This window comes from Barbus barbus (assembly GCF_936440315.1).
Source record: "Barbus barbus genome assembly, chromosome: 24".
In the NCBI taxonomy this organism is placed as follows: Eukaryota; Metazoa; Chordata; class Actinopteri; order Cypriniformes; family Cyprinidae; genus Barbus; species Barbus barbus.
The window spans coordinates 12,009,183-12,081,271 of NC_136752.1; the positions used below are offsets into that span (position 1 = coordinate 12,009,183).

Here is a 72,089-nt window from a genome sequence, read left to right on the forward strand (position 1 = left end):
CAGAATTCTCTAATTTATTTTGGTCAAAATGTTATTTTATGAAGCCATCTGAAAACAGTGTGAAAAATCAAATCTGTATTAAAGACTGGAGATTGTATTTATAGTTGAAGAATAGAATTAATAGACATAATAGACATTTTTTTGTAATTAAATTCAATTTTCTGTACAATCCTGTTCTAAACAGATTAGTGCCACCTGTTGTACCTGCTATTTTTATATGCACAGCACCACAAATGAAATTCTGTTCTATTTATAAATTGAGTTTGAGATTTACTTCTTCTTTCTTTTCAATGATTTACATGCAGTAAAGGAGTTAGGAGTTTTGTCAACTTATGGTTTACTTTGTAATAAATGTTCAACAGAGAAAACTAAAATGAAATAATAACTAGTTTAACAAACAAGGAAATCCCTGATTGCTCATTGCAGGCTGTGGAGGTTTCTTAGAGAGTTTATGCTGATCACTTGGCCTTTGACACAACCTTGCATTTCACTGACATTCCTAAACTCTTTTTTTTCTCTTCTCTCTTTTCACCCCTCTCTTTCTCTCCATCTCACTCTGTCACTTCCACTTCCCAGGTTTCTCATAGTTAGTCTCATAACTGTGTTATGTTGACTTTTTCAAAAGTTTATAATGTTATAGTTCTCACTTGCCACAATCTCAATTTCCCTTTCTCTTCCTCCCTCTTTTCTTCTCTTTGTATGACGACATTCTTTCTTTCAACTTCTTTGTCTTTCTCTCTGTGTTGCTTTAAGTGTGTAGTCAAAAGTAAACAGCTCCATGACAACGGCTGGGAGTGAAACCTGAGCTCAGCGATAAGGCCAGAGAAACTGGAGGCGTGTCTAGAGTCCCAAATAAACAGCATTTCCTAGCACTCAGGCTGTCACGAATCTGGTCCATGCTCTCCTGGTTTACCACCACCAGAGGTCACCCGTTCACCACATTGACTCTCACACTACACAGCACACTGGACTACAGTTCCCACAATGCATTGCACAGATCACAGCTGTCACCATTCACTCATCACACACACCTGATGCTCATTTCACAATCACGCACTCACTATTTAACCTGGGACTTCCTCTTTCTCTGGTCCGAGTATTGTCTGCATTTAGTGCTCTCCTAGCGCTAGCTGCTTTACCGTGCCTTCCGTGTTTCTGTTCAGTTTCTGTAATTGTTAGCGTTTATCACTTATCTAGAGATAGCAACTTTACAGAGCCATTGTTATAGTCTTGCCTTGCCTTGTTTATCTTGCCGTGTCTGACCCTGCCCGTGTTTCCTGGATTTAACATAGCATGGTTTCTGTTAGGCTCGTGTGGAGTAGTATAGCACATTAGCCTAGCTTTGTTTGTTTGAATTCTGTGCCTGCATGGAGGGCCTCAATACATTATAAATTATGGCATGCATACTTTATATATATATATATATATATATTTTTTTTTTTTTACTGTAAAATACTGGGTTATGGATGTAAGAAATTATGAATAATTTAAAGTTCAAATTTAAACATACTAAACACGAAAATCTATACACATGTATGGTAAATATTTTAGTAAAACTTAAATTGAATAAATTCAATGATAAATTTAATTTTAGTAACAGTTATAGTAACAGTTAAAAGACATTCCACACATCACATGAAATAATAATTATTGTTATTTGTAATTTACATAATTTTACTGTGTACACAATAATGTATTTTACATACATTACTGTGTTTATGTTAATATTTACTGCTTTATACTACAAGTACAAAAAGTACAATACCTTTTAAAAATTTGGGATTGGTAAGATTTTTTTATGTTTTTGAAAGACTGCTCTTATGCTCATTAAGGATGTATTTATTTGATCAAAAATACAGTAAATTTAGCAATACTGTGTAATATTATTACAATTTCAATGTCTACAATTTAAATTTTAATTACATTTATTTTTGTGGCAAAATTGGTGTCACTTGATCTTTCAGAAATATTTTTAATATGCTAATTTGCTGCCCAAGAAACATTTCTTATTATTATCAATGGTGAAAACACTTGCGCCGCTTATTATTTTTGTGGAAACTGAAAACTCACATTGTTTTTTTGTAACAACATACGACATGTATAAAAAAATAAAATAAAAAAAAAGAATCTTTGAATTAATATGTGATTACTTTTTTTCCTTCTTTGTAATTTACTGAAAATTGATCATAAAATGTTGTATTTGAGTGTATTGACGCACAGAGATAGAATCAGAGAGCTTGTTTTGACATTGATTGAATGCCATGAGATGCTGATTGGGGTGAAACCACTGACTCACTGTCTGACTGTCATTAGATGTACCTAGCTGTCACACATCTGTAAAAATACGGCACACCCAGAGTACAAGTGACGCTTTCATGGCAACTTCCAGTGCCCCCAAACTATATTTTAAATGCACTAAAAACGTCATGTGTCAGTCCTCTGTCGTGTGTGTCATGTGTTCCCGCCTCTTGTGTCCATATTTGGTTTGTTTCCTGTCCTTGTTAATTTTTTTTTGTGACATACTGCCAAGTATGGTGACCCATACTCGGAATTCGTGCTCTGCATTTAACCCATCCAACGTGCACACACACAGCAGTGAACACACACACACACACCGTGAACACACACAGCATGTAAATCAAACAGCATGTGACTCCTTCAAGTCACGCTGCCGTCCGTGGCTCACCCCAGCCCACCGGATCGCCGCTGAGTCAAGCCCGCCGGATCGCCGCTGTTTCCTTGTTCTGGCCAGGAGTGCCGGATTTGTGTCGTGCCCACAGGAACGTTTTAATCATGTCATGTCGGTCGGTGTTGTCCACGGAGACTCGTCTGGGGCAGGCGGCTCTTGTAGTGGCCGCGGAGGCCATTTCCAGTCGCCTGCCCCCTTGTCGTGGATGTGGAGGCGGTTGCTGAGGGACCCTGTGAGGGCCCCTGACTCCTTGTCATGCCCAGGAGAAGCCTCAGTTTCCGAGCTAGCCCAGGAGGGCTTCCTGTTCCTGTGGGTTGTCCTGTCCCAGTCCTGTTCCTGCCCTGTCATGTACTGTTCGGTGTGTCTAGCCCCGGAGGGCTCCTGATACCCCCTAACTTCCCCAGGGAATTTTTTTTTTGGGGGGGTAAAAGGGATCCGGCTGTAGGGGCCGGGCCGAGGGCTCCGAGGCCAAGGCCCCGAAGACCATCTGCCATGGCCTCCTGAGCTCCCAGCTCCGCCTTGGCCTCCGTCTGTCTTTTCCACTCTGGAGGTCCCCGTCCTGTGTTCCTGTCCATGTCTGTCCTGAGGGGCCTCCAGAGCACCCACCCTCCCTCCCCGATGGAACTGTTAAGGCTCGGGACGAGCCTTTCGGGAGGGGGGGGTTATGTCAGTCCTCTGTCGTGTGTCATGTGTTCCCGCCTCTTGTGTCCATATTTGGTTTGTTTCCTGTCCTTGTTAAATGTAATCATTAGTTAATTCTTGTCCAGCCGTGTTCGTCTCATTATCCCTTGTATATTAGTCGTGTCTGTTCAGTCAGATTTCGTCTGGTCTACTCGTTACCCCTACATGCATTGTACATGCTGTTACAATGTTTCACACATACTTGATTGTCTACATTTGTTTCATTTTAGCCATTTATTTGTTTAATTTAGAGAGAGGGTCACATACCTGCACTCGGAAAGCGAACAAACAGAGCGCAGAGTGATCTCTCGTGTTGAATTACATGCATGCATCAGTGCTCATGCAGGCAGAATGCGTTATCCTAAACAAAGCTGTGCCACATAATACTGAAGTACGTTTGTGAGCTATTTGAAAATAAATCTGTTTGAGAGTGAAAGTGGTTTGTGGTTTATTTTTGAGGTTTGGATGCATCTGGGACGTTTGCTGTTAGCGTGTATCAATAGCAGCTGTACCGTCACTGTCAATAGTTATCACATCCCATCTCATACTTGATTTAGTGACTGGTATCGCTTTCTCTCGCTCTCTCATGTTCACTCTCTCTCTCTCTTTTATCTTTTTCTTTTATACTGGGATTGCGCACCATTCAGAATTGAATAATGATTTGAGTTCCTAAATTTGAATTGAATTTGAATTGAATTTGAATTGCATCCAGCAAACTGGATGCAAAACTATAAATCTGAATGGAATTTAACAAAGTAGAATTAAAATGGAATGAACTGTTTTAAATGTAAATTTTAATAGTACAGCATTGATATATTTAATATAGCCTATTTATTTTTGATTTATATTTAGATTTAATAAATTATCATCCATTTTATTGATCATAGTGCAACACCAATGTGTTCTCAGAATGCTCTAATTTATTTTTGGTGATATTTAATTTTAAGTCACCTGAAAACAATGTGGTGGACATTTTGTGGTGCTGTATGGCAAAATAAAATCTGTATTGAAGCATGTAGACTGAATTAAATTTCAAGAATAGATTAAAAATTATAAATATTAATTGAATTTAGTGAAGTAGTTGAAATTCATATAACTGCTTTAAGTGTACATTTTAATAACACATTTAATAATAGATTTAACTTGTGTTTTGTATTTATATTTATTTATAAATTATATATCATTATATATAATAATTTAGCTTTCCTTTTATTGACCATAGAAGGGCAATTATTTCCCAGAATTTTCTCATTTATTTTTTTCAATATTTAATTTTATGAAGCCATCTGAAAACAGTGTGAAAAATCAAATCTGTATTAAAGACTGGAGATTGTATTTATAGTTGAAGAATAGAATTAATAGAGACATATTGAAGTTAAAAAATATTCTGCAGTACAACAGATAATTCTGCACATTGAATTATGTAATTATATTGCAAAAATACAAATCCTCTGATGGAAATTTCTCGTGTTTCACTCAGTATGCTGAGTGAAGCCCATTCTAGTCAAATTACAACTCATAAATTGATATCAAGCCAATTCACAGATTCTGTTTTTGCCCCACCTTCTTTCACACACTGAATTTCTCATGATTCAGCTATAATGATAGAGCTTTGTGTGATTTTCATCTGTCAGTCAGGTGTTGGGAGGTGTAGCAGGTGCTCACACCCAGATTCAAGAGATGCTTCAGGGCTTCAACATCACCCAACACACAATGTTCATCACCACATCAAGACGGTCAGGATTTTGATTTCTTATCATTTGGGAGTTTTCATGACACAGTCACCACACCAAAAAGATTATTCACAATTACAATACACAAAGTAAAAAAAAAAATTTAAATTAATATTACTAAATTTTAAATGGTAAATCGGATAAAAAATTAAATATACAATAAACAAAAGAGCAATATATAAAGTATTCACATCTTAAAATAATGAATGAAAATATATAGTCATGGCCAAAAATATCGGCACCCTTGGTAAATATGAAAATTAATCTGCATTGTTAATCCTTTTGATCTTTTATTCACAAAATTTTACCTTTCATTGGATAATAAGAATTTAAAATGGGGGCAACTATCATTATGAAATAAATGTTTTATACGTTGGACACAATTATTGACACACCTAGAAATTCTTATGAGTAAAATATCTGATGAAATTATCCAGCCATGGCTTCCTGTTTCACAGAAATATAAATAGGAGGGAAAACAAAGCCAAAATTCCCTTAATCATCCATCACAATGAGAAAAACCAAAGAATACATTTCTGATGTGTAGCAAAAGATAATTGAGCTTCACAAGTTAGTGAATTGGCTTTAAGAAAAGAGCTAGAGAAGTGACAATTCCCGTTTCCACCATCAGGGCAATAATTAAGAATTTCTAATCAACAGAAAATGTTACGAAACTGCCTGGAAGAGGACGTGTGCCTACATCGTCCTAATGCACGCTGAGGAGGAGAGTTTGAGTGGCTAAAGACTCTCCAAGGACCACAGCTGGAGAATTGCAGAAAATAGTTGAGTCTCAGGGTCAGAAAACCTTTAAAAAGAATTGTCAAACAGCACCTACATCACCACAAGTGTTTGGGATGGTTTCAAGAAAAATTCTCCTAGCTCATCCAAAAACAAACTCCAGCATATTCAGTTATCAGACACGACTGGAACTTCAAATGGGACTGGCTTCTATGGTCAGATGAAACTAAAAAATGAGCTTTTCAGCAGCAAACACTCAACATGGGTTTGGTGAACACACGGATAAAAAAGTACCCCATGTGTATAATGAAATATACTGCTGTATTTTTGATGTTGTGGGCCTATATTTCTGCTGGAGGCCATTGACATCTTGTTTAGACACATGACATCATGGATTCTATAAATACCAACAGATAAAAAATTAGAATAAAAAAAGACTGACTTAGAAATCTTACAACGGGCCATGTTTGGATCTTCCAAATGTACAATAATCCAAACAAAAACCTCAAAAACAACACAAAAATGGGTCACTGAGCACAAAACCATGCTTCTGCTATGGCCATTCCAGTCCTCTGACCTGAACCCTGTAGAAAATGAGTGGGGTGAACTGAAGAGGAGAAGCACCGTCATGGAGCTGGGAATCTAAAGGGTCTGGAGTGATTCTGGATGAAGGAATGGTCTCTGATCTCTTGTCAGGTGTTCTCTAACCTCATCAGGCATTATAGGAGATTTAGAGCTGTTAAACTGGCAAATGGAGGCTTCAAAAAGTACTGAATAAAAGGGTTACTTGTGGCCAATGTGTATTAGAGAAAAACATTTATTTATTAACATTGATATTTCCCCCCCATTTTAAATTCTTATCATCCAATGAAAGGTTAGATTTTGTGAATTTTTTAAATAAAAGATTAAAAGGATTAACAATGCAGATTCATTTTCACAGCCTTCTTTGATCTTATGTACACTCTCAGGAAAAATGGTACAGAAGCTGTCACTGGGGTGGTACCTTTTCAAAAAGTACACTTTGTACCTTATATGTACAAATATGCACCCTTTCAGTACTAATATGTACCTTTAAAGTACAAACTTTGGAAAGGTACCACCCCTTTGAGAATGTATACATATCTCTGCTGAGAATAACTTGTGCAGTTTTAGGAAAAGGGTAAAATATAGTCAGGGGGTGGAGACTGGAAACTGTACATGCTGTTCACCTGAGGCCTGGGTGCTCCTCGGGACATGTGTCACAATAAACATAGCTATTCAAGCTCCAGGGTGAGTGAACCAGTGTGGAAACCATCCACTTTTGTTGTTTAAGTCATTGCCATTGCTATGGAACATAAAGGGACTCTCTGAGGACATTCTATTAATAATTTCTACAATTTCTATTGACTGGCTTGACTTGTTTCATATGGCCTTCATTGCTCTGATTTCTGTGTTTTACTATGGATACTGTCTAGTAGACAGGCTATAGTATACATGTAATTAACATTTATCAGTTGCTAATTCGGTTAAATATGAGACATAATTCCACCTATTTAATGACAATGAACTGTTCTTTTTAATGCCTTTGAAGACATTTAGACAGTTAATGATTGTACTGTTTTTAGTGATTCAGACCTAAATGTCCCTATAGGTCAATTATCCACCAACTAGTTCTAATACCGTTAAACTACTTACAAAAACAACACTTTTAATGCCATTCATAAAGTGTACTTGCCTAAAATAGTCACTAAACTAAAAGATGTCAACGGTTTTTATTTACTCTTCTCTCTTGATCATGGACGTCAGCACACTTCTACAACAGACATCTATTTGTGCTGTAGTAAAATTAAGGTTGTAAATGTATAACAGTTCAGTGAGCTGTGCACAATAGTACAGACTCAACACTTACTGACGGGGCTCTGCCAAATTCCTTTCCACCCAACCCAACCCCATCCTCCACCTCTCCCGCACACAAACACCATCATATTGCAACATGCTCATCTCCAGGCTGTTGTGCTCTAAACTTCCACATCAACACATTACAGAAGGGTCTCAAAATCTGACCAATGACCTCCAGAAACAAGAAATTCAATATTCTGTGAAAAACGGTGCCTTTGTCCATTTTTTTTTTTGCCACTAATCCTCTTTCTCTGTCTTTCTTATCAGTTTTTCTGCAAAAAAGGCTGACTAGTTTAGAAATGCACTATGTAGCCAGAAAGGATTTAAGCAAATAAAGTTGCATACTTCAAAAAAATATGTTCAAATAACGGTGCTTTACATAAAAGTTTACAAAATAGGGCCTAAAATGTTTAGACTCAGTGAGAAATGATGATAACCAATTTCAGGAGGTCAAGCTGAATGTTACATGAGCTGTTTAGTTTTCAATTCATTTACATCAGATTTTCCAATTTTGCCAAAGTTATGTGATTATGTTATCTGCAATGAGGAAAATTATACTGTATAATAACAGGGTTGCACACATTTTGGATAATAATGTTGGTTTTCATTACAGTTTATTGACATTTAATTCAGCAGACTGTTGTATGATTTTAATTGTTGGAATAAGTCAACAAGGCCACAGTCTCTAATGTGTGATGGGCCAAAATCTTGAGAAACATTTTATGAAAAGTAAATTTTATGATCTAATAATTTATCCTATTTATCTTATAGTTTGCACAACAAAAACATTTGAGGCTCTAATGTTTAAAAAATACATTTGACCACATTTGAAGGGCTTAATAGTGTCATAGTTTGAACACCTTCCTTATGTTGCTCTCATAAATGTCTTGCATTCATTTGCCCGGTCTGAGTCACTCACTTATTAGTTTCAAGAAGTGAAGAAGTGTTTTGGTTGGGGTAAAGCATATCCTGTCCATTGCTGTCGTCTTCATTTTTATTCAACACCGTCCAATTCCTCGCAGCAAAACTGTATTCACATTAGGTCAACATTAAGGCCTAATGCACCACAGTTATCAAGCAGTGAAATACAGAGCCAAACGCTTGACCAGGTAGTATTTCAAAATTAATAAATCCCATCCCACGTGAAAAAGGCGTGCACATGTGAGTGGTTTCAAGCTGAGATATTTTTTTTTTAATTAGGCTTAAAGGGCGATTAAATGCAAAAGTTGTAAAAAGTTTCTTTTCTTTGCTAAATGTGTAAATGTGATGACTGTCTGTATAATCACCAGTACCTCCCAAACAGATGAAGATTAATTGTGTCATGCATTAATCATGAGTTTCATTAATCATCAATCAGATGGTATAACAGTTAAAAGTCTGTTCTGTTATAACCTCTCCCACTCTCTCTCTTTCTCTCTCTCTCATACACACACACACACACACACACACACATACACACAGTCAGAGGGAGTTTCAGGGGGCAGTTTGGGGTGGAGTCTAAGCTTTACAGAGCTTCCCAAGCTAAGGAAGTCACGGACAAAGGATAGTTAAAGGTGTTTAGTGTACTCAAGACTAAATATTCAGTCCCACTGATATAAAAAGTGAGAGGCTCTGCCACACCCATATTAAAGACTTCAATGGCATGAGAGCCGCACCGCGCCCAGAGGACTTTATCCGAGCGCATCTGTCAGACAAGCAGTGTAACGTTAGTGGAGTCCAGAGAAATCCAACACACAGCAGGATGTATGAACGCGCGCTGCTCGCTCTCTGCCTGCTGACTTTGGTAAGTTAAAGTTAAAGTTACGGTTGTTAATTGTTTTTATTGTGTGCTTTTTGTCATTTTATTTTAGGTCATTTTATATAAGTTTATCGTAGGCCTACCTGAATTCTTGCTGTATCCTTTCCTATTTACCTTGGTAACCATAGTTTCCGTCAAATGTCTAGTTGTTATAACATGTACAAATGTGAGTTATAAGCCTGTATTGCGAGGAAAATTTTAATAATGTTCCAAAAAAAACAATATCTAAACACTCTTAAATCAACATGAAACATGTTTTTTTGTTTTGTTAATATTATAAGAGAGGATACTTGCTTTTAAATACGTTGGCATGAACGGCAATTAATTTTTGGCTTACTGAATATAGCCTACTAAACTACTATACATTTTATGACAGTAGTGGATAATACCATCTGATCACATTTTATTATAGTCAATAACCAGTACTAAGTTTCCACCAAGTTATCATTGTTTACCATGGTTTATATTTAAGTAAGTTTTCCCCAATGATAATAATAAATTATGAATAGATTTCCCCCTACCTTTTTCCAAACTAATTTTGGATATTGGTTAAATACAAATTACAAACTATTTGGAAATAGGATGTTGGATTTTGGATATTGGTTAATTGTGTGTTGTGGATTTCAAAGGGATGAAACTACTTGAACCTTAACTGTTTAGAATAATGAAGTTCTCACTAATTAGTTTACACTAGTCTATGTGCATTTGAATAGCATGAATGATTTTTTATTTTTTTCCCCATCAAACAATTGTGTTGCTGTTTGCTTAATATCATCCAGGGCGAAACTAAGCTGCTGACCAAGTCAATCAGTTATACAAAATGTTAACTGATTTGTTTTAAAGAAACCTAGTGCTATTGTAAATGTCTTCATTCATTCATGCATTGATCACTAATATTGAGTAAAGAGAAAGGTGCTATCACCTAGCTGACTGATGTTCTCTGGGTGGGTCAGTTATTTTGATTTTCTTTTTAGTGATGGATTCATTAAAACCTGAATGTAAGTTTTAGGGCTGTTGCGATTCATCGCGACTAGTCGATTATTAAAAATCGTTGACTTCATTTTACTCGCGTCGACTAACCGGCAAAATACCGGAAGTGGCACATTTCACGGACGAGAATCCATAAAACACATTTTTAGACTATTTTCCAAGGCTGCATGATATATTAAACCCATTTAAAAATCATAATTAAGCATAATTGTGAATTCACAAAGGCTATGCTCACTATACTCAAACAGTATATGCTCTTTAATTATTTACATGTGTGCAGGTTAAGCACGTGCGTCTCACAATGGCTCCGTTCACAGTAGCTCCACAGAAACTGTTATCATTTACATGTGGAGCATCTCAAACTCATCTCTGCATGCTGTTGTGAGTTTGTTTATTTTAACATTCATCTGGGAACGCAACGTGCACAGGGGAAGTCGTGGCCTAATGGTTAGAGATTTGGACTCGTAATCCAGCAGTGCTTGTGGGTGGGCGGGGGGGGTGTCCAGTGCTCTCTCCACCCTCAATACCACGACAGAGGTGCCCTTGAGCATGGCACCGAACCCCCTTCTGCTCCCCGGGCGCCGCAGCATAAATGGCTGCCCACTGCTCCGGGTGTGGGTGTGTGTTCATGGTGTGTGTGTGCACTTTGGATGGGATAAATGCAGAGCACGAATTCCGAGTATGGGTCACCATACTTGGCCGTATGTCATGTCACTTTCACTTTCAAACACAGGAGAATACATCGCAATTTCAAAATAAAAGCTCAAACCCTCACTCTGACTTAACACGGTTTGATGTCCACATATTCGTGTAATTACATTTCTGTCCTAAAGAAATGGCCAAATATTAAAGATTAAGTGTACGTTTGAATTAAATGGTGCTTGGTCAATATTAAACAGTAATGTGTAAAAATAATCATCAGGCGTCGCCACCCCTGCAGGCCTTTGTTGTAACGCGTAATCTACATTAGCTCTATTGTTTTTAATACATTATGTATTTTAACAGTTTTGTTCAATAAAACCATATGATTTCTTGCTTTTGATACTTTATTTGAACTAATTATTATTGCATCATTGCTATTATATATGTACCTTAAGTCATTTTAAAAGCTATTGTTCACTTAAATCCATTTTTATTACCACACACAAAAAAAAAAAAATATATATATATATATATAATTATAGGGCCCTATGAAATCCGTTTTATTTCCAAATTCAGTTTTGTAAAATTTTATTAATCACAAAGCCTGTGTAATTAATTGAGTTTGACAGTTTTATCTGTACCGAATTCTGTTTTCCATTATTTTCTGGATTCCATTTTAATTGTTCCATTAAATTGTAATAATGAAAAGCATCTCCAATTAATTGATTTTATATTTAAAAAAAGTATTTTTTCAGAAATACTGCACATTTACATTTTTCATCTAAATAAATTCTGGTAAATAATATTTCTGGTAAATACTCCTTTAAAAAGTGTTTTTTGATAATTTTATTATTATTAGACTAGAACGCATGGATGTGTTGTCATTCTCACACAATAATACTGAACTTTGATTTCAGTGATTTGGACTATGAGATGAACACTTGCTTCTTGCACTCTATGTTGCACTTCACTTTTGCTTTAAAAAAGGATTTCATAGAAATTTAGATTTCATTTGGTTTAATAAAATAATTGTAAGTAAAATTGTAGATTTTTTTGCGGGAAATTAGTCATTTAGATTAATCGAAAAATTAGTCGTTAGATTAATCGAAAAAAAAAAAGTCGTTAATGGCAGCCCTAGTAAGTTTTAAACTTTGTGATTTCCTGATATTGTTCAGGTTCATACACTGTGGTACATTTGCATGTTTTATTGACTTGTGTTTATTGACTCCTTTGTTGGTGTCATTAAAAGACGCATGAAGACAAAATGACAGTAAACACTAAAGTAAAATTCATTTTCACATATTTTCAAGTCTTCAGCTCTACTGGTTCCACTGGGCAGATTAGCCTTGTTTGGAGATAAGAAAGAGCTGATATGAATAACCGAAACCCATAACATTACGCAATATACTGAGACAGAATACCATATAACAGTATGCAGAGTACTTGAAATGTGCTTTGTGTCTTGGCTTATGTTTAGTGTTGCCTTGATAATGGTTTTGTTTAGCTATGTTCTTATTGTATTTTTATTAGCCACAGTTTCCCATGTCATTCTTGAGTTATGCGAGTCATTTTTTCGGTTCATTGCTGTTTGTTTGTGCACACACACAAAGGCACTTGTCTAATGCATTCATGTAGCTGTTTAGGACTGAATGTAACAATCAAGAGATAATGTGAGGAGGTTTGCCGTGTAAAACAAGAAAATAAGATGCTGATTAATAATGTTTTTGCAAGCCAAACACCCCTATACCGTATCCTATATTACGACAATGAGTATATACTGTATTAAATGTTTTAAAAATTCATTGTAGTTCATTAAATTAATTTGAATCACACAATCCCAATCTTCACCTGATTCTTTAGGGTTAACATTTGTTTCAAGCTATTACTCGGGTTTTGCTCAATCACAGTGGGGAAGGCAATACTGCCTTGATTCTCCCTTTCACTCACTTTCAATTCCTCCCTCAGGTGCTGTTTCAGAGCGCTGCGTCTTGTGAGTTGAGGCCTGTGCTTGCACAGGTTCCTAAGAGGCTGCCTGCAGGTTATGTCATCTCCGAAAGCAAGGAAGCATGTAAGATTTGTGGATTCACTAAGCCTTTTCATCCCGCATGACATGAAATTACCTTTTATGCAGACTAATCTTCCTTTATTTGATGTTGCTAATTAAGCTACATAATATGACATTTACATAAAGATAATTAATGATAAAAGAATTTGCTCTTCCAAAAATTTGACATTTTGTCATCATTTACTCACCCTCATGTCGTTCCAAACCTGTGTGACTTTCTTGCTTCTATGGAATGAAAAAGGACCTCCAAATAGACAGCATAAGCATAAAAGTATCATAAACGTCAAATGAAAACTCAACTAAATAATGATGGAATTGCATCTGTTATTTAAACAAAATGAATCACTAAGTTTATTAATATTTTGAATTAGCTTTTTTTTAATAGTTTTCATTTTAACTTTATAGTTTTAGTAATTTTTATGTGCTTTTGGCATTTTTATTAGCTTTTTTTTTTTTCATTTAGTAATTTTAGTACTTTATTATTATTATTATTATTTATTATTTATTATTTCAGCAATATTTCTAGTTTTCTTTCTTTTTTGTATTTTTATTGCTTTATTATTTTACATTAAAAGTAAGTTTTTGTTACTGGTGATACTTTTATGGCACCTTTGCATTCTTTTTAAAGCTTGAAAGATTTAGTGATATGATGTTGTGTGAAAAACAAGCAATATATTTAAACTGCTTTTGATTTTGGAAAGATACAAGGTTCAACCTGACGTTGTTGCATTTTTTTCACAGTGAGTCTCAAAGGCTGCGCGGCCAAACCTGTGGTCTTTACTTCTAGTGACCCTGACTTCGCTGTGAATACAGATGGAACCATTATCACAGTTCATGGTTTGGAGATTACAACAAAGCGGTTTTCTGTACTGGTGCAGGATGAGAATGGAATGGATTGGAGGGTGGACATAATCCTGTCCTGTAAAGATGAGGTAAAACTACAGCCTGTAATTCTTAACTATAAGCAATATCATCTGGATCAGCAGCATGAAGAATGTTTCTCTATATGTTCTGGCTTCAGGCATCTCAGAAGTCCAGCAGTGCGGCTCGCAAACGCACCAAAAGAAGATGGAGACCATTGCCTTTCTCTGTAGTTGAGAATGACGAGCCTCCATTCCCAAAGGAACTGGAGATGGTGAGACCGAGTAACATAAAATATATCTTTCCTTTAATCCCTTCTCGTTTCCTCCTCCATTCCATGATCTCAGTTTGACCTTTTGTTATACTTCCTGTTTTCTTATACTCACTGACACATTGCTGTGTTCATCTTTTCTCAGATTGCATCTGATTCTTCAGTAAATTACACAGTGCATTATGAGATCAGTGGGCAGGGTGTTACTACAGATCCTGTGGGCCTATTCACTCTGAACAAGGACAACGGCATGCTGAGTGTGACCAGGGCCGTTGACCGTGAGCAGTACCCACAATTCAATGTGAGTCTGAATATTTCAGGCCTTATACAGAAAACAGTGCATGAGCTTATGGTCTGGAATATGATTATAGCATCAGTACAACTAACTTTGTCTGCTTCTCGTTTCTCTTGTTGTAGTTTGTCGCTCGTGTGTTTGATGGTAATGGCAAGGAAACTGATCAATATCTGCCCATCACTGTGAATGTGGATGATAAGAATGATAACGCCCCTGAACTCATAGGCGGTCGATCCTTCACTGTTGAAGAACGGTGCAGGGCAGGTATGAAAGACAAGGACAAAATATACATTTTCAAATATCAAGTTCAGGCCATATATCAAAGGACAGAAATGAGAAATTATATTTTTAGAAATAATGGAAGGTGTTTTTAGGACCATTAAAATCATTTGAATTTTGATGTTATTTCCATAACAATTCTCATCACTATAATAATAATAAAAAAGATAATTTTTATATTCTCAGTAATGTAACACAGAAAAAAATATATGATGTTCTGTAGTACTTGTCCATCATTGTAGCATTTGTTTTTCAACCTTTAATTCATGTTGATTTTTATAAGGAAAAATCCATTGAATAACCATATTGTTTTACTGCAGTAAAAAACATGTTGTATTACAACAATGCCAATCATTATTGAAAATAATAGGAATAGTAAATGTAAAGAAAAAGGAAATATGCCAGAATGCAATAAAGTAATAGGAATTGGTGGGTAAAAATATTTTTAATAGTCCTAAATTAATGTCACAATTATTGTTATTTTAGTATTGTTTATAGTATTTATTATTATTATTTATAAATTATAATTAATTAATTTTAACTTTAAATTATCTTTCAGTTTTATTATCTTTGAAATTTTGGTTTTCATTAGGTTTTAGTTATTTTACTTTTTTACTTTAACTTGTTATTTCAGTTGGTTGCTATTTTGTAATTTTATATTTTTTCTACCAATTTTTTTCTACTTAAGTTTTATTTTATTTCAGATTTATTTCAATTAATGAAAACTGAAATAAAGTTTTTGTTAACAATAACAACACTGGTCACAATGTAAAAATATAAATATGATGTAAAATATAAGCTTTGTTATCTTCATACTGTTTAATTTCTTATATATATATTTTAATAATTCTAATTTATTTATTAATTTAAATTTGTATTATATTTGTGGCGTGAAATATGACCCAGACTATTCTTGACTAACATAGAAATGCAGTAAATGATACTAAACCGAACCTGAATACGCTGAAAGTGAAATTGTATTTTGTAGTGTATTCAATTATGTTTGCATTCTGTTTTTCAGGTACTGTAATAGGACAAGTGAATGCCACAGATAAAGATCAGCCAAAAACCCCCCACACCTTGATCAAGTTTACTCTGTACAATGCTACTGACATGTTCTCCATTGATCCTTTTACCGGAGTAATGACTTCTAAAACCAACACCTTGGACAGAGAGGTATATTTCTGGTTTGGTGTTGTCTACAATGCCTTTTTGTATTGTGTATTCAGATGATACAGTCTGCCAATAATATTAATGTTTTTTTTTTTTTTTCAGGCTCAGGAAAAAGTCTACGTTGAAATAGAGATGAGAGATATGGGTGGTGCTTCTAATGGGCTCTTCAGCAGAGCAACAGTTGTGATTACCCTCACAGACGTTAATGATAACCCTCCTGCCTTTAAAGAGAAGTTGGTAGGGCTCTTTTATTGGCTATACAGCAATACAACAAAACAAATAAACTACTAAACCACTCAGGAGATAAATAGACTTGTATAGGTCTCATCTTGAGATTAACTTACTTAACTAACATCTATAACTGAAAGGCTTTATGTTGTAAATTGTGGTATCTGAACTTTAAAAAAATATATATTTTTTTTTATGGAAACAGTACAAGGCCAAGGTTCAGGAGAACCAAGAAAATGTGCTAGTTACTAGGATACCAGTGGAAGATAAGGACTTGGTGAACACCCCCAACTGGAGGGCCCTGTTTGAGGTCACCAAAGGAAACGAGAGCGGGAACTTCAGGATGGAGACAGACCCCAAAACCAATGAGGGGCTTTTGTATGTGATAAAGGTGAATGGTTTTAAAGGCATTAAAATAATAGACTGTACAGGAACTTATTTTGTGGAAGCATCTGAAAATAACCTTTTTGGCAAGAAATAGACCCCAGATGTCCTTGATGAATCATCTTTTGCTGAATTTGCACTTTTGTTAGTAAGTCCTTGTAGCGAAAGCTTCCACTGAGGGTCACAGTCATTATCTTGAGAGCTCTCTTCACTCTCTGACAGGGTTGTGTTGGTTTTATTTATAGCGGCATTGCAGGGTTAGCTCACTATTTTAGAGCTGTGTGTGAAAACGCTTGTCTGTTCGATATGCATGTGTAGTTTAACCACATCCTGCTATATAAAGTACATCCATCAGACAGGCAAACACAGGTTCTTCTCTTCAAGGAGAATTCAAGGAAGAGCTTTTGACAGCTCTTCACAGTATAGGTACTTTTGGGTTAAATAAGCAAGATTTATGCAGATGCACTTGAGTGAATTCTCAGTGTTCTCATTCCCCTTCTACTCTCTTTTCAGGGATTGGACTTTGAAAAAACTCCACTGGTGAAGCTGGAAATAACTGCCCGTAATGAGGTTCCACTGGTTGGGTCTGACAATAAATGGCTCTCTGTGCCACTTGAGCTCAGTGTGGGAGATGAAGATGAAGGACCAGAGTTCAACCCTGGCATTCTATATCTCAAAGTCAAGGAGAATGTTGCCATTGGAACCGTCATTGGAACCTATAAAGCTCTGGACCCAGAAAATAAGAACAGTGATGGAATAAAGTATGTTCTTTTTTGATGTGGGTTTTATTTGAGGTTAACTAAATAATGCTCTTTGAAGCACCACCTTACACAATCAGGCGGTCTTTGGTCTTCTGTTCTGCTATGCTCTAACTAGCTGTTTTTGAAGACAAGCAAGAACATGTCTTATATTAATACTTCCAAAGAATTTATAAAGAAAATCATTTTAATTATACAGGGCTTTAAGAGTGATTAAAAAACGTATCCTGTAACCTCGCTATATTTTTTTTATCTATAGCATCTAGTGTCTCTATATTTGATGTTAGAGTATATTATGATAATGTAATTGTACATGATAAAACTTTATACTGTATTTTGAATGCACATCTTACTTTTCTATTTTATTTATGTGTAAGGTACTATAAGATGACTGACCCAGGCAACTGGATCACTGTGGTGGAGAACACTGGAGAGCTGAAAGCAGCCAATACTATAGACCGAGAATCACCTTTGGTCCACAAGGATATGTACAACATAACCATCAGAGGAGTGGATGAGAGTGAGTCTGGACTTAATGTCACATACTATTCAACACATTCAGCACAATAGGAATGTTGGTGAATTTCTGAGTACACACTGTACTGTATTGTTCTATGAATAGGTGTGTGTGTTTTTGCTGGCTGTTAATGAAATTATGTTAATGGTTGGGTGGGGTTGGGTAGAGATAGCTTTAGGCCTCTGCGAAGATTTCATCAGGATTTTGTGGTGTGATGTAACATGTATTTTTGATGATGATCAACATGTCCAACCTGACACTACATGTTCTCAACGCTGAATGTTGTTGAATGGCATTCCAGGAAGAACTGAGTACATTTGTTCCTCTTTAACTCTTATGCACGTTTTACACGTGATTTTTATCTTTGGACGTCACCAGGTTGCAATGTTTTCACTGCTAATAAGAGTTCTTGCTGTCCTGATGGGTGTTCTTTCTGCCCTAATTTTATTGGCAGTCTGTGTAGTTGGTCATAGCTTTTGAGAAACTGATCACAAATGTATGCAGGTATGTAAAACCTGTTTCAAAAAAAGGAGGATTTTGAAACAAAGAAATAATGTCACAATTTCACATACTATTAAAAAGTCACAATTGTGAGATATGGAGACACAATTATGAGATGAAGTTGTAGTTATGAAAAAGTTGCAATAAAGAGATTAATAGACACAATTATGAGAAGCAATAGTTGTAAGAATGTCGCAATTGTGATAAAGTTGTCATAATTATGAAAAAAGTGTTGTAGTTGTGAGATATAAAGTTGCAATTATGAGATATTTAGTCATGATTTTTAAATATATATATATATATATATATAGTTGCAATTATTATAAGGTCAGTTATAAGAAAGTTGCAATTATGAGATGTAAAGTCATAATTGTAAGAAAGTTGCAATTGAGATAAATGTGTCAAGATTATGAGAATTAAGGTCATGGTTGTGATATATAAAATTGTGCATTGTAAGCCAGTTGAATTCTGGCAGTTTGTTTTTCTAAAGTCACTTGAAGCTCACTGGAATCTCTCTTTCTTCAGGTAAGAAGACAGGAAAAGGGATGGTTATAATCCAGATTGAAGACGTGAATGATAACAACCCTGAGATTCTGGGCAAAGACCTCATCATGTGTAGTAAGGGCGATATGCTGAGCTCTGTTCTGGTTGAAGCCGTGGACATGGACAAGCCACCTTACTCTACTCCCTTCATTTTCGAATTTGGAGCAGATCATGATGGAAAGTGGAAACTGAAGGATACTACAGGTAACGATCGAGGGTATTGATGTTTCTTAGGGCTGGGGGTTTATCAACATTTTTTTTAATGTTATAATTTCTCAATATAGCAATAGCAATGAAATGCTGATAAACTGAAAGTGTTGCAGTGTGATCACAGACATGTCTTTCTTCCTCTGATGCAGATTCCTCTGTGGTGCTGGAACAGGCTGTGGCCATGCCCAACGGTCTCTACAGTGTTCCTCTCTTGGTGAAGGATTTACAGGGATTCGGGAAAGAGCAGATCATGAATGTGCGAGTGTGCACTTGTGAGAGAGAGGATAATGGGTTGGGAATATGTGGGGCTCGGAGTGCCTCTACCTCTTTGGGCAGTTTGGGAATCCTTGCCTTAGTTCTCTCTGGCCTGCTGCTGCTACTTTTAAGTGAGTGCCCCCTTCTGGCTATGACCACCATATATTACATTTATTTATTTACATATGTAAATACATATGCATATATTTACAGATAGACACACTACCATTAAAAAACTTAATATTATTCTTAATGTTTTTAAAGAAGTATTGTCCTCACCAAGGATGCATTTATTTGATAAAAAATACAGTAATATTGTGAAATATTTTTGCAATTTAAAGTAATTTTTTTATATATTTAAAAAAATGTTACTTATGCTTGTGATGGCAAAGCTGAATTTTCAGCATCATTACTCCTTCAGTTTCACATGATCCTTCAGAAATCATTTTAATATGCTGATTTGGTGTTCAAGGAACATTTCTTATTATTATCAAAGTTGTGCTGCTTAATAATTTTGTGGAAACAGGGATACATTTTAAGGAATATTTGAGGAAGATAAAGTTCAAAAGAACAGCATTTATTTGAAATAGAATTTTTGTAACAATGTTAATGTCTTTACTGTTAATTTAGAACGATTTAATGCATCCTTGCCTAACACTGTCCTTAAACTACATACAATACGAGTCCAAGAGTTTGAGATCACTAGTGAAAATGCTTATTTTTAAAAATTTAAAAATGTTATTATGCAGATTAAATATCAGCATAATAATTTAAGTGAAAAGTTGAATTGAAATTTTAACATGAATTTCTTAGTATTCAGTCTTGTTTTTTTTTTTTTTTTGTCAAAACCTCTCAAAGCTGATAGGTTTAAATAAAAAAAACAAATAAGATTTTCTGATTCTCTGACTCAGAGATTGTGAGATTGTCTCAGATTTTTCATTTTACGCCCATAAATAATTCTCAGAAACACCATTATATTTGCCTTGTTTTTCTTGCCGTATCAGGTCTGTTGCTCATCTTCATGTGCAATACTAAGAGAGACAAGCTTTTCATCAATGATGACACAGGAACTAATGGAATGCTGCTGAAATCCAATACTGAGGCTCCTGGTGAAGAAGTGGTAAGAAAAACACCTCCTTTTAAATGGTTAAGTTAATCAGAGAAAACGCTAGAAGAGTGTGACCATATTTGGCTGGAATGCCGTTCTCTTTTTAGAAAGATCGAGCTTTGATGATAAGTGCTGGGAGAGAGGTAGTGGATGCGCCATTACAGAGCAGCCTCATGGACACTAAGAACATGACTTCAGCTTCGGGACGCTATGGGCAGCCGTTGTTCCAGGGAGGAGGTGTGTACAACAACACCACTCAAGAGTTTGGGACAGAGAAGTTCTACTCATCTGGACGCTATGATAACAACATGAGTGGCAATGCCGCAGTACAGAAATTCTCAAATACGGGTGCTCTGGACACATGGAAAACCAACGGGCGCTACCTGGACAGAGTGAGCTGAATTTATACATTCATTCACCCAGGAAAATCAGATTTCACATTCTCTGTTTTCCTGCATGCTCCACTGAAGTTATTTTCATGTGACCTAACTTGCGACCCTTATTTTATGACAGAAACTGACTCACTTCAGAGACGAGGAGGAGGGGCGGTATGCGGATGACCTGCTGAAGACTTATGGGAATGAGGGGATGGGATCTCCTGCAGGCTCTGTAGGATGTTGTAGCATTGTGGGTGAACCGGAATCACTGGACTTTTTGAACACTCTCGGCCCCAAATTCAGGCCACTGGCTGACGTCTGCTACACCACGAATCGAACCGGAAACTAAATCGAGACGTGACTGAGATGAGAGAGTACTGTATGCTGTTTGCGAGGGTCCTTCAAAGCACACTGTAGAAAATCATGTTCCTAGTCAGTATTTTTGCCTCGTTTTCCAGTAAAAATATCGAAATGTCCTTAAAACAAGATGAATTTACTTGAGAAGTAAAATTATGAAAGACCATTTACTGAATATTAGGTCTATTTTTTGATTGTTTAAATTGATTTTTCTTGCTTAAATGTAAATCTCACAAAATATTACTAGATTTATGATCTATATATTCTCAAAAATGAGTCTTAGTATCTCAGTAAATGTATCAAGTTTTGAGGATATTTAGTTATTTTTACTGGAAAACAAGACAAAAATGCTGATTTAGAAAGCTACTTTTCCAGTACATGCCTGTTTGCTGGATTAATCAAGTGCCTGTGTTTGTCTGATAACTTTTGTAAGTTGAGTTTTTAAGTGTGTGAATGATGCAAATAAGCTTTTCTGTAATTATTTTGCTCTGCTTTGCTAACCTCTTCCTCACAGATCTGAGGAAGGACAGTTTCAATATAAGTATACAGAAGAGACATTATTTTCTCCCCGATTGATTGCAATTCTCAGCCGTGTGAAGTATTAACTGAGTCTATATTTACAAGACCATGATGAAGTGTGCTCATAAACATTTTTTGGGCAACGTGTGGAATTCAGATTGCTCTTCAGCTCCAAAAGCACTGACACCCGATGTCAACTCTGGACACTAAACTCATCCTTAGGCCATGATGTATTACTGGAGTTTTTGTGTTATTTTCTTACAGCATTAAACAGTATAGTTGCTATATGGATTTTTAATTTCACCGAAAAGAAACCAAATATTTAGTATGTAAGACACGTTATGCTTTAAATGAAGATAGAAGATAAAGGTGAAAAACAGGTAAATTCGGGAACAACTACTTAAAGTACTTTTTTTTTTTTTAGCTCTTTGATATTTCAGTCTTGTTCTGATAGCACATTTAATTTTTTTTTTGTATTTGAGGTAAATGTTACCAACTTTTTTTTTCTTTTTTTTTTTGTATTTGAGGTAAATATTACCAACATATCAGATGTTTAGTGGGTTGTTCTGATGTTAAACTTAAAGGGATGCTCTTTGTAAATATTTTAATAAAATTTATTACAGACACTATTTTATTGTCTATTACTGTCTTTATGTGAAAAGCCCATCTACCTGAGGTTAAAAGCAGGTTAGAAAGACGATAATAACGCAGGGTTAAATGCAGTTGAAGAGCCCGTTCAATGCTGAACCAAGGTGGCATAGATGCAGTTACATGGAAACTAATGGCAAAAAATTATTAAATTAAATTAATGTGTGAAGTATGAAATTCTGAATATTAAGATTAAAAATATGATGGGACACATATAAAAATATGAGCATAAACAGTGACTGACAGTAAGTATTTTTACTTAGTTTCTGTAGCACACTTTATGAAATGGACTGATCATCAAACAATTTCTGTTTTCAATTTGTACTTGGAAGTCAGAAATTCAGAGTTTGTATGAACTGAAATGCCCTCCTAAATTGGAGTTCCAACTAGGAATCTCGAAGGAATCACAACCACTCCAACTTCAGAATCCAATATGGCTGCTCAGTGCATCAACAGAGGATAAACAGTAGTAATACGTTGTTTATTAGCACATGTCGTCTTTGTCTAATAAAGTCAGTGGTGCACACAGTTCTATCCATTTGTGTAGCCTACATATGGCATAATCTGTGCAAAATACTACTTTTTATGTTATTAATCAACTGGTGTTGCTAACAATGGACACGTCTATCTTGGTTTTCTGACTTCTCTACTGGAACACGGTCCACTTGGGTGTGACGTCATTCCCAGCTCCGGCATCCGCAGCAAATGACCTGATCTGAGCAAGTCTCCAGTTAACCCTCTCCAGGGCCCAAAAACACCCTCACACCCCAGAGGGTTAATGACTCCAATGATTTGCTTATGTTTAATTCCAAATGAGCCATGAACTGGTAGCAGCATGATCCTCAGAATTCGGGTGTACAGAGGATTTCATATAGATAGAATGAAATTTAAGTAATAATGCTGATTTTTAACCATGTGAAAGTCAGTTATTTTTTACATGTACACTGCTAGTCTTTTTTAATCTTACTTTTGCATATGGTATGTATCACTGTCAAATAAATGTAGTCTGTGAGAAAAAGAGACCTCTTTCAAAAACATTAAAAAAAGAGAAATTATAGTCTTTAAAAACTTTTGACCGATAGTTCAATAGTTAGGAAAATAATTAAATTTCAGTATACTATACTTGCATTGCACCTATTTTTTATTCAGCGGTTAAAGGATGTAAAAGTATTAAGTGTATTAGGTTAAGTGAAATTAATAATCAGAGGTTGGATTTGGTCCCACTACTCTCTTACAGTGAATCTGATCTGAAGCCATTAGCTTTGTGTGAGACAGGGCTGTTAAAGCGCTGTCACTGAGCTGCTGTTGCTGAGTGTGTGTGTCTGTTGTGTCATTCGCAATGTCCCTGAAGTCCAAGTCTAATATCTGCGCCAGTGCCCTGTGAAGTATCTTGCCAAGGTCTCGGCCTTTGAAAACAGAATTAATTCAATATTCAGTGAAAAGTCTCAGTCAGGCAGATTGCCAGAGAATTCATTCTTTATTCAAGGAAACACCCACAGTCTAAACGCAAAGAGGCCTCTTTAAACTAACAGAAAGAGGTTAAAACAGAAAGAAATCATGTTTGTCTGTTGGTCTCAGATCTCATAGAGCAGGTAACCAGAGAAGATACTGAAGCGGCTTTGTGAGTCCCTCTGCCTTATTTCACTGTTGTTCAGCTGAACATACACCCGGTCTCCAGCTTTAAGCTGCACCACTACATTGTTGCTTGCAGTGTCTGCATGAAGAACATCCACTGCCACTGCACTCGCCACAACCTAGAATACACAACAGTGGAACTGAGCAGATTTATCAGACTTATTACGCTGCAAAAGATGTGAGTCCTTAATATTTTATTATGTAGCAGAGGTTTTATTAAAGCAACAAAGCAGGAGTTTTCAGGATGCTGTTTTTTTTCTCTCTCCTTTTCTTCTTTTTTTTTTTATTTGAATTTAATCTTATTTATTTATATAAAATCAATGAAATTGTAAGACTTACAAATTTAACAAATTAATTTAAAATGTTATTAAATATATTCAATCTAACAATTTTTTACCCTGGACCACAAAACCAGTATTTTTTTTTTTAAACTGAGATTTATACATAATCTGAAAGCTGAATAAATAAGCTTTTCGATGTTGTATGGACATATTGTTAGGATAGGACAATGTTTTGCTACAACAATTTGAATATTTGGAATCTAAGGGAGCAAAAAAAAAAAAAAAAAAAAAAAGTTTAAAGTTGTCCAAATGAAGTTCTTAGCAATGCATATTACTAATCAAAAATTAAGTTTTGATATATTTACGGTAGGAAATGGCTGATTTTACCAAGGAAGAAAACACTTTGTAAAATAAATAAGTAAATAAAAACAATTATATATATAATTCTTAAATTAGAAATGGGTCTTTTTATGCATAAAAATATAGAGCAGACTTTATAATGCTTACATTTTTATCATACTTAGATGTCTTTGTTTGAAAATCCCTGCAAAAAACCTCATGTGGAGGTAAACTCACCGTTTGGTCATTAAGAACCAAGTCCACTCGTACATTTTGGCTGGTCTTCACAATGCTAAAGATGAAGTAGTACACTCCCGCTGTCTTACAGGTGAAAGTCCCAGTCGAGGAGTCATAACCTCCTCCCAGATTAGTAATCACATTGTTAAACTTTATCACATCATTCTTGCTGAAGGAGTCCTGCAGCGCAGCGCTGAACGCAACACCTCCCTTACTCGACGAGCCTATACCTGAGGGCCCGGCTGGGCCAGGAGGACCTGCTTTACCTGGAGGTCCAGGTGGACCAGGAGGTCCTGCTGCAGATGAGGTGAGAGGGATGACAAAACCATTGCTCTGGTCTTTAGACCGATCTGAGGAGGGGTCACACACGATCCTGCAGGAGCCAGGGAGGGTCTCACAGAAGCCTTCTCTGGTCAGAGACAGAAGTGCGAGGAGAACCGCTATCCAGTGCTTGGCCATGGTGATGTACAAGTTCAGAGAGATGAAGGGACTCAAATGTAAAGCGCATGGTATGAAGTTTGAAGATTTTAAGCTGTGATTGGTTGAGTTAGCTGGTCACATGATGAAATTGAGAAATTGTTTGTCATCTGAATTTTTTTTTTAGAATCAGCAAAAACTAATATTATGCTTCTTTAAAACTAACTTAAGCTTCCCTATGAGTCTTACAAAACTGTTGTTGTGCAACAAATGCTGTCAGAAGTTAAGACCACTGAACTTATATTTTTACCAGTGATGAACCAATATTAAAATAATGTGAATGGGTGCCATCAGAACGCGTGTCCAACCAGTTGACAAAAGCATCGCAACAATCCACAAGTAAAGATATATAAAAATATTTATGATGGATTTTTTATTTTACAAACATGCAGCTTTTCACTTCATAAGGCATTGATGGACTGGAGTGGTGTGGATTATTGTGATGTTTTTATCAACTGTTTGGACTCTCATTCTGATGGCACCCATTCACTGCAGAGTATCCATTGGTGAGCAAGGGATGTAATGCTATATTTCTCAAAATCTGATCTTGGATGGCCTGAGGGTGATACATTTTCAGTAAAATTTAAACTATTCCTTTATATGAGTGTTAGATGTTAAAGTTTCTGCATTATAAGCAGAAAAATATGGATGGCTTTGGCTAGCTACATCCGTTTCACAAGTGTCAGACTGGTTCATACGCACAGATTCACAATATATACCCCCACCACATCTTTTAGGAAATGTCACTGAAAATAAAAATTCCCCAAATGTCAGCTTGAATGTCAAGATCTACAGTAAACATATTCAAACACCTCCACACACACATAAACCAACACAGTCATGTCTATGTCTATTACAGCTGCATGGATTATGTTTATGAATGAAAGGTACCTTAGACCTTGCAGGGTGTCTCTTCATGAACAGCAGTCCCACACACAGCCACCAGAGGTCTGACTCGCCTCATCATCAGTTACCCTGACTACACACACACACACACACACACACACACACACACACACAGGCACGCACGCACGCACGCACACACACACACACACACACACACACACACACACACATGTTGTTTTTTGTGGTTTATGGGGACTCTCCATAGGCGTAATGGTTTTTATACTGAAAAAACTGTGTGCTATTGCCCTACACCAACCCTACACCTAAACTAAACCACCTTCATATTGTAATACCTCTGTCATAACCATGTCATTATACAAATTTGTGTCCTCATAAACCACATAAACATGCACACACACACACACACACACACACACACACACAAACACAAACACGAACACACATCTTGGGTTACCAAATTTTATGGGGGCATTCCGTAGGCTTAATGGCTTCTCTATTGTACAAACTGTATTTTCTACCCCCTTACCCTAACCCTACAGTATACCTAAACCTACCCCTCACAGCAGGAAACTTTCTGGATTCACTATATTTTGTATGACTTATAAGCTTGTTTCTTCATGGGGGCCAAAAAAGTGTCCTCACAAGGACTAGCAATTAGGATATTGCCTTTGTGCAACATTCAGGAACAAAGCTTAGGGTTAGGTTTAGGGTTGTGAAGTTGTGTTAATTTTCCACTAAGAGTTTTAAAATGCCTGACCTTATTTGGATCATGTTTGCATTATTATTATTATTATTATTATTATTATTATTATTATTATTATTATTATCATCATTATCATCATTATTATTATTTCACTGGTTGCAAAGTTTTTTTTAAGTAGGTTTGCAATTTTCAATATATATAAAATTCAATAGTTTTAAAATTCAAAATTCTCTAACTTTTGCTTTATGAGTTAAGAAATACACCAATGGGTCAATAAATATAATATAATAATTGTAATATAATATAATATAAGTTTACAATAAAGAAAAATATTATTTTATATGAATGCATTGACGGCAACAAATATTATGAATTAATAATTCAAGTTCAAGTTCAAGTTATTAATAATAATACAATTCCTTTCACAAAACCCTTGCTCTGCTTTCAAATAAATAAATAAATTAATACATACATACATAAATAATCCACCATTCAACCCCCCCCCCCCCCCCCTCCTTGGGAAGCAAAATTGTGTTAGAAAAATATATTTATCTTGAATTATATTAAATTTCAATTAACTTAAATTTTGGATGATCTTAAATTATTTATCTTGAATTAAATCTATTTTTAACCCATTCGAACGTTGATTTTTTTATTGTTTTAAATAATACTATATTGCTAAATAAATAAAAAAATGAATTGGGGTAGAAAAAACATTTAAAATGTTCTCTTAAAACAATATCTTTTAAATTATATGCACTGGCAGTTAGGGCTATTTCCGTTTCCAAAACCCTCTCATGTTTTCAGTTCTGTATTGCTTAATGCTTTCTGCTTAAGCAACTTCTCTTTGTGAGCCATTATGTGTGACAAAACAGCTAAGAAAGGCTCTATAAGAGAACATACCCTTAAATATTTTCACAATTACTACATGGAATAAATACTAAATAAACCCAGTGCTATGTATCCATATAATCACCACGATTCTGATTTTTCTTTCAACAGAATTTCCCCATAAGATTGAATTAATTGCCATTGATTAAAGTCCGTTTGTGTTAAGAGTGCTTTAGGAATGACGAATTAAACACAATCACTTTAACAAAATATATCTTTAGTGAGGAAGAGTTTTGCGCTATTTTAGACTCCCAAAGGATCTCATTAAGAGCTTGAAGAAGGCACTTTTAACATTCACTAAAACATCCAGAGAGAATGTGGCAGGAGATGGAAAGCAGAAGGAAGGAATCTGTTTAAAAAAGTCATTTTGCACAGAATTTATTGCAACGTTTAATAAAAACGTCTTTGCATCAGATGCGCATATCATGGATATATTGGGTCTTATAGGCAAAGCGGCATGTTTGTAAGAAATAAATCCATCATTAAGACCATTTTATGTATTATTTGTGTATTATTATTTGTGATGTTTTATCAGATGTTTGGACTCTCATTCTGACGGCACCCATTCACTGCAGAGGATCAGTTGGTGAGCAAGTGACGTAATGCTAAATTTCTCCAAATCTAATGCTATAAAAAAACGAAAAAAACAAAAAAACAACTCTGAGGGTGAATACATTTTCAGCACCTTTTCCTTCATAATAAATTTGAAAATTGTTTCATGGTTTACTCAATTAGCTTCATGTCATTCCAAACCTGTATGACTTTATTCTAAAGAAAAGAAGATATTTTAAGTATGCTGGTATCCGTGCAGTTTTGTTCACCACTTACTTCGATTGTACAGACAGATTGAATTTAATTGACAAAACTGAGTGTAATACACGGGTTGGCATTAACACATCCAGCACCATCACACTGAACACTGGGGCCGCCCAAGGATGTGTGCTGAGCCCCCTCCTCTTCACTCTGCTGACCCACGACTGCACACCGTCTGTCAGTCCTCTGTTGTGTGTGTCTTGTGTTTCCACGTGCTCCCTGTGTTTTCATGCCCATATTTGTTTTTTTTCCTGCTTGTTATGTGATTAGTAGTTTATTCTGTTCCAGGTGTGTGTGTTTGAGTTAATTGTCCCTGGTATTTAAGTCCTGTCTGTGTAGTGCCATTTCGTCTGGTCTACTCGTTACTCCCCGGTGTTCCTGTCTGTGTCAGCCTTGCCTTGTCCTGACATGTCTTGATGTCCTAAGTAAAGTCTTTTATTTAAAGTTATATCCTCGTATGCGTGTTCCTGTGTCCTCCCTCGTGTGTGCACCGTGACACCGTCACACAACTCCAACCTTTTCATTAAGTTTGCGGATGACACGTCTGTGGTGGGTCTCATTAGCAACAGAGATGAGACAAACTACAGGAGCGAGGTGAGCTGCCTGGCCGGGTGGTGCAGTGACAACAATCTCTCTCTAAATGTGGAGAAGACGAAGGAGATTGTTGTTGACTTCAGGAGAGTACACACTCAGCATGCCCCTCTGACCATCAACGGTGAGACTGTGGAGAGAGTGAGGAGCACCAAGTTCCTGGGTGTGCACATCACAGAGGACCTCTCCTGGACTAACAACACTGTAGCACTGGCCAAGAAAGCACAGCAGCGTCTCTACTTCCTCCGCAAACTTAGAAGAGCCAGAGCCCCGGCCCCCATCATGTGCACCTACAGAGGCACCATCGAGAGCATCCTAACTAGCTGCATCACTGTGTGGTATGGCGCTTGCAACACATCCTGCCGCAATTCACTTCAACGCATAGTGAGAGCAGCTGAGAAGATCGTTGGTGTCTCTCTCCCCTCCCTCCAGGACATTTACAGCACCCATCTCACCCGCAAAGCCCTCCGCATTGCAAGTGATCCCACCCACCCGACACACAGCTTCTTCAGTCTGCTGCCATCAGGGAGGAGACTGCGGAGTCTCCAGACGAGGACCAGCAGACTGAAGGACAGCTTCATACATCAGGCTGTCAGGAAGCTGAACTCCCTCCCGTCCCTGACCCCCCTCCCTTCTTTTACCCCATGCAACACTGAACACTGATACTATGACCCCCCCCCCTCAGACTGATAAGCTCCTCTTGCACTATATATATATATATATATATATATATATATATATATATATATATACAGTCTATACATATACACGTATATCTGCACAGTTTTGTTTTATTTAACTGGTTTGTACTCTATCTGCCATGTGCCTTATGCCACTTTATCTATCTCTTTCTTTATTTTTCTACAATGTCCTCATTTGTATATCTGTATAGTTGTATGTACTTATGTTTAAACTGTATTTATCTGTATTTGAACGTCTACTGTCAGTGTCTTAAATGTTAACTGTATGCACCAAGGGTCTGAGAGTAACGCAATTTCAATTCTCTGTATGTATGTGCCGTACATGTGGAAGAATTGACTTGAATTTTGCCATTTTGTACCTCGACCGAATTGCACCTCAATTTGGCACGAGAGTACGGACATATCCAGTTAAAATGGTCCTGTAAATGTCCTCTCAGCAGGACGCTTTCAAATCCCTCAGTGGGACGGCTGGATTTGTCTATAAATCTGATTTAATCATGTTCCTCTCCATCCACCCTTAGCACAGCGAGACACATCATTTTCTTTTTACTGCCATGTGCAAACATTCAAAAACGTCTCCAATGGCTGCTGGTCATGCCAAAGAAATATCTGCTTCATTGAGATGATTTACGCAGACACTGGGAATAAAGCCGTGTGGGATGGCAGCTAACTAGCATTTGATTCTCGAAAGAAGATCTTTTTTGCAGTCCATAATAAAAATAATGCAATCGATGAAACCCTTATTTAATGTGCTATTTCCGCCCCTAATGTCTAAAGAGTCTTCATAGCGGCGATGTGTTAAAACAGAAATGTTACCAGACATCTTTATTGCTTTGAGACTGTGAGAGATGTTTTTCTGCATTAAAGGGAGCGAGGGAGGCTGGTGCGAGCTGTACGGAGTCATCAGCAGATGAAGATCACATTATCGCTCTGCTAGTTTGAACAGTCTGCTGCAGCCTGCAGGCCACTACTGCTGTAGGCTACAAGCTTTGGATAAATGCAAATGTTTAACAAGATTTTGGAGTCTCAGGTGTAAAGAAAGTGTTTATAAGCTTATATCTTGTTCTATATATTGTGCAGTCCTTCATAATGCTTTATTTGCACCTGAGACTCTAAAATCTCATTGAACATTACACTATGGAGTTCACTAGGTTTGCTTTTGAGTACAAACAAGTAAACTAACAAAGCACCATAGTATGTTATATTTTATTTTAGTATCATTGATATGCTATTATGTTTTTTGTTAATATTCTGAATTAGATAATATTTTTTATATTTTCTGTTATCATTTGAATTAATTATATTTTTTAGAAATGCTATGTTTTTCTGTTCATATGTTTGTCACTGTGAACAGCTACAGTATATTATGATGATGATGATAATGATGATACATTTTTAAATTTTCTTTAAATGTAGACACAAACATTTGTATTTTTAATAAAAGATTTCCGTTGCCACTGTGAACAAAATAAATAAATAAATAAATAACAAGGATATTGTTTGATGTACCTTGAGGAAAACAGGCATGTTGTACTCTATTAAGGTTTTTCAGTGCAGCACCTTAAAATTAAAACCATTTTTTCACTGTATAGGGCTTTGGAGTTATATATATGGCAATATACTATACAGGTCTTATTTTAAAAGTATTTGTTACATGATTTCACCAGATCTGTGTATTAGGGTGCTTTAAAACACTTGTACACTGATGGCTTCTGACTACATAAAAGGGCAAATATAGGGCAGTTGTGGCCTAGTGGATAAAGAGTTGGACTTGAAGGTCGTGGGTTCGAGTCTCAGGTCCGGCAGGGATTGTAAGTGGGGGAGTGAATTACCAACACTCTCTTCACCCTCAATACCACGACTGAGGTGAGACCCTTGAGCAAGGCACTGAACCCCCAACTGCTCCCCGGGCGCTGCAGCAACGGCTGCCCACTGCTCCGGGTGTACGTTCACTACTGTGTGTACACTTGGATGGGTTAAATGCAGAGCACAAATTCTGAGTATGGGTCACCATAATTGGCCACACACCATTTTTTTTTTTTTTTTTTTTTAAATAAAAAAAAAAGCTGCTTTTTTTTTTTTCTTAAGGCAATGGCCCTGTTTTCAGTTATGATGTCAAGTACCAATTGTGTGTTTTGGATACAGGTGTTGTGCCTTGGATGACCACCTGATGGCACTGTTGTTCCTTCATGCACTTTTTGTCAAAATGCAGGGACTGCTGTGAAAAACAGATCAGATATCTGTTGTATGATATATTTTCTCAAATAGGTGCTATAGACTATTTATTTGATTGTAAATGAGGTTGATGTAGCACCAATGATGAAATCCAAAAACAAACCATTCTTCACAGAATGTGCGTCATCCGCTGCTTTATATATTGGATAAAATATTAAGCATACACATTTAAAATATGGAATTCATATTACTTAACTTTCTTTTATAACAACTTAACAATTTTTAATGATAATTTTATGTGTAAGTATATGGATTTGTGGATATAATAAAACCTGTGATGTACTGTTTAATTGGTTTGTCTCAACTTAAAACATTTCAACCTGTTCTAAAATGAAATTACAGAAATCTGTTTGACATTAACATTTCAGAAGATGGTTAAAAATACATCATTCGTTTCAAATCAACATACTTATGTAAAATGACTCTAAATTCATTACAGACCAATGGCTAACTGTAGATATTCTTTCCATTCTGGTTATAATCCTATTAAATGTTTTATTTAATTTTCCCTGTCAGGAATTAAATTCATTTAAAAAAAAAAAAATAATAATAATATTTTAATTTAATAAAAATGCTATGTTTTTCCTGTTTGGAATTCTGTTATTTTCCTATTATTTTTTAACAAAACAAAACAAATAACTTTTTTTACACACACAAATTAAATTATATTTTAATTAATAAAAATACTATGTTTTTCCTGTTTGGAATTCTGTTATTTTCCTATTATTATGAACAAAACAAAAACAAAAACCTTTTTTTACACACACAAATTAAATAAAATTTTAATTAATAAAATGCTATGTTTTTCCTGTTTTGAATTCTTTTATTTCCCTATTATTTTGAACAAAACAAAACACAAAAACAAAAACCTTTTTAACACACAAATTAAATAACATTTTAATTAATAAAAATGCTATGTTTTTCCTGTTTTGAATTCTGTTATTTTCCTATTATTTTGAGCAAAACAATACAAAACAAAAACAAAAACCTTTTTTACACACAAATTATATTTTAATTTATAAACATGCTATGTTTTCCCTGTTTCCCTATTATTTTGAATTAAACAAAACGGTAACACTTTAGAATAGGGAACACTTATTCACTATTAACTATGACTTTTCCCTCAATAAATTCCTAATTTTCTGCTTATTAATAGTTAGTAAGGCTGTTGTTAAGATTAGGTATTGGGAAGGATTAGGGATGTAGAATAAGGCATTGATATGTGCTTAATTACTATTAATAAATGGCTAATATTCTAGTAATATGCATGTCAATAAGCAACTAGTTAAGAGACCCTAAAATAAAGTGTTACAAACAAAACAAAACAAAACAAAACACAATACAAAAACAAGTCTGATTAAAGCATATCTTTTAAGGCAGCGGCTATTTGCACTAAGTGCACAATAGATGCTATTTACACCAAGTGCAAATAGCATATTTATTTTTGTGACAGATGCTATTTACACTAAGTGCAAATAGCAATGGATTCTATTTACACCAAGTGAAAATAGCAGTATTTTTTAACGATATGCTATTTACACTAAGTGCAAATAGCTATAGATTCTATTTACACTATGTTAAAATAGCACGATTTTCTGCTATTTATACTACTTATTGCAAATAGTGGCAATTATCTGCACCTCAGTATTGTAGTACATTATAAAACAGTACGCAATAATAACTTATTGAGTGTAAATTATAATTTTAATTCAAATTTATTAAATGGATGCCACCTTATTGGGCCAATAAAGCCCTCCCTACAACTACCCTAACCCTACCCGATAATTTATTTTCAACTTTTTGATTATTTCCTTCATTTTTATTGAAAATAAATGCCTTTCTGATGCGATATGAGATTTGAAAAGGGAGAAAAAAATGTTTGGCAAAAGGTGGGCTCGAACTCGTGTCAAAAGCATGCGCCTTACCATCTACGCCACTGAAACTGATGTTGAAGTAACTTCTTTTTTTATTGTTGACTAACCCAATCACACGTTAGTGGGTGGAGTTAGTGTAAATAGCCTTTGCCAACAAAATGGGCTATTCGCACTTAGTGTAAACAGACACTCCAATCTTTTAAACCTTTTAAAATACTAAATGACAACACAAAAATTCATTTTTAAAGGTTACCGTTTTCAGAAAGATAAAATAACAGGAATAACACGACTTCATCCTCACACACACATCAATCTCATACACAACATGCATCTGCCTCGCTCTTTCACCATTGTTTGATCGAGTACGCACATTACAAAAGCTGTGATGACTCTCTGCCTAAGATGTCTGTTTAAGCACAGCCATTTATTAAAATCAATAGGGCCGAATATGTTATTAAGTGATATCAATCAATGTGACATCAGTTTGAAACCAAGGTACGGTAAGGGCTTCCTCTGATGCTCTGTCAAGTTCATGGGATGATCTCTGCATGCAATATTAGGATGGAGAAAGGCAGTTGGCAGCACCCGGACTGCTGGGTGTTCACACACCATCGTTGTACATCAGATGCTTTCCCGCTGCTTGAGAAACTCAGGGAGTTTATTACTCTCACTGGCTGTTCTTTTGTTTGTGTGTGTGACAGCGAGAGTGAGAGCATGCAAGTGCTTGAAGTCACAGCACAGAATCTGTTTACTTGAATGTGTGTTTTCACAATGACACTCCATGGCAAGAATCCACAGTCAGAAACAGAAACAGACAGAGAAAAAGACCAGCTTCAGTCTGTGCCTGTGAGTGCTGGCAACAAGGTCATGTGCTGGAATACTCATTTACTATAGAAGCTCTATATGCTGTGTGTCTCTTATGCTCACCAAGGCTGCATTTATTTAATCAAAAATACATTTGAATATATTTGAATATATTGTTGTGATGTCAAAGCTGAATTTTCAGCAGCCTTTTCTACAGTCTTCCATGTCACATGATCTTTCAGAAATAATTTTAATATTCTGATTTAGTGCTTAAGAAATATTTCTTATTATCAGTGTTAAAAAAGAGTGCTGTTTCATATTTTAGTGGAAATCAAGATATTTTCCCCTAAGATTCCTTGATGAATAAAATAAGTTAAAAATGACATTTTTACAAGTCTATGTGTCATGGTTTATGGGCTCACGGTGTCATCATCGCTCTGTTTGTGTGTGTGTGTGTGCGTGTGGGTGTGGCTGATTGAGGCTGATTCGCTCCAGCTGTGGATCATTTAAAGCGCTATATTAGACGCTTTCCCGCTGTCCTTTGTTGTCAGATCCTTGGATTGCCTGCCGTGTCCTAGTCAGTGATTTCCGTCCGTTCCTGCTTCCTTGTTCTTCGGCTCCTGATCTCCGTCGTCTCCTGGACTCCGTTACCGGAGACTTGGCCGCCCTTTGCATTCCTGCATTACCGGCGAAGCTGACGCGGTGCACGAGCTACTTCCCTGACTTTTGTATGATCCTGATGTGTTGTCAATAAATCGCTTTTGTTTCCGCAGCTTGAATCCTCCAGTCTTTATTTATGACAGAAGGATCTGACCACCTGATGGATTCAGCGGAAGCTTTCAGTTTTCGGGAACTGTTAACTAATAACAGCACGCGTATGGATCAACAGGAAGAGAACATGTTGAACACCGGATGAGCCTTGCAGGTGTTAGTAACGCAGGTGTCCGAGCTCACCAACCAGGTGCAACTGTTAAGATCACCTACTGCGCCACCCCCACCACCGCCTCTCCCAGTTCCCGTGAACCACAACACTCAGCACGAATCTAGGTGTACGCCGGAGACACTAACCTCTGTAGAGCGTTCCTGACTAAATGTTCTCTGTTTTTTTCCCTCCAGCCACAGACTTTCGCCACAGAGGCATCGAAGGTGGCCTTAGTGCTGACGTTGCTGTCGGGGAAGGCAGCATTGTGGGGAACGGCGGTGTGGGAGAATTGCCATCCATGTTGTTCCTCGTTCCGCTCACTTTCCGAAGAGATGAGGAGGGTTTTTGATCGTGCGCTGGTCGGGCGTGAGGCGGTGCGCATGCTAGCCGATCTCCACCAGGGGGAGCGATCCGTTTTTGACTATTCCATTCAGTTCTGGACCCTGGTGGCGGAGAGAGGTTGGAATGATAAGGCGCAGTGGGATATGTTCCTACATGGGCTGGCTGACCGTATTCAATGGGAGATTTACACAGTGGAACTACCCACTAGGTTGGACGAGCTTGTGGACTTACGCGTGGATGCGCGTCTTCAGCAACGCGATTTGCGAGGTCGACGGAAGTTTACACCAGAATATCCTTCCCTCGACACGGTCGATACGGTCAGCTACTTGCCATATGGCGAACCCTTGCAGGCGGGTAGAGCTCGACTCTCCCGGGAGGAGAGAGACCGCCGGAGGATCAGGGGTTTGTGTCTATACTGCGGAGCGGCTGGCCATTTCCTGACGAACTGCCCAGTAAAAGATCAAGCCCGACAGTAGGTCTGAGGTTACTGTCGGGTGGAGTGTCCCTAACTAAAGCCTCGTCTACCACCCTCCTCCCAGTGAGGATGCAATGGGCGGCCGGAAGGCACGACTGTACTGCGCTGTTAGACTCCGGGGCCGAGGGTAACTTGTTGGATGTTTTCCTGACACGTCTGCTTCACATTCCTATGGTTTCACTCCGTCACAAGATCTCGATCAGTGCCTTAAACGGACAATCACTTCCCGAGATCAGCCTCTCCACGGTACCCATCACCCTCATCACTTCAGGCAATCACTCAGAGACTATCACATTTCTCGTCACCAAATCGTCACTGGCTCCGGTGGTGTTAGGTCACCCTTGGCTCACTCAACACATTCCTCGGGTGGATTGGGGTCGCAACACCGTCTCTGAGTGGAGTGAGACCTGCTATGCCTCTTGTTTTGTGTCTGCTGGTTTTTCTGTTTCTTGTTCTTCGTTGCAGGATGAGACCGTGAACCTGTCAAACGTGCCCAAGGAGTATCTCGTGTGTTCAGTAAGTCCAGGGCTGCTTCTCCCCTCCTCATCGTCCCTAAGACTGTGCTATAGATTTAGTGCCAGGTATGTCTCCGCCTAAGGGCAGATTATACTAGCTTTCTTTTCCAGAGAGGGAGGCCATGGAGAAATATATTTCTGATTCTCTGGCAACCGGCATCATCCGCCCCTCTTCTTCTCCTGCGGGGGCAGGATTTTTTTTCGTCGCGAAGAAGGATGGCTTTCTGCGACCTTGTATTGACTACCGAGGCTTGAACAACATCACGGTAAAGAATACTTATCCTTTGCCGTTGATGTCTTCAGCGTTCGAGAGGTTGCAGGGAGCATCCGTCTTCACCAAATTAGATTTAAGAAACGCCTATCATTTGGCCCGCATAAGAGAGGGGGATGAGTGGAAGACTGCGTTTAATACCCCCAGAGGGCACTTTGAATATTTGGTTATGCCGTTTGGGCTTTCTAACTCCCCTGCGGTCTTCCAGGCACTTGTCAATGACGAGAGATATGGTCGATCAATTCATATATGTCTACCTGGATGACATTGGATGATTTCTTCTTCTCTCCATGAACACGTTCAACACGTCAGGCGAGTACTCCTGAGGCTGTTAAAGAATGGGCTTTTTGTCAAGGCGGAGAAATGCGCGTTCCATGCACAGTCGGTTCCTTTTTTGGGTTTCATCGTGTTGCCTGAGGGGGTTCCCATGGATCCTGACAAGGTTAAGACTGTGGTAGATTGGACAACCCCTGATTCCCGCAAGGCCCTGCAGAGGTTTCTCCTCTCCTCGCAAATTTTTACTGGCAAATTTTCACCCTCAGACCAATGGTCAAACTGAGCGGGCCAACCAGGATCTCTTGAGGGTGTTGCGATGTTTGGTCCCTCACTTCCTGGTGTCAGCAACTATCATGGGTTGAGTACACACATAACTCATTAACGGTGTCGTCCACGGGACTCTCGCCATTTGAATGTAGTTTAGGTTCATAGGTTTAGGCCACCTATTTTTCCTAGTATGGAATCCGAAATCGAAGTCCCCTCTGCTCACGCTTTCATCCAGAGGTGTCACCGTACCTGGACGAGATCTTGAGAGACTCTCCTCCGGGTGGGGGCGCGCACCAAGGCTAAGGCTGATCGCCACCGGTCGAGTCCTCCCGTTTATGTCATTGGTCAAAAAGTGTGGCTTTCTACCAAGAACATTCCTCTCCGATCCGTGTGTAATAAGTTGGCTCCTAAATTTATTGGCCCGTTTCCTGTCACTAAGAAAATTAAACCAGTGACAGTGCGCCTCAAACTCCCTCCTGCGTACAGGAGAATTCATCCCATATTTCATGTCAAAAGCATTAATTTCTATCAAAACACACACACACACACACACACACACACACACACAAACACACACATACATGTTTGTTTTTGTGAAAAGTGGGGAAATCCCATAGGTGTAATGGTTTTTATACTGTACAAACTGTATCGCCCTAAAACAACCCTACACCTAAACCTACCCCTTACAGGAAACTTTGTGCTATGTCAGATTTTCAATGCACTCCATTCTGCGTGATTTATAAGCGTTTTGAAAAGTGGGGACATGGGGTAATGTCCTGAAAAGTCACCTTCTCCTTGTAATACCTACAGTGCCCTCCATAAATATTGGAACAGTGAAGACAAATTTGTTCTGTTGGCTGTGGAGTCAAGACATTTGCAAATATGATTAAAATATGAATATGAGACAAAACTACACAATGTCACATTTTATTATTAGCCGTTTCAACACATACATGTTTTACCAAATAAAAAGAACAACACTTTTAGAGTTCATCCCACTCACTGATGTGAGCATAAGTTGAACATAAGGCAGATATAAAAGATTAAAACCTATTATTTAATTGCAGATCCCTTGCGCACAATCACAGCAATGAATCTGTGACCCATAGACATCACCAGACTCTTGGTCTCATTCTTTGAAAGACTTTTCCCAGCTTTTAATGCAGCCAATCCCAATTGTTGCTTATTTTGGGGAGTTTCTGGCTTTACTCTTCTCTTCAGCTGGGGAAATTCATGTTCAATTGGATTTAAATCTGGAGATTGACTTGGACAAAAAAAGACTTTTCATTTCTTTGCCCTTATAAATTCCTTGACTGAATTGGCAGGGTGTTTTGGGTCATTGTTCTGATGCAATATGAAGCACTTCCCAATGAATCTGGTGGCATTTTCTTGAATATTGGTAGGCAAGATGGTTTTGTACCCTTCCAAATTAATTCTGCTACTGTCATCATACATTAAGTCATCAATAAAGTTGAGAGGGACTATTCCAGAGGCAGCCATGCATGCCCATGCCATGACACCACCTCCACTATGCTTTACAGATGAGGCTGTATGCTTGGGATCATTTGCAGTTCCCTTTTATTCTCCACATTTTTGCTTTCCCATTACTTAGATAAAGATTCATCTTTGTCTCATTGGTCCATAAACACAGTTCCAAAACTCTTCTGGCTCACCTTTGTGCTTTTTTGCAAACTCTAATCTTGCCTTTTTATTTTTGGTGCTGGTTGGTGGTTTGTATCTTGCTGTGTAGCATCTGTAATTCTGTGTCAAAGTCTCCTGAGGACAGTAGATTGTCAGAGCATCACCCCAGCTTTCTGGAAGTTGTTGGTGATTTCACAGACACGTCTTTTAGGGTTCATTTTCAAAGCTTTTATGATTTGTCTGTCATCAACTACTGTTGTTTTCTCAGCCGATCAGGTCGTTGTTGGTTGCTAGTGTCGCTGGTGGTTACCAAACTCTTGATTTCTCCATGCCCTTTATTTTTGCTACAGCTCTAATTGACTTCCTCTTTTCTTTTAGCAGCCAAAGTGCTTGCTTTTCTCTCAAAGTCAGATCCATCGTCTTCATCCTGGTTTGTGTGTGTCATCATCGAATGCAAGATTCAGAATGCAGAAGTAATGGATATAACTGATACGACACATTCCCTGCTTTTAATATCTGAAGAATTAATGCAACAGGACACAGCTGATCACTTAGAAAGACCTGTGAGGCAACTGTTCCAATACTTATGTTCACATCAGATAGGGGGATGAAACTCTAAAAGTGCTGATCTTCTTAGCTGGTAAAAAATCTATGTGTTGAATCACCCAATAATAAAATGTGACATTCTGTAGTTTTGTCTCATATTCATCTTTTAATCATATTTGTAAATGTCTTGACTCCACAGCCAACAGACCAATTTTGTCTTTACTGTTCAAATACTTTTGGAGGGCACTTGTATGTCATACATACCCTTGTCATTATACAAATTTGTGTCCTCTCACGTGTGCACACACACACACACACACACACACACACACGTATCTATATAGATATATAGTATATTATTAATATTACTTTGCATTGTTACTGTAATGTCATATGCACAATATTAAATGAAACTTAATTTAAATAAAGTTCACCTCTTCATTTTATTGTCTGTGAAGATATAAACTTCAGTATTGCACTTATTTTGTGAATATATGCTGTCTAAATGAACTACTTAAATTGCTATAGTAAAGCATTAAGTTACAGTATGCTTAAACTAAACTGTAAATTTTTTTCCACCTATTTCAACTTAGTTCAGTTCAAGTTCAGTTGCAAGCTCAAATTGGGTGATAGATGTTAATTCAACTTAAATTACATAAAACTGTCTTAGTAAATTTAGTTGAACCTGTATATCTTAAAAAAAAAGTTAAAATTGGTTAAATAAATATTACATTTTCATCCTCACACATAAGCTCACACATACACACAGAGATGAGCTCCACTTCATTCCTGTAAACACTGGCACTAGGACAACAGTAGACAGGCCTTCAGGGACACATCTCAGAAAATACACTTCACACACTTAACAGCATATTTAACCACCAGGCTTAAACCTGGAGGTTCAGTTGGAAACAGCACAGGTTAGGTCTACTTTGGAAACAGTGCGTCAGTCTATACATGTGCACTTAAATGTTAAATCATTGCAATCTGTCCCTTTTTTTCCCAGAGTCTGATAGAGTTCAACATTATGGTCTCTGCGAGACAAATGGCAGAGAGAGCAAATCAGCAGATGAGCAAGTTTCATCGCTTGGAAAATCAGTGTGAGAAAAATGTCAAACATTTAAATTGATAGGGCACATCTAGCCTTCATCAGAAGGACCCTATACAATCACAATCACATACACTCCGAGGTAAAAAAGTCTGACCACAGAAATATGGGATTCAGACATGTAATTTAAACTTGAAAGTAAAGTCTTATGCAAAAAAAAAATCAAAAATCAAAAAAAGAAACGTTATGTAATGTAATTATGTCTTTTTTTCTTGCTTACTAATCAAATAAGCACATTTATGACTCTTTGTATAGAGAATCATATGTTTTTGCTTACATTGGTGCACAAGATGCTCTTTAGATCATCTCAAATAATGCTGGAGGACATGATCATCAGGTGGAGCTCAATTGCTGGTGCCATCAAATAAATAATTAACAAAATTCACTCAAATGTTACAATGATACTGTAATTTATCATGGTGAAAAAATGTGCTGTGAAAATGTTTTGTCCTTGTTCAACATATGGGGGATAATGATAATAAACAAACAATCTATTAATTATCGAAGGTGAGAATTTAATAAAATAACAATGAAAAACCCCATAATCAACAAAAATATATACAAAAAAATCACATTTGTATCTTTGTACTGCCCCCCTCTGCAGAAATAAACTCTTATGTTTTTCTAAAACTTATATAAGTAATAAATGTAATTATTTTCTTTTTCTTTTTTCCAAGTGCAAGATGAATACATTTTTTTTTTCATGTTTTTGTCATTTTCAAACCTTTTTAGGCAGCCTATTGTCATTCACTTTCATTATACAATATATCATGTAATAAAAAAAACAATAGGTATCATGGATAGCGACTACAGGAATTGTGTATGGTTTAAAGTTAAAGTTATAGACATTTAATTTAGAATCAAATATGGTACACACAGAAGGCTGTCACGGTTTAGTTTCCTTTCAGTTCTGTTTTGACCTTATTTGGTAGTTCCTGTTCTAGTTTCCTGTCATTAGTTAATCATGTTCATTTTCATCACCTGTGTGTAATCAATTATCTCGTTTCCTTGTTTGGTTGGTTCCTTTATAAGTCCTCTGTTTCTCTCTAGTCCTTGTCCAGTCACCCTAACGCTACCTTAATTGGAGAGTGAAGATTCTTTGTTTGCTGAAGTTTATCCTTGGTTTCAGTTCACGTCTTTATTAAAAGAACCTTTCAGTTACTCCTGGCTTCCTGCATTTCCTTTAAGCAGAGAACCGTTACAAAGGCACGCTTTTTGAGATTCCGTATTTATTAATTATTAAAACAATAAAAATAAATTGGAGTATTTATAACTTTTTAAATGTATGTAGTCAGGAACACAATGCACTCATATGCATTCTTTAAATCAATTTTAGCATCTTAGTGAAATGTACATTTTGTTAACTGTTTACCATACATGTTAGAAATAATCATTTTAAAAGCACTTTATTTAACTCTATATTTGCATTGTTCAGTGTTTTGTAAATTGTGTCATGAGATCAGAATCATGAGATGAATGTATTGTTACACTGTATGAAAAAAGTGGCATGAACATTGTGCTAAACTTCACCTTCACATGTTCCACAGAAGAAAAAACTCATTTACGTTTGCAACAACATGAGGGAGATTAAATGAAGACAAACTAAAGCATTTTGGCTTGTATTCTCTGAATGGATCCTACAGGGTGCACACACAATACCAAATACACCATGAAATCTCTTCATCGAAAAACAGACCACAATAACCAGCAAGCACACATGCATGGATAGACACTTCCCCAGATCCAGGGTCTACGTGTAAAAAATACTTTATCTTTCCACAACTTGTGAGTCCAATAAGCAAAGTCCATAATAGTGATTGCAGCAGCTTCTTTCCATTCCCACACCCACATGACAATAGGCTGACTAAATTGATTGCAGTGTAAACAAGTGAACTTAATGAAAAATCTCTTATCAGGGCCAGTGCACTTGCCGGCGGGGACCATGCACCCTTAATATAGCAATTAAATTTTTGCAAATGAATTATTCCAGGCAATATTTTCTCCCATTAGCACAGCACTACATCCATTATGTGTCTGATAGCAGCCGTGCTGATGCTGAGGCCACTACCTCTCTCAGTGTAGCAAAGTCAGAGAGAGCCCACACAAATTAACACAATGTGAGATTAATTAGTCAAACGAAACACACATACACACACACACACAATGACCGAGGTTTTGTAACTAAAGAAAATGTCCACAAGCTCATATACACTTGAAAGTGTACACTGGGGAAAGAATGGCAAAGTTTGTGGCCATTCATCTGATTTATGTCTGTGAAATAATGAACACTTACGTTTTAGATGAACAGAAACTGAAAACTGAAAACTATGCTGTACATTTTCAAACAATTTTTCAGTTGCTAGTAGATTTCACATTTTTAAAGAAACAGAAAGTATCACATTGAATTAAATGTGAAATTTTGAAGTAGAAAATGTAAATGTCCCCCAATAATCTTTGTTTTATGTAGATTATTATTCTCATAATTTCGAGGAACTTTCTTTTAATTATCACCAAGTAATCTGATCATAATGAGAAACTTTCTTGTAGTATCGAATAATATTGTATAATGAAAATAACTTTTCATTATGACTGTCTCAATATTGAGAAATATTCTTGCAGTATCTCAAAATATTGAGAAACATTCTGATAACAATGGCTTCACAATAGAGAAACTTTGTCATGATGTAGACTAGGATCTCATATTGAGAATTTTTTTTCACAGTAAAGACTTTATATCTTATGATACGGAAAAATGTTCTTATTATTATGACTTACAGTATGCATATGCAGTGTGGCCATGCAAGAATCTGTATCTGCATTACAATATGATATTGATCTTACATATAAATAATAGCTGGACTGAAACAGCTAAATTGCTCTGAGAAGAGCAAAATCGTCTTAGATCTCTATTTACAGCCTATAAATATATGTGTGTCTCCAAATCCATGTAATTTCTATTCTGTGAACAAATTGCATATAGATTGCACCAGAAAACTACAGAACAAAGTCAGTTATTTGTCATCTGTCTTGGAGTGTAGAAGCCGTCAGTCGAGTTATTGATTTCTGCTGCTTGGTCTAAACTTGACACAAGTCGAGTTGCGATGTGTTCCATCATGCAGAAATGTATGCATCTCTATGTTATAAACATCTCTATTGCAAGATCCCATTTCACTATTATTTGAGATCATTTAAGTTTCTCAAAAGGATAGGATAACAACTACACATATAGTGCCAAGAAAAAGTATGTGAACCCATTGGAATTGGTTGGTTTTCTGCATTACTGTAATTAGTCATAAAATGTAATTAATCTTCATCAAAGTCACATTGTAACAACAAATAATTATAATATTTTATATCTTACATCATATTTAACATTCACAGAGTTGTGTAAAAGTAAGTAACTATCTTATTGTTGTTACCTGGATGATCCACATCTGTTTGTGTTTGTTTTGTGATGAGTTGTTTATGAGTCCTATTTATTTCAGAAAAATCCTTGATTTTTCAGCATATTCTGCATATTTGAACCACTTATAACAGTATGATTTTGAGATCCATCTTTTCACACTGAGGACAACGGCTGAAGACATTCACTGATGCTCAAGAAAGAAACACAATGCATTAAGAACTGGAGGGTGTACACATTTTGAATACTAGTGACTTTGATGAGGATCAGATGACATTTTAGAACCAGAATCACCTATATATAGGCTATTGCTAAAATTTCAAAACATTGTATGGTGTTGCCATCAGCATTGTCATGATGTCATGGAATTAACAGTAGGTTGAAACGATTGGTTCTAAGAAAATTGCCAGCAGAACAAAGTGCATATGAGCAAAAATGGTAGACTTCAAATCACATTTATGGGAAGTTCTGCGCCAGCTGAGCATGTGCCATTGAGAAGAATGGGAATGCTAACAGATACCTTTCTCCAGGTATTATAGAGCTCCTGGCACACACAGATGCATACACTGCCACAGAGAATAAAGAGTCAGATTAATAGAAAGAGAGGACAGAAGAATTGCTTTCCATTTTCACCCTTCACACGCAGTAAATGGTGGGCAAAACCTGAATAATGAATGTAGAACAGCACAACTATCCAACTGAGCATGTACTTGATTAAATGTATGACAGCCCTTTACCCACGCTAACTCTCTATCCTTGAATGATTAGAAGTTCCTTAAGCTACCCTGGCAAGTGAAATGTATTTTTGTTGTGACAAAACGTGAAATGAAAATCTCAAGGCTTCATTAGACAATAGAGACACGAAGCAAAAAAATATAATAGAATGTCTAAAAAGAAAAAAAAAGAAAAAAAGTGTAACAATGTGACAGCCAACCAAGAGATCAGTTAAAAACATAGATGATAGTGGTGGTCTTCAACCACGGAGAGCTGTGGTTAAGAATAATGAAACAACTGATAATTCTCACCACTTTTCTGCATGTTTAAACACCAGAAAAGATGTAGAGAAAACGGCCTTGACACAAAAACGTACTCGGTTACTATCGTAACCTCGGCTCCCTGAGATATGGGAAGGAGTACTGCATTGTAAGACACTTATATGGGAAATACTATTTTTTTCCTCTTCAACTGAATCCTTTTCAATCACGCAGTGAAACTGCATGTCCATTGGTTCGTGCAGTGCTATAAAATCGAACCAATGGCTCGGCGGCGGCGCTGAGCGAGCCTATGGCTGTGTGGCCCGCCATAGCCCACCAAAATGGGTGGGGCCTCTGGCTATATAAGCGGCCGCTTCGCATCTCAGATTTTTTCGAATGAAGTGACTGAGGCGTGCAGCTCATAGCACGCCCAGGAACGCAGTACTCATTCCCATATCTCAGGGAACCGAGGTTACGATAGTAACAAGTACATTCCCTTTCGATATTCCAATCATACTGCATCGTAAGACGCTTATATGGGAACCAGTACAATCACGCCGTGCTATGATGAGGAACGACTCAAACCCTGACTCATGTAGGAGTAAGACGAGGCGAGGCCGCCCTGGTGATTTATGTATGACACCACAGACCTGCTGTCTGAGCATAGGATAAGTCCCCTTATGTCCGGCAGGAAGAATTGACAGGCCCGGCACACCGCTAGCATCTCCAGGCAGTTGATGTGCAGAGCCGACTCCTCTTTGAACCAAAGCCCAAAGGTCTGTTTGCCTTCGCACAGCACTCCCCAACACTTGTTGGAAGCGTCTGTCTTGACCACCTTCCTTCTGTGCACCGTGTCTAAGATCACACCCTTCTTCAGCCAGAGGGGGTCCCTCCAAAAGGCCAGGGCTGATACACAGGCCAGAGTCACCGTTATGCGATGGCAACCGTGACGCCAAGCCGTGGATGGAACCCTCTGCTTCAGCCAGAACTGGATGGGTCGCATGTGAAGCAGGCCCAACTGAAGTATTGGTGAAGCTGCTGCCATAAGGCCCAGAATTTTCTGGAAAGCCTTCAGCGGGTGGGCGGTCCCTTCCTTAAAAGAGGCCATGCGGCGCTGAATCGCCATGGCTCTTTCCGCTGAGACATTTGCTGTCATCTGCACTGAGCAAGTGAATATCACCAATGAGTGTCATTCCTGGGGATATAACTGTCCCCAGGAATGACACTCATTGGCTGGGTGACAGTATGCTCTTGGCAAAGTTGACCCTGAACCTGCCTCTGACTGGGCCAGAATGAGCCAGTCGTCGAGGTAGTTGAGGATGCAGATTCCCATCTGTCGCAGAGGGGAGAGAGCATTCCGTTGCCATGCATTGCGTAAAAGCGCGGGGAGCCAGGGACAACCCAAACGGGAGGACCTTGTATTGATATGCCACCCCTTCGAATGAGAATCTCAAGAATCATCTGTGATTGGGGGGGGGGCTGCCTAGATGTGCAAGTATGCGTCTTTCATATCCAGTGACATGAGCCAGTCCCCTGGGAATATTTGCGAGAGGATCTGCTTTAATGTGATCATCCTTTTTACCAGGGCGTGATTCAGGAGTCTGAGATCTAGAATAGGTTGCATCCCCAGGTTTTTTGGGGATGAGGAAGTAGCGGTTGTAGAAGCCTGACTTGCTCTGGGCTGGAGGAACGACTTCTATGGCTTCCTTTACCAGCAGATTCATCACCTCTGTGCGCAGAACTTGCGCACTCTGGTGGCGACCACATCGCGGAAGCATGGTGGTCTTCGAGCGAATTGGAGTGAATAACCTCGTCTTGTCGTAGCCATTACTCACTCTGACACACCGGGGATGGCCTGCCAGTGCTCGGCCCATGTGGCAAGAGGTTGAATAGGCTCTAAAGACTGGCAGCATAAGGGCAGGACGCTTATGGTAGGCAGAAGAGGATATTTGCTCTCTTTTTGAAAATGTATGTATTTTATTTTGTCTGCTATCACAGCGGTCGGCTGCCCGGGCACTAGAGTGGACCCGTGGGGAACCAATAACACAGTTCCCTCTGCACCCAGCGCTGAGCGGGGTGACAAGAGGCACATTAGAAGCTGCTTGCGGGGTGGTCTGGCAGTAGCGAGACTCGGGCCCCTCCTCTTTCTGCTTGGTTGATCAGGAGGACTTCTGAGGCGCCGGATCCAAGGCGATCTTGGGCCAGGGTCCTTGGCGCTTTGGAAAGGGGTAGCATCTTGCCGAGCGGGAACGCCCTCTATCCTGCCGATCCTTAGGAGGTCGGGGCTCGAGAGTGGCCAGCATTGGCTTGGCGGGCTGCTGAGTCGGCGCAGGCTTGGGGCGACTCGAAGCAGCAGAAGAGCTGGTGCGTTTAGGTCGCATCGCTTGAGACGACTTCTGAGCCTCCAAAAACCACTCTGCAAAGCCCTCCACAACAGGCCGTTCGATGAGACCGGAGCATCGAGGAAGGGAACTTTATCCCCCTCTTTCATCTCCGTCAACATGAGCCAAAGGTGGCGTTCCAACACTACCAGGCTGGACATCGACCACCCGATGGCCTGGGCGGTGGCTTTGCTGGCACGCAGGGCCAGGTCCGTTGCGCTCCTCAGGTCCCTGAGTGAAGCAGCGTCAAGACCAGCCTCCTCACTGGCGAGCATCTTGGCCTGGAAGACCTGGAGCACAGCCATGGAGTGCAGCGCCGAAACCGCTTGTCCAGCCGCCGAGTAGGCGCGTCCAGTGTGTGCAGACGTAGCTCTTCATGGCTTGGACGGATGGTTCGCCCTCGCCTTCCATCCGATAGCCGTGGGCGGGCAGAGGTGAGCGACGGCCACGAACTCATCCAGAGGGGGCAGGTGCTCGTATCCCTTCTCTTCAGCGTCGTCAGCAGAGGTGAGGGCGGAGGAAGCAGAAGGTCGGATGCGAGACAAGTAGGGGGCGCACCACGATTTAGTGAGCTCGTCATGGACTTCGGGAAAGAAGGGGGACGAGCGTTGGCGGGGGGCTTGTTGGCGCCCCGGGAGAAACCACTCGTCCAGCCTGCTGCGAGATGGCTCCTCAGGCTGAGACCACTCAAACCTGAGCTCACTCGTTTCTGAAAAGAAAGCTATCCGTGAGCGCAGAGAGACAAGACTGAAACTCTCGCAATGAGAGCAGTCAATCCTGCTGAGCGCAGCGTCAGTGTGGGATTTCCCCAAGAATGACACGCGCTCAGCGTGACTGTCATCGGAATGCAGGGGAGTCCTGCACGTCTTACAATGACGGCACGGCATTTTAAACAACGGCGCAATAGAATTTGCTCTTTTGTGAGGCTCTTTTAGATTGTCGCCGCATGGCGGCAGGGGAGCTGTGCTCTGCGAGAGGTCCAATCCGGCTGTTGAGGTGTTTCAACGGTGAATCTAGGCGTCAGCAAATAGTCAGCGAGGAAGAATCTTCGTCGCTGAAGAGAAGAAATCTGAGATGCGGCGAAGCGGCCGCTTATATAGCCAGAGGCCCCGCCCATTTTGGCGGGCTATGGAGGCTGCATAGCCATAAACTCGTTCAACACCGCCGCCGAGCCATTGGTTCGATTTTATAGCACTGTACGAAACAATGGACGTGCAGTTTCACTGCGTCATTGAAAAGGCTTCAGTTGAATAGGAAAAAAGGAGTTTTTCCCATACAAGCGTCTTGGATTAAAGGGCTCATCAGATGGCCATTTTCCACAAGTTGATATGATTCTTTCGGGTCTTAATGAAATGTCTATAACATACTTTGGTTAAAATTTCTCAATGGTAGTGTAAAAAACACCTTTTTTACTCTGTTAATCCTCTGCATCTTCAGCGGCTCAGATGTCGGGAGTAAATGATGACTGCTATATTCATTATTACATCCAACAACTAAACACTTTAATCACTTAATCAGAGACATTCTTGTCTTCCCCTGCACCGCAGTCGACACAATGGTGGACAACTTTCAGCTCACTCAGGGCAGGTCTAAGGTAAGACGGCTTGTCAATCAACTATCGTGGGAGCAGTCTATGTCATTCTGACAGGAATCTCAGAACAGCCTGATTTGAGAAAGGGGATTTTAAAATAGGGATTTAAAAAAAAAACACTGGGTGGAATTTTATCATTATAGGATGGATGTGTACATACACTTCCAACACACATTTATGTACAAACAACTTGTAAAGTTAATTTTGCATCCGATGACCCCTTTAAGGAACCATGAGATACAGGTAGAAAATATAGAATTTTCCTGTGACTGTGTCTTGTGTTCCACTACATTTACAGTCCGTACATCTGAAGGTAAATAGCTGGTGTTCAGGTGTCAGTTTTTCCATGCTTCAAGTGTTTCACAAGGCCTTTTTGAGTCACCCTTGCTCTTTATGTGTCATTCACTTCCTCTCATCTGGTTTTTTTTTCAGATACATTTTTGAAAACTTAGCACAACATTGTTGTCCTTGTACGGTGTGTCCATTAATGTTAAATGTGATTGTTTGAATGTGGAACCTTTTCAAACAACAGCCTTGTGCAACAAACAGAATTATCTGTGTGTGCTTGGCTCAAAGAGAGAGCATTTATCAACTTAACACTGTGTGTAAACACATATACAAACAGATATCTTCAAAACCACGCTGTAACCACACACACACACACACACGTCTGCTTTGCTATCTTTGTGGGGACATTCAATAGGCGTAATGGTTTTTCTACTGTACCGTATATTGTATCACCCTACACCTAAACCTACCTCTTACAGGAAATTTTCTGTATGTTTAAATTTTCAAAAACTTAATTCTGTATGTTTTATAAGCTTGTTTACCCATGGGGACCTCAATTTAGGTCCCCACAGTGACACGAGTCCCCATGAGTCTGTGTGTATTTGAGCCCGATCTCACGACAATTCGTATCACGCATTTTACAAGTTGCAAATTCGTATTAATTTGTACGAATGACCTACACCTAACCCTGCCCCTAAACCTACCCATCACTGGGGTTTAGACAAATCGTACTAAATCGTATGAGTGAGGTCGTACAAATTCGTACGAATTAGCCACCTTGTAAAATATGTATGAATTGCCATGAGATAGCGTTGTGTATTCAGGTTTAAGTCCCCACTGGGATATAAAAACAGGTGTACACACACACACACACACACACACACACACATGGTTTAAACAGATCTGTTCAGTTCGTAGTTCAAGAACCTGAGAGAGAATTACTTTTTTATCATGAGTTCTATTCACTATGTAAATGCTTTTGTTCTAAATTAACAAATTTTAACATTTGTGAATAGAGAAAAGAAGGTCAGGCTACTGATTGATATAAGCTCAAAGTTGTCATACTAGCTTGAAATAATGAACCTCAAACAGAAATGAGTTTGCAAGCAAAAAAGGAAAGTGGCAGTGCTGTAATAAAACATGAATCAACACCAGTTTGGCTGTTCAGAAATGCAATTCATTATTGCAAAACAACTGTTTTTCAAAAGAGTGCCAAACAACAATGGCTACATACCTGCACATAAGATATATTTTTGATTATCCATATTTCTTTAATTATTAATTAATTTTTATTATTATTGTTATTTTTATTTATTTAGAGTGCCTAAAGCTAGATTTATCCACAGAAAATAGGGAGTTGAAGCATAACTTCAATTTTTTTTTTTTTTTTTACTGGTTAGACAACTATCCAGTCATTATAAGACAAAGTGCAACTGCCTTCCAAGATACATTCATAATCTCTTGTTTTCTCACCCTTTTTGACTAATGAATTTTCCATGACTTTCCCAGTCATTCATGATTGCTGCGTAAATATTTTCAAATAATTTCATAAAGGTTGCTGTGAGTCAGGACCTATCATATTTGTTAGGTACTGAGATATGTTTGACTCCACGCCATTTTTTCATGAATGACTTTTGGGACTTCACCTTGTCCGTCCAACAAAGATCTTTACTGTTAACAGCAGCAAAAAAAATGCTAGTCAACCACTGGAATCCTCCTCACACAATGGACAGAAGAACCTGGACTGTGTATTTGTTGGACATTATCTCAATGGAACTCTCTACTTCTCGTATACATGGATCTAACGTGAAAACTGTAAATTCATGGCATTCAGCTTTTAACGTTGTGTCTTCTTTTCTAAAATCTTTGTAAAAATTATTTTATTGTTATTTGTTTAGCTATTAATATTAATTAATGTGTTATTATTATTTATTTTCTAAGTCTACCAAGGGGTGGGATGGGTTGGGATGGATTTTAAATTTGTACAGTTGCTTTTTGTTTTGTACTACTGTTCCAAAAAATAAAACAGTGGTTAACAACAACAACAAAAAACGACCTGAGATTTTTGTGCCTACATCGCTGAGCTTAATCAGAGATTTCCATGAATGTTTCATGAGATTTACATCGTATTGCATTTAGACTACATGTTTTTTTTTCATGCCTGTAAAGCACAATTGTAAAATTCCCTAATTTTCATATAGGTTTTCCATGACTGTTGAACCTTGTACAGAATAGGAGATGAAGCATGTTCATCGGAGAGTTTCACAAACAGATTTTCCTCATAAAAAAAAAAAAAACATTATTATAAAATCCATAGGGAGCCATATGGTGAATTAGTTTTCTGAATTGGCCTACAAATTAACATCATTATTGCACAGCTCTACTGAGACGATTTTCATGCTAAAAACTGATTTCAGATATTTTGGAACAGCCCTTTAATTTTCATGCATTGTGTGTAGCAGCATATTGATGTGTCAAAGCAAGAGCGTGTGTGATTGGTGAGGTTTTGAGGAGCTCCCACTGCGAGCTGCGATGAGTCTGTCGATCAGTCTGGCTGAGGGGAGTCTGATGTTTTTGATGCCATTCATGTCTAAGCTCTGAACAACAAGAAGAAACACATACAGCAAAGACTCTATCAGTGACACCACCCTTTGTTTTGTTCACCAGTCACAGGAGAATCAAACACCAAGACATGATCCTTGTCACTTTGCAGCTTTCTGTCGTCTCGCTCTCTTTGTTTATCCTGAAGCCCCTTTAGGACAGTGTTGTAAGGTTTTTGAACCCTCTACCAATCTCTGCCTCTGTCTTTCTTCGTCATCCTCATTCTTACTCTGCTTCGCTCTCTCTCTCATGTAGCTGGAAGGCCTCGCTTTGTAGCTGTTGTACAATGTTTTGCCCTCTTTACTTTTCAGTGGAATCATAGAAAGTAAAAATCAAAAGTGGTTTAAAACAACTCCAAAATTCAACTCCTAAAGAGCAGAGAAAAGTTAATTTTGTTATAGAAAAGTTCATATTGAGACCTCTCTTTAAATTTTGATTTTTTTATTGCAGACAGTCTTGGCAGACGATATTGAGATTTCTTCAGAACCTGAAGTTCAGGAAAATATGAGATTATTGTGGCCTTTTTCCTATGATGAAAAAAAAAGAAAGAAAAAAAAAAAAACTAACAAGTGGCAGGCTACAGCAGGCGTCTCCATTAGCTTTCCATTTATTTTCATAGCTGTGTAGGAGAAACAGTTGAGCTATTAAAAGAGCTAATTTGCAATTTTATGTGGTGCCATTAGATAGGGCTCAACAATATAGGGATGGTTCTCTGATAGAACTCTCTTACCCTATACCATGCATTTATTTTATTTGTATATATGTGTCACGAATCTGGTCCATGCTCTCCCTGTCAACCACCACTAGAGGTCACCCGTTCACCACAGTGACTTTTACACTCACAGCACATTGGACTCCATTTCCCACAATCCATTGCACAGATCACAGCTGTCACCATTCACACATCACACACACCTGATCACCATTTTCCAATCACCACCACACACCATATAAGCCTGGGACTTGCTCTTGCTCAGGGCCGAGTATTGTTAGCATTTATCACTCACCAAGCGATAGCAACTTTACAGAGCCATAGCCATTGTTTTAGCCTTAGTCTTGCCTTGTTTTCCTGCCGTGTCTGACCCTGCCCGTGTTTACTGGATTTACCCCTTTGCCTTGCCGTTTGGACTGTGTTCGCTCCCCGTTTGGATTATTGCTTTCGTTGCTGGATTATCTCTCTGCCTTGCCCCATTGGATACTGTTCGCCGATCATCGACCCACGCTTGCGCCCCGGATTGCTCTGTCTTGCCTCTGCCATACCTGTTTGCCACTGTCTGACCCTGCCTGTTTTCTGACCATGTTTTTTAATAAAGCTTTGCAAATGGATCCGCACGTCTCACGTCTCGTCAGCCCTGTAACAATATGTACATGAATATTTATGTCTTGCCAATTTAAACATCTGGTTTCCAAACATTCATTATTTGGTTGCAGATTCTACTTGTTTTTTTTTTTTTTTACTTGTAAGCTAAGTAAAATTATAATTGGTTACCACAGATTCAAATATTGTTGAAACTGCAAGAGTGAATTGTAATAGTCTTAGTAGAGGCAGATTGTTGACAGTCTATTACTGCAGATTTTCGTTTGGAAAAATAAGTGTGTATATTAAAATGTGTATATTAAAAAATAATAATGTAAAAAACTTTTTTAACATTTTAAATGCTAATTAAGTAAAATTATAAAACTAAATGTATAGTTTTACATTTGCAGTTTTAATAAATTTATTTAACAGTTTTAAACTAATTAATTTAGTTTATTAATTAATTTAATGAAATTAATTATTTAATGCAAGTAACATATGTGTCTACCAGTCACCTTTTTTTAGATGGCTCTTAAAAGCATAAAATAGACTTGTCTATTTCAATTTCAGCTGATCTAACCTTACATTTCATGTAATATTACTGTAGAATACTATTAAATGTGCCATTTTGGAAGTAAAACAGAACAAGTCACCTTATAAATTTGTAAACTGACTTTCCGCCTGACATTTCAGATTTATTTCAATGACACATTTGTGCTTCTTAAAGGATAAATTCACTTCCAGAATAAAAATAAAAAGTTTTCCGATCTGTTCATCTTTTAGACAAGACTAGCAAAGCAAATAAAGAGAATCTCATTGTGAACATACAGTACTGTGTGTAACTTTTATTCATGCGTTTGCGTTTGAGAAAAATTGTGTTCTTGCCAAGACAGCTGAATTAAAGCAAAACAAAATCAATCAATAAAGAAGCAGACTTTGAGCTCTTTATACCTTTTGTGTTTATATTTTTTCATCTTTAAAAATACCTTCTTGCATGTGTCCTCTCTCTTTTATTACGCATTTCAAGCAGCTTCATTAATGTTCTCAAGCTCGTTCCCCTGGATTCCGATCATTTCAAAGAAACTCTTATTATATATTTAGTTGTCAGTCCATGATGCGCTTTATTCAAACATATTTTTGTCTTTCTTTTTCTTTGTACTCAGATTGTGCCTAAGTCTGTTGCTTTTGAAGGTGCGTCACAGATTTTATCAGCCGCTTTGATTAGCTGATCTGACAGTATTTTGCTTTCGTTTTACTTGAGTGACTTAGTTTTGGTAGTCTGATTGTCATAGTGTTTGCGGTTTGCAATCTGGAGTGTGTTTAAAAGAGACAAAGCAGAGCTGAGACTCAGGAAGAGCCCAGAGGCAGGTTGGTTCAAGAGGGAGTGTTTTTAGTCGTTTCCAAAATTCAAACTTTTGTTTTGTTAAATGATTCTGCCAGGAATGCTTTGTTCATTTGTTCCTTTTGCGTGTTTTTAGGTAATATTACATACAGGATGCCAGTTGGATAGTTGTCACACTCACAAAAATCTTGGAAAGAGAATAAACCCCACACCCCACCGGTGTCTGTCATCTCCATCTCTGTTTCCGCATATCCTGGCACCCTCCATTCCTGTGGTTTTGACAGGCATCTTTGTTACTTTAATTTATAGCTGCTGTTCTGCTGAAGTTCATTTGCTTTCTGTCACCTGTCAATCCTTTCAATCTCTGAGGAGTCATTCAGTTAAATTACAATGCGGCAAAATGCAATAAAACCCAGCGGGGTATCTGTCTGCGGGGTCGGTGTAGAGTTCTCAACCCTGTAACCTCTGCACTGTGAACGGAGCCTTACTTCCTGTGCTATTGTCAGCAGACAATGTTTCTGGGAAAGAGAGCAAGATTGTAGGATGAGTTCACTGACGGCAAGCCAAGTTTGTTTTTTTCTCAGCATCTGGCATCTGTCCATGCTGGCCTTGTGATGGAGAAAGCACCTTCCTTTTCCTTGCTTCTGTTTCCATCCAGTCAGCGCGTCTTTGCCGGTCTCTCTGGCCTCCAGGCACATCTGCCCTCAAAGACACTCCAGTCCCTTGATGCAGCAGTCAGCAAGTGTGTGTCCCCAGTACTCCATCAAATGGCTCATTTCTGCCCCGAGAGCACTGATGGCTGCTTTCACGGTGCACAGACTATTAATGTGCGCCAAATACATTTAATTAATGTGTCTCTGTTTGCGGTTTCTTACACACACTGTATGATTATGCTAGTTGACAAATGCTATTGATTATGAGCTGATATGATTTTTTTATCAATTATTAAAAAATTAAGATTTAAAAAAAGGTTTTAATTTGTTTAGAAATATTTTAGATTGGAAATGATAAAATTTATTTTGGTTTTAATTAGTTTGATTTATAATTTACAATAATGATTTTGTGTGTGTGTGTGTGTGTGTGCGTGTGTGTGTGTAAGTTATGAAATTGAGACATTTTCAGGTTTACCTTACCTGAAACCTTTCATGTTAGTGTTGTTTTTGGCGGCCTGTTTTAATTTTAGTTTTAGTCTAGTCTTTGTGTGAAGCTGTCATTTTAGTTTTTATTAGTTTTAGTCACGTTCATACTCTTTTTAGTCTAGTCAAGTTTCAGTCAATTAAAAGTCTGAGCATTTTAGTCTTATTTTAGTCAGAATTATCCATGACTATTTTCGTCTAGTTTTAGTCAATGGAAACTGATGACATTTAGCCTAGTTTTAGTAATTCTATTTAACCCAGTCAATATAGTATAAGTACCTAGCAGTGGCATACCGTGGGGTTTTAGTCAGGGCATTCAGTAAGCCACTGTAAACTACATGTGCACATCTTACACATACTATATCTGTTACAGCTAACGCAGCTATATGCATATAATGCACATATTATGCTGCACACAGGCTCTCAACAAACAATGACGGCTGATCAACTATTTTAATAGTAGGCTAGATTGGGGTGGGATAAATGCAGAGTAAATTTCCCTACATGGTCAGTAAAAGTAATCCACCAATACACAGGTCACTATGCACATTCATGTCACTCTAAAATGATGTGCGCCCAAAGCAGCAAAACTGTACAAATGCTGGACATCCACACACCACACCACAGTATTATCAACACACCACCTACACCTCCAGAACAATGTGAATGATACAATACTCATCAAATAATAAAGAACTCACCTGTCACTTGTAAATAAAGTCCATGGGTCTGTCATTCCATGCCCCTTTACTCGGATTTAAAAGTAAACACAGCAAACAAAATAACTTGTGCTCGGTGCTAGCTGTTAGCCACTCATAGTTGCAATCTTTGAAATGGCGCCTAAAACCTTTGCTGGCCTTTGTTAGCGAATTCACTTTGGGTGTAGGTCTTCCTTTCTCAGTTATTCTCTTTTGTCTGCAAAAGAGCGCCTTGAAAAAGGCAATTTTAGTAGATTGGCAACCAGATCTGGTGTAGGCGCCGATGACTGCAGCTGTCATTTTCTTTTCGTTTACTATCATGTTCGTACCTTGGAAATCCCTGACTAAAGGGGCGCTCTAACGCTGGGGGTAGCACTGGGCATGTAGCTGGACCCAGAGGGCGGGCTGTCATTGAAAGTCAAAATTTGATTGGCTAATGATTCTGTCACTAATGCTTGTAACAAATTAGATGTGACGTCTTTCAATAAAAGGGTAGCACTATCTGTAGTGCTGACCTCTGACTTTTTTTATGTAGGATATTCCAGTTCAACCTCAACTAAACTAATCATAGGCAATTTAGTGGACATTATACAAATGAAAATGATACATAAATAATCATGGTAATTTCATTATGAATTATGAAATGACATTTTTTGTATTATTATTATTTCTTTTTTCTTGTAAAATAAAGAATTTCCGTGCCAATTATGAATTGGAGAATTTGTAAAATGAGGAAACTTTTTGCATAAATCATAAAATGGAGAGTTTTGTTTTGTGTTTTGCTTTTTATTTAAAAAGTAAACATCTGAAATCTTAAATTTATGTTTTAAAATCGAGCATGACTGAAAAACTCTGTCTGTCAAAGTGCTGCATTATGATCATTTGTAGGGCAGCCTCTGAGTGAGTGTTATTATTCTCACAGTGGTGTAAATTAAGCTATTAATATGATTTTTAATCATTTTGCAACTAGAATAAAGATTTGTAGAAGGTCGAAGGTGAAAGTGTGGGTGTGCCAAGCTTTTTATTACAAATAGTCATTATCCTTTTAATGAACTAGGTTGTAAATTTTCCATCTCATGTTTTTTTTTTTTTTTGTCTGTAAAATATAGCCATTATTACTGTTAATATGACATTAATTTCACAAGAACATCTGTAAAAGGAGCTCTTAAATCTTATTGAGCACTGTGTTTTGATTTCTTGAAGTTTATATTTTTTCTTCTCTTCTTATGTGAAATAGACAGCAGACTAACTCCTGCAGAATTACTTCTGGAATCTCCCATCTATTTTTTTCTACTTTACAAGTTTAATTACTCTTGTAGAATTGTTTTTATTTTTATTATTATTATTGGAAACTTAAAAAAAAAAAATGCAGTAGAGCTCATACTTCGCCCCGACATTTATTTGATCAAGAATGCTAGGAATCAGATTAAGAAAATCCAAAAATAAATCTATTTTCTGTAACAATTAGATAATCTCTAAGAAAAATGATTCACATGACAGTGACAGAGTTATCTGACAACAGCCAAGCCTTTTATTCAAGCCTAATGAGAACACCAGCTAAATTAGCACGACAGTGAGATTAATTACACCAACAAACTAATTCATGCATTCTGCCTAAAGTCTCTCTGTTTGTGTACATGTGAGTGTTTGTCTGTGTGATATCTCAATAATCTCTGATTGATCTTAAGCATGTTGTTGAATGTGATACTGAATGCTGCTAATGCTCAAAGTGTCCCAAAGTGGGTGAGAGACGAAACTGTAATGGACTCGCAAACATTTACAACTAAATTAAGCACTCCCACTGACTCCCATGAAATTACAATGATGAAATTAATGGAGTTGTCACATGGACCTGTCAATCAAGTTTTCCCTTGCTTACAGATCCGTCCGTTGAGATCTGCCTCTCTCATATAACACTAGGTTCTATAGAGGCCTGTCAGTTATTAATAGTAACAAATCTGTTTAATGTTAAAGTGCTTTCTAGCCATTCAATCAACAGCACAACACGTCTAAGATGAAGCGTGTCTGACTGTCTCGCCATGTTGGCTGCTTTTGATGTTCATTTTGTCAGAGGCAGTCTTTTTAGATTTAGCACTAAAAGTTGATATTTTTTAGGTGCTTTTATAATGTTTTTAATATATATTTTTAAAGTGTTAAAGGTTTTTTTCTTCCATTCAAATATAAATGATAAATACAAAATAAATAAATAAATAAATAAAGGAATAGTTCACCCCCAAAAATGAAAATTTGCTGAATATTTACAGTTAATTAGTTTGTTTGCTTACTGATTTAGAGATTTTTTTTTTTTTTTTTACAAACAGTTAAAAATCTGATTTCATTTCTAACGATTTAAACAATATCTTAAAGGGATAGTTCACCCAAAAATTCATATTTGCTGAAAAATTACTCTCAGACCATCCAAGACGTAGATGAGTTTGTTTCTTAATCAGAACCGATTTGGAGAAATTTAGCATTACATCACTTGTTCACTAATGGATCCTCTGCAGTGAATGGGTGCCATCGGAATGAGTGTCCAAACAGATCATAAAATCATCACAATAATTCACAAGTAATCCACACGTCAACATCAGACCATTGCTTCCAGTTGAAATACAAGTCATTTACCCATAATATTGCTTTCTTAAGTGAAAAAGTAATCTTGTCCAAAACAAAAAGTAGCCCAAACAGTTCTAAACAAATATATGGTGGAGTTTGATGTGAGAGGACAACAGGAAATGCACTTTTTTCACTGTTGGTATGGATTATTGATATTTTAGACAGAAGTGATTGTTATGGTAATGGTAATTCTATTTTTTTTTTTTCAAATACCCAGCCTTTCACTCTGCAAGATGTTAATTGATGTACTGGAGTTGTGTGGATTACTTGTGGATTATTGTGATGTTAATCAGCTGTTTGGACTCGCACTCTGACGGCACCCATTCACTGCATTAGCGAGCAAGTGATAATGCTAAATTTCTCCAAATCTGTTCCAATGAAACAAACTCATCTACATCTTGAATGGCCTGAGGGTTTTCAGCTAATTTTCATTTTGGGTGAACTATTCTTTAAAAGATAGTATAAGTGATTTTAGCCAAACTCCCATAGCAGAGCACCTGTGGCCTTCCTGACTGCGTTCATGATACTCCATTTTTCTTTCATTTTGATAATAATAAAATTTTGCCATGCAGAGACTATCATTTGGGTGTCTTTAATAAATATATTTGGCATTCAAAAGGTCTTTTTCTGAGAACGTTTCTCTATTGAACACAGACTGGTGCATTTGTCTTCTCACAAAAGTTCAGACTGTTCTGAACAGGTTTTAAAAGAGGACAGAACAAAATATAGCAGTTTTAAAATTGTCACACTTTGTACTCCAGTGAATATTTCTCAGGGTGGGTATATTCTTGAAAGACAATTTCTGCAACTTAAAGTCTTGGCTACAAAAGGGCTATTGAACAATTACACCATTACTGACCAGGAAAAAAGCAAGCTTTATCCCCATTTCTCCTTCCTCATGAACATTTGATTGGCATTTGGTCAGCTGCGACCCAGGTACACTGCTCACGAGAGCCCATTACAGATGTTTGTGCTCAAGCTTTATTTAGTAGAGCAAAAAATAAATGAATGTTTTCAGAGCAATGAAGCAAATCAGAGAAGCAAAGTACTACAAACAACTCAAGTCTAAGGCTGCAGCAATTTTACTATTTTAATGAATACCTGTGGGTGTTTTAAAACGGAACGTTTATCTTTGAAGACACAGATTCACGCAGTATTAAACTCATACCATTTCATAGCAAGTGAAAAAATATTAATGCTTTGTGTGAAGAATCATTAGCTTTCTACCTAATTGCCACAATGGATGTTTTGCAGTCACAGCTATAGAATTGAATTGACTGGCAACTTTTTTTTGCACTATACATTTTATTAATGAAGGTTGTATGAGAAGTTTGTGGCTAATTTTAACTTTAAAATTTTGTAAAAACGCTACAAAAACAAAACGAAAAAAACCCTGTTAATATGTTAACAGTGAGTTCCTGTACTATATACAGGGAAAAACTGTAAAAGATCTAACCAGACATTTCATGTAATTTTACAGTAAAATGCTGTTAATTGTACAGTTTTTAGAAGTAAAAATAACAAATCAATGTATAATTTACAGTCAAAAACGGTAAACTGATATTCCCAGAATTCCCTGTGCGACACTCCACATTTGAAAGAATTTTGTTTAAATAATCGTGTTTTATAATAGTTTTTGTTATCAGTTATGTACATTTGGGCTTTATGTTACATCTTCTGTTGTTCAATGAAAGTTTATTGCATTATTTAAGTATCGTGTGTTACCATGATGTTGTTTTGTGTTTGCATGAATGACTCTGTGAACCTTCTATATATTAGTATATACTTCTGCTTGTGGCGACGCTACTTGTGATGAGCTTTGATTCTTCTTGTGGCTTTCTCTTTTACCACCTGCATTATTATGGTGGTTGTCAGTATGTTAAAGTTACAAAACAGATTTTAACAGCAGTGTGTGTTGTTGAATTTAGTGGTTTACATTCAAATTTCCCTGTTTGTAAATTACAGCTTTATACCGTAAATTTTGCAGTTTTGTTCTGTAAATGTGTTTACAGTTTTTCTGTATTTTTTTACAGTGTACTACAATAAAATATACTTTTTCTAGCACTGTTCATTTGCATTATGTTATTTTATGTGATTGCCCCATTACATAAGTATACTATATGGGATTACTTATGATAAACTTAATGATTTTGCAGTATTAATTTACATTTTTTGTTATGTATATAAGAAAATTTAGAAGCTAGCATTTAGAAGTGTTTATTACAAAAGTAATTGAATTAGTCAAACTTAAAACAAGACAACTTAAAACAACGTGTAAAATTAAAAAAAAAAAAAAATAGAAAATTTTATTTGATTCTATTTTCTATTTTATTTTTTTCTCCAGTTGCATTTTTTATTCTAAAATAAAATAAAATAAAATAAAATCTTGCACTATTGGCAATGTTATGAATTAAAGTGGTTTAGCAGTATTCATTTACTGCAAAAATAATTTTAGTAATTTTTGAAAAGTAGATTTCAATAAAGTTTATCGAAAGTGGAAAATTTAGAAAAAGGCTCCTTTTTTTTTTTTAAAAAAAAAAAAAAAAAAAAAAAAAAAAAAAAACGAGAATTCAGCTTAAATTTTCATTTTTCATTCAGGGATAGAAAAATTAACAGCTTGAATATTCAATTTCTACATGTGGGGTGGAATTAAATGCCCCTTTCTGCTGATTGGTCAGCCAAAGATCAAACCGTGCCGTCATCAGTTCTTCCACAGTACCGTGCAGCAGAATAATAGTCCTCCGCTGCTGCAGTTGTACGGATTCCTAATGCATTTATTGCAACTAAATTTCTTCTTTTTCCATCAAACAGATTAATGAATAGCTTGAAGTTGTACCGGGGCAGTGTCTAGACAGGGCGTTCTTCTGTGTAGACCAGCGGTTCTTAAAGTGATAGGAGGTCTGCAAAATAATTGGCTATAGCCTAATTTCCAGACTGTAAAGTAGCTTTTTTAGTATGATACATAGGCTGTGATTTATTCCAAAGTGACTTATATGATGCATTTAACATAACATAATCTAAATAAAGCCTTTTAAAAGACAGGTATTCGCTGTGGTTCATGTTTGTGGCATGCACCAGAAAGATACTCATGGAGACCGAGAGGCGCTAAAGCAACGCATTCTGTGGTTATCTTTATTTTTCAAAGGCATGAAATTTGTAATTATTTTGAACGTAACCTACACAAATAAAAATATACATTTTAGCATACCACTATAAAGTATTAAATTATTTCCCCTCGATGGGGTTTAAATCCAAGTGATCATCAATCAATGCTCAATATTAATTTAAACTGCATATATAACCTGCTTTAAATATTACTGCTGCTTATATCCTGTGCACTTCAGTACTGGTCTGTGCTTGACTTTAGGCACGTCTGTCTGCTTATTGAGTTTATTTAACCCATCGCAATTTATGTGTGAACTAGAGTGACTACTCACCTTAATGTTGTTCTAAAGGCTTATTACTTACAGTAATTAACACACACACAAAATGTCCTGCTTGCACTTGCCAATTTAATGTCAGAGAATAGTGACTTTTAGTTGTTTGTTTTTTTAAGTGGATGCATATCTGTTTTAAAATTATCCTATGCATCTTGTGTTGAATAATCCAAGCATTCTAAAGGTATGCTGTGGGTTTGGTGAGAAACAAACCGAAATGGGAAGTTATTATATTTTATGAAAATCTTGCGTTGCAGTCCTGTGTGTGAGTGCGCAGCAACTCACGCTGCACACAAGTACATATACTTTTGAGACATCAATTATAATCAGTTTTAATAAAACACAAGACTACATTATAAAACTCTAACAGTAGGCTATTTAATATCTGTTGTTCTCCAGTTATCAGTCAGAATGACAGAACATTATATGCATATATATATAGCCTACCCAAGAAAATGTATTATTCTTTCCTTTTTGTATTAATGTTTAAAATATTTATTTTGAAACTAATTAATTAATTAAAGGGGTCATATGACATTGCTAAAAATAACATTATTTTGTGTATTTGGTGTAATGCAATGTGTTTATGCGGTTTAAGGTTCAAAAAACATTATTTTCCACATACTGTACATTATTGTTGCTCCTCTATGCTCCACATTTCTGAAACGCTTCGATTTTTACAAAGCTCATTGATCTGAGAAGCGAGGCATGCTCTGATGGGCCAGCTATCCAGTGCGTTGTGATTGGTCGAATACCTCAAGCGTGAGATGGAAATGTTACGCCCCTCACCGTATTGTGATGCTGTGTCCTGGCGCGATGACATAAAAACAATAAAACCCATTATAAACGAGGCATTTGTTGCATATCTGGCAGGCTACTCCCAGGTTCAGGAAACAGTCCTCTGTAAAATGCGCTGCACACACTCTAATATTTGGGTTGAACTGTTCTGGAACAGTGTTGTAAATACAACTGAACCACTAATTTCTAGTTGTGTCCTCTTTTGGAAGGCCAAACAAAGTACTTTCACTTTTACAATGAAACACAACGTCTCCACGACATGGCGCCCGCGGCAACAACAATAGTACAGCGAGAATAATAGTTCTGCCTTCTTTCATTGCGTATACATTTGGGCGGTATTTTGCAAATCTTCCCACACCATGATGTAGACATGTGGGGGTGTGTTTGAATGAGCCGTTTTAGTAGGGCGTGGTTGAGTCTTAACTTTTATAAAAAATATATCTTTGGTTTTGAGACTTTAGTCTTTGCAACTTCAGGGATCTTATCTATGCACAAACAGCTTGCAACACTCTAAAGAGAAAGGAAAACTTGAAATCGCATCATATGACCCCTTTTAATTACTTAATTAAACAAACAGACTTACTGGGTGAGCAGGGTAGGCTATGACAGCCATCAGATCCCACCCTGCCATGCCCAGCTGATGCAAAGAATAGAATTTATATCTACACAGAAGAAAGCCCTGTCTAGACTCTGCCCCTGTATGTCAAACTATTCATTAATCTGTTTGATGAAAAAAGATGAAGTTGTAGTTGCAATAAATGCGTTAGGAATCCATACAACTGCAGCAGTGGAGGATGATTATTCTGCTGTGTGATTCTGCTACTGATAGCCCAGTTTGATCTTTGGCTGACCAATCAGCAGAAAGGGGCATTTAATTCCCGCCCACTGTAGAAACTGAATATTCAAGCTGTTTATTCATTTTTCTACCCCTGAATGGAAAAACGAAAATGTCAGCTGAATTCTGAAAAAAAGGAGCCGTTTTTTTCACGTTTTTCTACTTTCAATATTAAATGAAAAAACGAATGAACGAATGAACGAATGGGTGGTGATGGCGCAGTGGATAAGACACATACCTTTGGTGTGAGAGACCCGGGTTCGAATCCACTGTGAGACACCAATGTGTCCCTGTGCAAGACACTTAACCCCTAGTTGCTCCAGAGGCGTGCGACCTCTGACATATATAGCAATTGTAAGTCGCTTTGGATAAAAGCGTCAGCTAAATGAATAAATGTAAATGTGATACACAGATTGTTTTCTTGTTTTCCAGTAAAACTTAAAACAAGACACCTTAAGACTTAAAACAATGTCAAGTTATATACAAAATAAAAAAAAAATAGATTAGAAAATATAGATTTTTAAAAAATCTGTTTCTCCAAATTGCTAATTGTTTTTATTGTTCAAAACAAAACAAAAAAACACAACAAAACACAAAACAAAACAAAAAAACACTATATAAATATATTTGGCAATATTGCCCCATTACACAAGTAATCACATATATACCATATGAATTAGAGGTGGTTTTGCAGTATTAATTAACAATTTTTTTTTTTTATGTTACTGAGATTAAAATTTTGCAGCTGAAGTGTTTACGGCAAAAAAATAATTATTTCACTTTATTAGTATTTTTTTCTAGCTTTTCTGTAAAATGAAAAAAGAGATACTTTTAAAATTAGTCAACTTCAAGTGCAAAACAAAAACAAATAGACTTAATAATATATAATAAATAATATAATATATATATATTTTATTATATGCATTTATTTTCTTCATTTTCAGATTGTTTATTACGAAATGGGGTGAGGTTGAAAAATCAATGCGAAAAAACATGTGAAAGTTGACAATACCAGTGAAAGAAAGAATATAGAGGTGCATGAAACAGGAAGAAATGAGACAAGTGCTGTTTTTCATTCTTCTCAAGCAGAAAAGTTAACAAATTTCACTGAGGCTCATTGAACAAGTTGATAAGTACGTTTCACTTCATCTCCTCCCCCCGGCAAAGGTGAAGCCCCCGACACCTACACACACGCACGCACACACACACCAATTCCAGCCCTATGCATGAGCGCCTCTTGACACGAGCACCATGTGCCACAGAGGCACAATGACAGCAGCGTTAAGTGCAGAGCTAATTAAAGCACTGGAAATAGAGGAGGTGATGAATGTGCTGTCAAAACCTGCGTGTGTGTGCGTGTGTGTACGTGCTCCGGAGAGAGAGAGAGCCTGTGAAGGTAGAGGTAGTGTGAGCTGAAGGAGAGACCGATTCAGTAGAAATGCAAGAAGCGTGTTCAAGAGAGAGAGAGAGAGTGTGTGTGTGTGTGTGTGTGTGTGTGTTTGTGTGAGTGCATCTGTTGGGGCGTGTGGCAGCGGTGATCAATAGCGGACATCAGGAGCATGACACAGCATTTTTCAGTAATGAGGCAGACATTGTTATCAGTTTAATTAACTAGACTCCTGCTGCAGCTATTCCTGTCCGTCAGCGCTAAAGCCCACAGCGGGAACATCCTGATGATGATACAAATTTCTTCTTGTTTATGTTTTAACTTATTAAATTAAATCAAGCTATGATGCTTCATTGTGGTGATTCAGGAGACTTCAAAGACTTCTAATATTACTGCAAGAGTCATTGTATCCGTCTTGTTTTCCAGTAAAAATATCTTAACATCATTAAAACAAGATTTTGCTAGAGAAGCAGCATTGTGTAAGATAAGAGATGTTTTTTAGGAAATGAATATCAAGCACAATTAGTTTTTTCATTTTAACATTTGCTACCCGATTTAAATAAGATATGCATATAAATAGTACCCCAACTAAATAAATAGCCTAGTAGGCTACTACAACTACGTGGCACTGATATGCAAAAAGGGACTTTGGCCTGTATATGCTACGTGATGGGTAGGGTTAGGGTTGTGGGGTAGATGCGTATATGCACGCGAAAACTGCGTATTATATGCACGCCAACAAATTTCGTATCATATGCATGCTAAAACTGTGTTATATGCACGCCAAAGTCTATTTTTTTTGCGTATAAATACCACGAGTTTTCATTTTTATTCTTACACAGAGGACAAAAATATCCATGTCAAAAAAAAATTCTATATAAAAAAACTTTTCAGATTTCAAGTTTGATCAAAATGTTTCATTTTCAAGATTTTAATCCTTTAAATGCCACTTTGTTTACATAATGCCACTGTTGATTTTATGAAGAAAAAGTAAATGATTAGCATCATTAATTTTGATGCATTATAGGTTCTGAGTGTAACTATTGTTTGCATCTAGTTTAAAATAGATTTATGAAAGATAATGATGGTGAAATATTAAAAATCCAATAAAAATACACATTTTTATGGTGGTCAGTATTTTTTTAAAGAAATTGTTTTAATTCAAGGAAGCATAAAACTGATCCAAAGTGACAGTGAAGGCATGTTATACTGTTACAAAAGATAACAATGAAATACTTTTATCATAGAATGATCAAAAATAAATAAATTTAAAATAAGTAAATCAAATCAAATAAAAAAAATATATAAAATTTTCTTGAGCACCAAATTAGCATATTAGAATGATTTCTGAAGGACACTGACAAAAATTCTGATTTGCATCACAGGAATAAATTACACTTTACATTATATGAAAATAGAACACAGTTATTTTAAATTATAATAATTTCTACTGATTTTACTGTAATTTTGATGAAATTAATGCAGCCTCTGTGAACATAATAGATGTTTAAAAAATGTACAGACATCAATCTTTTAAACAGTAGTTTTTGTTTTCTGTACATAAATATTTTCCACCACAAGTGGTGTACTTTATTTTTATGACAAAAGTCAAGTATATCTGTAGCTCTGATAACAGTGCATCGTGATCTGTTTAAAGGCCAGACTCATTATTGAGTCTTTATATAACTGTTACTTCCATATCACATTTGCTGAGGTCACTCCAAGGAGTCGCAAATTGAATTTCCAAATTTGATCTGGCCTTTATCACTTCAGCCTTAAATTGATTACACACATTAAATGTTGGAGATTTGTTTTAGCATTGCCAATGGCAAAAAAGTCACATGTACCATGTTTTATGTATGTGGTATTAACATGTTTGTTTGGATATGTTTCATAATAATACCTTTTTATCGTTTAAAGTATCTACCAAGTTCAGTGGTATTACCATCTGATGTTACATGCTAAAATAAACAATAAACACTGGCCCAGTGACAGCATTTGTTCCTTTTTTGTTTTTCCTGAGAAATATTGTTTGGTTTGTTCAAAAGCTATGATATAATATAGTATCATGTCCAAAAAGTCATGGTATCATCAACCTGGTCTTATGAGAAACATGCATTTTTTAAATACAAAAAGATAAGCATGAGGTTAGCATGAAGCTGTCAGAGGTGTAAACAGATCGTGCAAAACATACGAATGAGATGGTATGAATTGTCATGAGAGTGTGTTGTTGGGTGCATTTCTAAAATGTCAATGAATTGCTTTGACAATTAAGGTCATAGTATTTCAACTACTTAATAAGGCTTTAATTGTTGTTCAAGTGTAAGAGGGTACAATAATTGCACTAGAAAGCATCATCAAACCACTGCAGACCAGAGAGTCCCTCAATAGACCTTGTGTGTGTGTGTGTGTGTGTGTGGGAAGCATGACAGGTAACTCCCCATTGTACTGCGAACAGTATTTTTAGTCATTATCACACTTTTAATGGAACTCGTGTGAAACCGTGGAAACACCCACTGACACACAAAAGGCCACAGTCTGCAAAAGTCAAAGTGAAAGTTATTTGTATGCATTCCCTGCCTGATGTTCTTTAATTCAGCTCCAGTTAGTTGTTCTTTTAGCTTTCATTTCCTTCCTCCTCAATCAGCGAGACACATTTGGAGATAATTGGGGGGCAGGAATCAACTCGGGAAGTATCTGAGGTGGCCACGTAACACCAGAGTCCCTGATCAATATGCATCAGCGCCGGGTTTACATTATGCATCCCTAATCAAACCTCCACTTCAGGTTCCGAGACCTTTCCTGCTCCAGAACCGTCATCTATTTATGACGCCAGACAGAAAGCTTCAATGCAGCAGGCATTTGCAGTTCTCCTCTAATCAAGAAATGATATTCTCCAGCAGCGCGATGACAGCATTTATGGGGGTTAATATGATGGTTCACTTCATGTTAATTTCAGTTCTCATTAGGTTTGTTGTATGCGACTGTTTAGTCAGTTTAGTCTGGTAGATGTATTAGGATGTGGCCAGTGTGCCAGGCTTTCATAAATATCAAAATGTGATGTTATGACTGAAAAGAGAGTGCATACGTGCGGTGTATATGTTATTAAGGCCGTTGGATCCATCGAGGTCTGAGCTGTACGAAGTTTGACCTGCAATGCTTGCCAAAAACTCTTCCAATATGAGATTTACATCTGTTTGATTAATGCAGACAACTTCAGATGTGGTTGGGTATGGCGGAGGTAACTGACTGACTGAATTAATGAAGCGGAAGGACAGAGTGTGGCCTCTTTATTTGTCTCTCTCACTTTCTCTCTACTGTATCTCTCTCTCTGTCCTAGATATTGAATTAGTATATACTGTACAGTGTTTTGTATGTAAGTGCCCTACATTGTTTCTGTGAGCAATATAAGCTGCATAGATGTTGAAAAAACAAGTTAAATGTGTAGTTAATCTGTAAAGCGGGTATGTTTTGATGGTTTTAAAGAGGTCTTGGACACTTAACCGACTTAATACCAGGTTTGACAGTCTGAGAGACTAGCTAATAGACAAACAAACCACCTTAGACTGGTTTGAAGTTTGAAGTGTGAATTTACAACCCTATTTACTTCTGTGATATGACACATTTCAGAGTGAAAAGAGACATTCAATGAGAAAAAGTGGAGGGCACGACGTGATCCATCAGGTATTGATTGGATGGTGAAAAATGAGCGTTACATACCAGAATAGAGCCAGAACAAATGCGAGTTTGTGATGATGGTTATTGGATGGTGATGTCAACAAAAAAGAATAGTCATTTCAAATTGGGTGAATGATAAATAATGATATTTAAAAAAGAAAATATACATATATTTTTAAATGTAAACTTTCATGCTGGTTTCATAGATTCATTAAGAAAAAGAATAAGAATCCGAAGAAAATGAAGATGAAGTGTCAAAGACGAAGGTTGAAGATGACGAAGAATAATTTTTTAAATGCACTTTCTATAAAACTTTGATTTGATGACTTTAAAATATTGAGTGGTATAACCATAAAGTAAAACACTACTAAATACATTTCTTTTTTGAATACTTTTTGAGTATATACCTGACCTGAAGACATTATAGATTTTCAAAAAAAAATTAAAAACAATAATAATAATAATAAATCAACAGTTTAATTCACCAATTTAGTCACCAGTGTAATTAATTCATTCGTTTAAGTTTTTTAGTTTAAGTCTCTAGTGCAGAAATTCAAAACGCTTTTACCAGAAAGTTATTTTTTTCCTTTTCTTATAAATAGCATTTTAATATGTTCTTGAATAACTCTTAAACAAAAAAAAAAAAAAAAAAAAAAAACTGTTTCACACACCTGTAGGGCCATTGATCCTATTATATTTCAATTAAATAATACACAGACAGACAATTTTGCACTAATGAATCATTCACATTAAAACAAGGGATGTGCACTGAGAGAGTAAAGAGGGTCAAATTTGATTTGATCAAGCTGTTTTCTCCAACAGGTGTGTGAAACTCTGTTTACATTCACCACAGTCAAGGTGGAGCGTTCAATGTGCATGTTTCTTTGTGTGGCTGTTTTCACACAGAGCATCTGCATTTCAATTCTTGATGAAGTTCTTAAGCGTGCACCATGCTGGCACAAACCTCTGTGCTTTTAAGGCTGCAGCAGGCATCGTCTTTGAATGCCTTCACCTCACTGTCTGTAGCGTCGGCCTGTGGCGAGGCAGCATGTCTCTGCTTTTGGCATTGTGTGAACAACCCTCCTCCCAGAGCTCTCCTCGTTTTTCTCGCTTTGTCTCTCCTTCTGTTTTGCTCTCTCCCTCTCTGTATCTTTCCACCTCTATTCTTGAACGCCTCAGGAAGCCACTCTGCATTTTGTGGAATGAATACGTGTTTGTGTTCAGTTGAGTTGAGGAAGAAATTGCCTACATTTCTCATTCTCATAGTTTATTTGTACAGTAATTGACTGTTTTTGTCCCCATGCAAATGTGTGGCGTATTGCAAGTGTTTGTTTTGAGAGCTTAGATCGGACACACGCATACACACATCACACAAAACCATTACCGAGCTCACACAAGCGGCTCTGTCGTTTAAATGTGCCGTCGTACTTATTGACCTGCTAACTGTGATTTGCGTGCTCTCTTTCTGTTGACACGAAGTGATCATCTGCATTGCACTGCGGGCAGAAAAAGTTGATCTATTCTGTCATTACGGCATTAGTATCCTCTCGCTTCTCCAGTAACAGTCTGTTCCTTCAAATTATGCTTTTTTTCATTTTCTGCCCTGGTTCTCAAGAACCCAGCCTACTCTTTAATTTTTGTCTTCTATTATGTACCGTGGTGCTGTGCGCTCCTCTAGAGCTGTAGAAATGCAATATGACTAAGCATGAGATCTCTCTTGCTAGAAATGAACATTTACCAAGATTACTAAATGTTTGTTGTTTCGTGTTATGCATTTCATAATGTTAACACACAGAAACTTATTGTATGTGTCTAAGTTGTATATTTCTAGGGAATTTCTTCTTGCCATTGTTGCCATCAACTTGCTCACTAGCAATATTCTCTGTAAAGGAATAATATTTTTTTTGTGATCATTTTAATTAAATTAAAGGGATAGTTCACCCAAAAATGGAAATTCTGTCATTAATTACTCACCCTCATGTCGTTCCAAACCTGTAAGACCATCGTTCATCTTCAGAAAACAAATTCAAATATTTGATGAAATCCGAGAGCTTTCTGGCCCTGCATAATCAGTCAATGGTGTTGACAGCAAGAACGGTATTTGGTATTTCTTTATTTAAGCAAATTGAATTTCTGTTAGGCGCTTGCTACTTCATCGCAGTTAACATAAACATGCCTCCCCCTTTCCTTATCTTGCTAACAAATGCATGAAATATCACTTTATTACTTTATATCCAATCCCATGCAAAGCATGATATGATATGGAAATCCTCTTTCCAGTTTTTATAATCATGTGGATTACTGTGATGTTTCTATCA

The 72,089-nt window shown here is 37.2% G+C and overlaps 2 protein-coding genes across 2 annotated transcripts; one reads left to right on the top strand and one right to left on the bottom strand.

Annotated features, from left to right (window-relative positions):
* The first annotated feature begins 9,195 nt into the window (after nt 1-9,195).
* Nucleotides 9,196-23,510, top strand: LOC306843571 (desmocollin 2-like protein). Its single transcript, XM_079375099.1, has 16 exons — nt 9,196-9,502; nt 13,115-13,217; nt 13,956-14,146; nt 14,236-14,349; nt 14,492-14,647; nt 14,764-14,905; nt 15,942-16,096; nt 16,196-16,330; nt 16,527-16,712; nt 17,219-17,466; nt 17,841-17,983; nt 19,007-19,228; nt 19,384-19,620; nt 20,494-20,609; nt 20,705-20,989; nt 21,111-23,510. Exons 1-16 carry the CDS (start codon nt 9,362-9,364, stop codon nt 21,321-21,323), a joined length of 2,787 nt encoding a protein of 928 aa, XP_079231225.1. The 5' UTR covers nt 9,196-9,361; the 3' UTR covers nt 21,324-23,510.
* A 448-nt stretch (nt 23,511-23,958) lies between these two features.
* On the bottom strand, nt 23,959-25,467 carry LOC306843851 (complement C1q-like protein 3). The gene is made up of 2 exons (XM_079375541.1): nt 24,991-25,467; nt 23,959-24,252 (listed from the first exon to the last, which is right to left on the bottom strand). Exons 1-2 carry the CDS (start codon nt 25,447-25,449, stop codon nt 24,073-24,075), a joined length of 639 nt encoding a protein of 212 aa, XP_079231667.1. The 5' UTR covers nt 25,450-25,467; the 3' UTR covers nt 23,959-24,072.
* Between the last annotated feature and the right edge of the window lie 46,622 nt (nt 25,468-72,089).

Excerpts from the sequence above, each read along its gene's own strand:
- LOC306843851 (XM_079375541.1), bottom strand. The coding sequence starts at position 25,449 with ATGGCCAAGCACTGGATAGCGGTTCTCCTCGCACTTCTGTCTCTGACC. Across the intron at positions 24,253-24,990 it reads TGGTTCTTAATGACCAAACG|GTTGTGGCGAGTGCAGTGGC; the intron begins GTGAGTTTACCT and ends TGTGTATTCTAG.
- LOC306843571 (XM_079375099.1), top strand. The coding sequence starts at position 9,362 with ATGAGAGCCGCACCGCGCCCAGAGGACTTTATCCGAGCGCATCTGTCA. Across the intron at positions 14,906-15,941 it reads TGAAGAACGGTGCAGGGCAG|GTACTGTAATAGGACAAGTG; the intron begins GTATGAAAGACA and ends TCTGTTTTTCAG. Across the intron at positions 19,229-19,383 it reads GAAACTGAAGGATACTACAG|ATTCCTCTGTGGTGCTGGAA; the intron begins GTAACGATCGAG and ends CCTCTGATGCAG.